The sequence below is a fragment of the Carcharodon carcharias genome, chromosome 7 (assembly GCF_017639515.1).
Source record: "Carcharodon carcharias isolate sCarCar2 chromosome 7, sCarCar2.pri, whole genome shotgun sequence".
NCBI classification, from domain to species: domain Eukaryota; kingdom Metazoa; phylum Chordata; class Chondrichthyes; order Lamniformes; family Lamnidae; genus Carcharodon; species Carcharodon carcharias.
This window is the reverse complement of record NC_054473.1, coordinates 79,580,372-79,641,319: the sequence shown is the minus strand read 5'-3', so window position 1 is coordinate 79,641,319 and position 60,948 is coordinate 79,580,372. Positions and strand designations below refer to the sequence as shown.

Below are 60,948 nucleotides of genomic sequence, written 5' to 3'. Positions count from 1 at the left end.
ACAGCAATATAGTTCCGAGTCAGGATGGTGTGTGGCTTGGAGGGGAACTTGCAGATAGTGGTGTTCCATTGCATATTGAATTTTTGCCTGGGGTAATGCAACTGAATGGCAAACATAATCCTTCAAAATTAAATAAATGAATGGACCAAAAAGGGCAAGCTGTTACATCTCGACTAGAAGATACTGCAGAGAAGAACTGGATTAAACTAGGACTGAATTACATTAGATGGTCATTCTAGTGCACATTTCTTTGGAGAAAGATCCAATGCATTCAGTTAATGGCCACACAAACTAATTACATTGAAAGCACTATCTGCTTAGTACCTCAAAAATAGACTTTAATTGGATAACTAATCTGATCTTATTATGTAAATGGAATGAGAAGCAGCCCAGAATTATTTAAACCCCCATGACATGTTGCCCAAGCACAAAGAAGGAATGGGATTACCCAGCACCCTTTGACAAGGCCCAGCTAACACATTCCACTTTATTATATTTTTAAAATGCGTTACTATACAAAAAACACAAAGCTCACACAGAAGTACAAAGGATAGACAGATTATCCTAGGATTCTGGGCTGGAATTGCTTTCCAGAAATAAAAAAGTAGCTATCCAAGTCTGCCCTGCTCTGCCCCCATCTTCCTTGTTCTGCTTCACTAACAAATAGACATTCTTCTCTGTCAGCCGTTGCTAGTTATTTGGATACAGAGGCCCAGAAGTTACCAGCAGAGCCTGCTTTTTTGGGTGCTATGTGGCATCCTAAGCTTCCAATTGGCAGCAGGAAGCACCTCCTATTAAGAACTGGGAATATGCCAACTGCCAACACAAGGCCAAACAAATCAGTGAGCAGTGCCCTCGCCCAGTGTTAAGCCCTTCATATATGCAAATAAGGGGTTTATTTGCTGCTTCAGGCCCCACTGGTTTGATCTGAGGCAGCTGGTACTTGGACCAGCACAGGCCACACTCAGAAAAACCAAATCTATGTGCAGCCTAACAAGTGGTCCTTAACAGAGCCACAGCAAACTACAGCCAACAAGGCAAGATTACAAAATATACTTGACTGAATGTGGGGCTGGGAGGAGTAGATATTCAAAGAATGCAGGCTACCAATACCTCCAAACCCAATTACTATCCACCTTCCCACATTCTCCATTCTACTTGTATGACAGTTGTGGCTCAATTGGTAGATGCCTTACCTCTGAGACAGAAGTTTTTGGGTTCAAGTCCCACTCCAGAATTTGAGCTCAACAACCTAGACTCCAGTGCAACACTGAGGGAGTGCTGCCTTTGGCTGAGATGTTAAACCAAGGCCCTGTCAGGTGGAAATGTTTTGAACAGCAGGGTAGTTCTCTCTGGTAAAAGCAAAATGCTGTAGATGCTGGAAATCTGAAATAAAAACAGAAAATGCTGGAAAACCACAGCAGGTCTGGCAGCATCTGTGGCGAGAGAAACAGAGTTAACGTTTCGAGTCCGTATGACTCTTCTTCAGAGCTAAAGAGTAGAAATGTGATGGATTTTATACTGTTTAAGAGCAGTGGAGCAAAATAGATCAGGGATAGGTGGGAGCTCAGGAGAGAGCAATAAAGATGCCATGGACACAAGACAAAGGGAGTGTTAAAGACTAAAGAAGGTGCTGATAGTGGCATAGAGATAAGATAGCAGAATGTATTAATAGCTGAACAAGGGTCAGCGCTCTGCGAAAGCACAACATAGTAACAAGTGACAGATGACCCTTTGGTTGGTGGGGGGAGGGTTGTTAGGGAAAAAGGATTAAAGAAAAGATTTTTAAAAATAGGTCCATATAGAGAGCTGTCTGAGATTCCTTCCTGTTGGTGATAATTCCCAAGCACTCGAGCAGAGACAATACAGTCTGGTCTGCTTTATAAGGGTTGCCCCCTGGACTCTCAGACCAACCAGTATTCCAGAAACCAAAAGATTTGGTGAAAATCATGGGGTTTGGACATGATCCAAATAGCTATGCTCTATACTGGTGCTTCAGTCTGCCCATGGTGAACTAAAAGCGCATTCGCCCTGATCTCAGACCTGACACAGAGAAGTGCACCTACCGCAACTGGCCAGACTTCTGTGATGATCTGTGGCAGAAGGACCGCTTACCTCTCAAAATGAAGGAATCCAGAATGGGCAGTTTGTGCTATTTAGGATTTCAAACTATGAGAGTACAGGTTTTAGTAGTATTGTGGCAGTAGCAAACTACTTCATTTCCACCATTTAAAAAAAGTTACAACATATAAACATGGAGCAGTTTGGTCCCTCAAGTCTGCTCTGCATTCAATAAGATCATGGCTGAACTGCTTGCAACCTCCCACCTACCCTTGATAATCTTTCATCCCCTTGTTAATCAAGAACCTATCTAGCTCTGCCTAAAAATATTCAATGACTCTGCTTCCAGTGATATTTGAGGAAGAGAGTTCCAAAGACTCACGACCCTCAGAGAAAAAAAATCTCATCTTTCAAATGAGCAGCCCCTTATTTTTAAACAGTGGCCCGTAGTACTAGATTCTCCCACAATTAGAAGCATCTTCTCCACATCCACCAGGTTCCCTCAGGATCTTAAAAGGTTTCTATCAGGTTACCTCTTACTCTTCTAAACTCCAGTGGATGCAAGCCTAACCTGTCCAGCTTTTCCTCTTAAGACAACCTGCCCATTCCTGGTATTAGTCTAGTAAACCTCTCTGAACTGCTTCTCATGCATTTACATCTTACCTTAAATAAGGAGACCAACACTGTACACAGTACTCCAGATGTGGTCTCTCACCATTTAGATAATATGCTTCTTTTTTATTCTTCCTGCCAAAATGGACAATTTCACACTTGCCCACATTATACTCCATTTGCCAGATCTTTGCCCACTGACCTAACCTACGTCCCTATGTAACCTCCTTATGTCCCTTTCACAACTTACTTTCCTATCTTTGTATCATCAGTAAATTTAGCAACAATACCTTGTCACTTCATCCAAGTCATTTATATAAATTGTAAAAAGTTGAGGCCCCAGCACTGATCCCTGTGGCACATCACTCATTACATCCCGCCAACTAGAAAAAGACCCAATTATGGTTACCCTCTGTTTCTTGTTAGCTAGGCAACCTTCTATCCGTGCCAATGTTACCCCGTACACCATGAGCTTACTCTTGATCCTTCAGCTGCTGTATCTCAAATCACTCTCAACACGAGTCCCAATTCCCTAAACCTTATAAAATACCTTCACTAGCCTGGATACCTTGGTAAGTCTTTGGTAATGTGCCCAGACAAACAAACAGCAATCTTTCCATTACTTTAGTTCCTGGAATTATTCACATCTTTAATCAGCATCTCACTCATCTTCAATAAGCATCATTTTTAAACTTCATTTTAGGTTTAGCATAAAAATTAAGTCAATTTAGTTAAAAGACAAATAATTGAATGAGTAAATAGTGAACATTTCCAAGACATTATGGACCACCTTTAGTAAATCAGTCAGGTATATCTGCTCTAAAGAAGTCATACAGATTCGACACATTAACTTTGTTTCTCTTTCCACAGATGCTGCCAGACTTGCTGAGTTTTCCAGCACTTCGTTTTTATTTCAGTTATATCTGCTGTACCGTTATCTGTTGCTAATCTTCCAGTTCCTGTCCCTCAACGTGTTTGCATTTGTAACTTCTGACCAATATTCCCTCCTCGAAATTATACCAGCTCATGGATTCAGGCTGCCCCAAGTGACTTGAGTCCACATGTCCTCTTTGGCAGGCTCAAGCTGTTGAGCTTTTTGTTAACTCCTTTCATTCTGAAATGTCAACTATGATTCAGAACTCTTCATTCTGAGTTAGAAGGTTGTGGGTACAAGTCCCACCCAAGAAACTTGAGCACATAATATAGATGAACACTACAGTGCTGAGGAAGTGGTACACTATCAGGCAGACATCAGGTGAGACACTAAGTCAATGTTTAACTGTCCTCTCAAGTAGACATAAAAGATCCCTTGGCATTATTTGAAGAAAATCAGCAGAGTTCTTCCCAATGTCCTGGCCAATATTTATCTCTCAACCAACATATAAAACAGATTATCTGATCATTATCATTGTCTGTAAAGCATTTTGCAACATCTTGATAACCTAAAAGGTGATTTATAAATGCATCTTAATTCTTTCTATGCTCCCCTGTTCCACTGGTTGATCATATTTTTAAGGACATTGAAACCTCATGCCCTTCTAGAGGCTTTGGCATCACTGTATAGTCTGGAGTGTCCTCACCTCAGAATTTAGCTACTGCTTCAGCGCATCAGCTGTTACCACTTCATCTTGCCATTAGGCACTTTAGAATCTTCCGTACTCAATACTGAATCCGACTATTTCAGATCATGTCCACTGCTCCCATTTTTTCTGACAAGAGGTGCTGGTAATGGTTCTGCTGTTGGCCTTTACAGCTCCTCTAGACTCTTTCCACTTATCCCATTACCACCTCGATTTGCCTTGCTCCATCATCCCTTTTGTTACAATTGGGACAGATATCTCTGAGACATCCCAATGGGTTTTGACTCTGTGGCACACTTCCTGACTCTGAGAACACACCAGATTATATATCTCTGACCAGTTAACTAGTGGGGAAAACTTGAATATCAACCACAACCCAATACTTGTGAGAATGGCTTCAAGTAGTCTGCCCTTTTCACCTGACTCCTTCAGTGACTTAGATTTGTATTTGTTGTTTCCATATATTCACGCTGTGTCCTTGGGGAATAGTATGCGACAGCAGAAGTAGTGAAAGAGCCCTCATGTTGAATACTCCTTTTAATGGTCAAATCAAGGTCTGAAGACCCCATTGCCATGTTGAATCTGAATTAGTTGAGCCTGCACCCTGGCTCCATTTTGCATGGATCTAGTTGCAAAGAGCCCCAGCCGAGCTAACTGGGATTACTTTTGAACACAGAGAATCTAGGCTGCTACCACTACCACACACCCTGCAATACCCCTATCCTTGTACTTGTTGACAGCTGGGGTGGTGAGGTGGGGGGGAGGGAGTTGGTAAGGGCACCTCAATATTGGGAGGCCTCAATCCAGTGAGCTGTAACAGGCTGCCCATATTGTGCACTGTAGCTCATCAGGCTGATGCAACCAAGGCTGGCAAGCTCTAAATCCTGGCCGTCTTTTCAACAGGAGAATGGGTGATCGGGCACATCGCTTGCAACAATTTAGTCACCCAAGCACAATCAATCCGTGTGTTTGTATCAACCTTTCTCTTCCTTTGCCTCTCAGCAACTCTAGTTGGAACTCGAGATTTTATTTGTTCTCTTTCGTTTGCAATTGGATAACAAATTTAATTACTTTCTGTAATGTTTATGTCTGTTATTCCTTTTTTTAAAAAAAAGTTACCTGTACTTTACAACAAATATTCTGCTGGTTTTAAGTTTGGCTGAGGTCTGTGTGAGCTCTGCAGCCACCGCCGTTTTAGTCTTTTCGAGCTATCTTACTTTAGACTAGTTTGGCTGTCTGCCAGATCTTCCATCACCCCATCTGCCAGTCCCAACACCCTCTTTCTTCAAGCAAATCTATTCTAGCTTTAAGACCAAGGTAGATTTTCAGTTGCACTCCCAAGTTAACAAGCCCTGGACATCCCCAGATAATTACCCTGTCTGGTAATTATCTTTAAACGACTGGAATTTATTCTATGCCTCCAGACTTTGAAAGCAGTAGAAAGTCACATCAGACCTCATTTAAGTTTAAAATATTAAGCAAATTAGGTGAAAAATCTAATTAAATTACTTACATAATACTACTACATATTTACAGTAGACAATGCTATGGATAACTTCAATATGCAGTCTTTTTGAGCTAATCTTTTCTAACTACGGGTAACTTATCTGCCATGTCTCTCACTGTGAAGATGCCAATCAACTCCACCATCTTCTTCTACTAACTCAGTTTAATGAACAGGTGCAGCCATTCCAGTTGCTATGGCTTGCTTTGATATTCATGTGTGACACTTGACTCAAAAATAATTACTGCATACATTTGACAACAAGTTATAACAAGTGAACATGTGTTTTGCATTCAGCTGGGATGCAAGGTTTTTTTTTAAAACTGCATCTGACTTCATACTCTTTAGAGTTGACCCTGATTTTGTGCAACAGTGCGAGTCAGCAGCCTGTCCATTGAAATGAACAGTTTAAAAGAAAGGCAAGAGATGTGAACAGGGCTACCAACATCATTGTATAAAATTAAAATTCATCCCCTTGTGTGAGGTGACTGAATTTAAAGGGACAGCCACCAAGCCAAACTTGAACAAACAAAAATACCCTGGTGAATACTATGTTTTTAGGACAGAAAACTCCCAACACTCACTTTACATTTCTTACAAGGAATGCAGAGCCCAACTGAACAGAAGTCAAAAAGCACTCAAGCAAAACAGAATGCAACACATGAAAGATGGTCATTTATTTTATTTATTCAGAACTGGAAGGCACTGACTGCCTGGCTCAGTACACCTTCAGTACACCAACAGAATTCAGCCACAAGTCGATCAGCAATAAAATCCAACAGTCAAGCAGACACATCTGAATCTGACAGGCTTTTAGCACCACTACTAAGTGTACCACAATCAAAAGGATACATCTTTGTAATCTCAATACTGAATCTATTGAAATTACAGGATGTTTCTGTTCTACCCTTACTGGGACGGAGATACCAAGCAAACAGGGAGCCATTTTGTGCCAATTCAGGTTAGCAAAGAGGCATATTACTGCTTTAATTTTATTGTAGGACTATCCTCAGCCATCCATGGGATTGAGGACTGAAGTCAGGCCAGTATGTTAAGTCTGAGAATTTGAACATTTTTCATAATCAGTCTGCCCACATGAATTCTTTCAGTCTCTGTAGATATTCCCAGTGTTAAAAGAAAGTTTGTAGTTGATGCAATTTTCCCTTTGAGATACAGTTCAATGTCAGATCATCCCTTGTTCAGAGTTACAGTCTATGTCTACCAAACTCTTTGGTCTCTTACTCTTGGAACACAGTCCAGTCTCTGGTTGCTGCAGCTCAAACAAAAGCAACTAGACAGGGACAGGTAACAATACTTTTCAAGAGAGCTTACAGCACACATAGGCAAATCCTTGGCAGGAAAAATCTCACATCTGCTGGGTTGGTGTGATTCTATTGAAAGCACAGAGTCAGAAGGACACTTGTACACACACAGGACCAGTGTACAGTTAGTCTGCCAGGCATGATCTCACTATAAAAATAATTTTTAATTGTCTGAAGATGAAAATAATTAAATGGAGTGTAAGATCTCATTCGCAGCTTGGGACAGTATATTGGGGGGGGGGGGGGGGGGGGAGGTGAAATTGGTCATGGGCCACCAAACAGACTGCATCACTTAATTGCCTGTTATACACTCCACTACATATTCCAGTCACTGACTTTGATAAAACAGAATCTCAAGTGCAATCGACAATGGTGGGTCACCCGTTTTGAGTCCCCTTGCATATCCAAATTCTCCTGTTGAGTATCAGAACAGCCTTAGGTACTAATAGTACAGAGAAAGGCCCAGATATCATACCAATGCTGCACAAGCCATTCCGCTCCACTCAAACAATGTTCAATCAGCAATAATATAAAAACTCTCAATAAATGACAAATGGGGTAAAGCATTCATGCAATACTGTAGTGACAGCACTTAGGAACACACAAACAACAAACATTTACAAGGATTTGGAATGTGCAACTTGAGAAGAAAACAATTGCATCACCGTTAATTAACGGCCTACTCTAAACAAGACTGGAGGTTGTCAAGCTCCTTTGAAATTAGAACTCAAAAAACTTAAGGGTTAAAAAAATTCAGATTTTTAACCATTCCAAGTTAACGGATCCCTCTTGATGCAGGAGGCACAAAATTTTGGTCTGAACACTGAACTTCACTTCATGTAAGATTGTGGCTCAGGAGTACAACGTTTGCTCCCATTTTGTTGAATCTTTTTTTGAACTTCAAATCGGTAAGAGCGAAAGTAGTAACATTCAGAGAACATCACTACAACCAAGACCCAGCACGGCTCATTGCAATGCTGATTAGCAAAGGAGGAACACAGAGACATTTCATTATGGATAAAGTATATATGAAGACATCCAGACACTCAAAGGTGTCACAAAGCAGCAGATAATGTTAATTGAGCAAGCTGGGAAACGATCTTGTCAATGATCAGATCTGCTTTCAATCTCCCAGGATCAGTTAGCAAGGAGTAGGATCTCAAAGTCCAGGTTTTGCACTGATCTGTTCTCATTTAGGTGTCAGTAACCTGTACTGATGGATGGGTCTTCGAGTAATAGCTCAAGTTGGTTTTGATAATTCTACTGCTGTAGGCTTTCAGATTAGTACAAGTCCAGGTTTTTGCTGAGCATCCGAGAGTGGGACGGAAGAGTTGATTCAAGGTTGCATCCTCTTTTTCTTCAGGTAGGCATTGGATATTTGGTTCATGATAACTAATGCCAACAGGACTGGGCAGCAAACTGCAAGGTACCAGGTAATTCCAGTCACAGTTTCAGTGAACCATGTTGAACACATGCCCAGAAGGAGACTGGTGCAGCCCAGCAGGTAGCCAACCAATCCAGAGGTAGCATGGTAGAGTTTCAGTTTGGACAGGGACCAGTTCATTAGTTTGGGGTACAACAGTGACACCCCACCAATGGACTGCATGCAAATGTAAAGGACAGTCACTAGGCCAACCAGGCCATGCCAGCTGGTAAAATGCGGTTTGTCATTCAAGTATTTGTTAAAGCTAATAATCGCCAAACCTAGGATAGCACATGTTGAGGCCAGCCCCTGCAACAACCAGTGGGCTCGGACTTTGATTTTCCTCGAGTAGGACATGATAAGGGAAGTCTCTGGAGAGAACAGCAGAAGGGCTTGAGTCATAATGAAGGAAAACTAGGAGAAAACAGAAGAATGGTTAAATTTTTGCACATCAAAACTTCAATGAATCCTTCTTTCCTGCCTCTTCTCTATTGGTAATTTAGCTAACCCTCTGAAACAGAAAGCTGAACTTTTTTGTATACCTTTCCCTATCAACTTGTTCAACTCTGTTCTATCACTATAGCCATGTCAGGACTCATTCCCACTATGTCTGTTGGATCCTTAACTCGGGATTCTATTAGGCTTCAGCTCTTCCTAGAATTCTTGCCATTCTTTCTACCGTCTTCAAGACATCTACCTCCAACTTGAACACATTCTACACATATTTTCAGTCTCTCCCACTCAAGCCTCTTCCAACCACCCTCCAGTTCTACACTCTTTTGTAAATGAATCCATTTTATTCTTCCCAAAGTATGCAGTCAGCGCACACAACCTCTTCTGTTTGCACAGTGGCATTTTTGAAGCACCAAATCTCAATCTCTTCCATGCCCACTGACATTGACAATAAAAATCATGACTTTTTTTCAATTCTTTTACGTTTCTCCACATCTCCAACCAACAACTGTCACTTCGTACCATTGATGACTTAATCCACTGGTATTCTTTGCCTCAGTGTGTCTTCTGATCCATTCTGGATCTTATACATCTCTTTCATTTCTAAAGCTAATGTACTTATAAAAAGCTTGCTCTCTTTACGGCCAAAGACTTCTTTCCTTCTCTGCAGCTCAAGATTCCATTCATAATTTGAACTGTCCCTGCGGAAACTCTTCCAGCAGCTCTCGAACTCCTGGAAAGGATATAGGAAAATGTTGGTAAAGGATCCTTCTTCCTATCCCATCAACATTTCCATTTTCAATTTATCGAATACTGCTACCATATTGCTCCTTTGAACTTCCCTCTCGATCCTTCAGATATGCTAACTTATGCATTTCTTCCTTCCTAATGTGTTTTTTAGATCAAGCTTTGTATGTTTTCTTTTTAATCTTGTTCCAGTTTATCTCCCTTTCTGAAATGCTGCTGAAAGATAATTCCTACAACAACTCACTTGAGTAATCTTGCAAACTTAGGTGGTGACCATTCTGGTCTTTGGGGTTTTTACACCTGGGCCCAAGGCTCACAAATGCAAACTTTCAGCAATCATGACAGCGATCAGGAGAAGAAAGTTTTACTGATCTTTTCCCCCTCCCTAACCTTTGAACACAAGGCCGAATTGCTCAGTAACACACCAGGCAGCGCACTCATTCAGAATTCAGAACTCTTTGTTCTCTTCTATAATCCCTTATGTCTTTAAAAACCTGGTTCATGCCCTTTACAGCACTTTTAACCATACAAATTTTAACATAGAGGGATGGGGTTGGGGGGGCAAGAGGAATTTTGAATTTTGCCTTCTATTTCCCTTCCTTGCTTCTCCCCCAATTTTCAACCTTCTGATAATCATCTTCACTGAAATCCCCAATCCAATTTTTTCTGCCTAACTTCTACTTACGTCACAACATCAAAAAACTTAAAAGTCACTGGGACTGTAGTTCCTCCCCTCAAACAGACTGCTAAATACATGCCAAGTCAGGGCCCTTTGAATCCTCATTGTAACAAGCCACATCAAGAAACATCCTTCATTACCTTTTCAAAGATTAATTTTCCCCGGCTTGAACCCCGAAATCGCATCTTTCAATAGCTTCTCTTCCATCTCCCCTCGTGCACTTTCCAAGCACATCTTGCCTATGAACTCACCTCCTGCTCCCTTGACCACACTCACACTAAACTGTTGACCACAACTTCCCTTCCTGGCCACAAGAGCAATATACTGCAGATGCTGGAAATCTAAAATAAAAATATAAAATGCTGGAAATACTCAGTAGGAGAGAAAAACATTAAGAACAAAACAAAAATATCTGGAAAAACTCAGCAGGTCTGACAGCATCTGTGAAGGGGGATACAGTTGACATTTTGAGTCTGTATGATCCTTCATCAGAACTAAGACAAATAGAAAAGAGATAAAATATACGCTGGTAGAAGGGGGTGGGACAGGAGAGCTCAACAGAGGGCCAGTGATAGGTGGAGGCCAAGAGGAGACTGCCAAAGATGTCAAAAATATTAACTCTGTTTCTCTCTCCACAGATGCTGCCATAAATGCTGAGTGTTTCCAGCATTTTCTGTTTTTATTCTTTTTTCCCTGTCATGGGATGTGAATGTTGCTGGCAAGGCCAGCATTTATTGGCCTTCCCAATTGCCCTTGAGAAGGTGGCGGTAAGCCGTCTTCTTGAGCCGCTGCAGTCCATGTGTTGTCGGAACAACCACCAGGACTCTGCCATAGCGAACGATAACATAGTTCCAAATCAGGATGGTGTGTGGCTTGGGGTGGGGTGAAGGGAGTACTTGCAGTCATTGGTTTCCCCAAGTGTCTGCTACCTTCATTCTTCTCAGTGGTAGAGTTTACAGGTTTGAAAGATGCTGTCAAAGGAGCCTTGGCCAGTTGCTTCGATGCACCTTGTATATAGTATATACTGCTGCCACTGTCACCAGTGGTGGAGGGGTCAATCTTTAAGGTGGTGGATGGGATGCCGGTCAAACAGATTTCTTCAGTCTTGGATGGTGTTGAACTTGAGTGTCATTGGAGATGCGCTCATTCAGAGTATTCCACCACACTTCTGACTTGTGTCTTAAAGATAGTGGACAGGCTTTGAGGAGTCAAAAGGTGAGTTACTTAACTGCAGAATTCCCAGTCTCTGACCTGTCCTTGTAGTTAGAGTGTTTATGTGGCTCGTCCAGTTATGTTTCTGGTCATTGATAACCCCCAGGATGTTGATTGTGGGGGATTGCGCATTGGTAGAGCTGTTGAATGTCAAGGTAAGATGGTTAGATTCTCTCATGCTGAAGATGGTCATTGCCTGCCACATCAACGTTACTTGCCACTTACTAGCCCAAGCCTGAATGTTGTCCAGGTCTTGCGACGTGCAGGCACAAACTGCTTCAGTATCTGAGGAGTTGTGAATGATCCTGAACTCAGTGCTATCACCAGCAAACATCCTCACTTCTGACCTTAAGATGAAGCAGCTGAAGATTATTGAACCTGGCATACTATTTCCTTCCTGGTTCCCATGTTAGCTGATATTGTTAATGGTTCTTTCACTCCAGGTACTCCCCCAATCTTCTGCAAATTTGCCTTCTACTTACAAAAAAAAACCTTGATCCAGTCATCCTTGCAAACCACCACCCCGTCTCCAACCTCACTTTCCAAAGTCCATGAGTGCTGTCACCTCCATGAATCATCTTTCCCAGACCAAAGTAGCTCCGAACAAAGTCATAAATTATATCTTATGCAAATGTGACAAAAATAAACTCCTTGTCCTTTTCAACCTGTCTGTAGCCTCTAGGGTGGTTGACCTCACCATACTCTTCTAATGCCTCCCCATGGTTGACCAGCTGGGTGGAACTGTATTCACCTGATTAAGTTTTTAATTATCCAGTTGTAGCCAGAGAATTACCTGCAATAGCTAAGCTTCCCATTCCCACAACAATACCTCTGGAGACCCCCAAGGATCTATTCTTGTGCCTCCCCCACTAGTTATTTACATGCTGTCCCTTGGTAACATCATCAGAAAATACATTAGATTTTACATGTACACTGACAACACCCAGCTATACCTCACTATTGCCTCCCTCGGCTCCTCCACCTTCTCTAAATGATCAGGCTGCTTGTCTGACATCCAGTACTGGGTGAGCAGAAACTTCCTCCAATTAATTACTGGGAAGACTGAAGCCACAAACACTGCTCCCTCACCACCGACCCCATCCCTCTTCATGGCAAACATCTGAGGCTGAACCAGATTGTTTGCATCCTTGCTGTCATCTTGACCCTAAGATGAGCTTCCAACTATATATCTGCCCCACCTCAGATCACCCTTTGCTGAAATCCTCATCTATGTGTATGTTACCTCTAGATGCGATTACCTCAATGCACTCCTGGGCGTCCTCCCACGTTCCTGGCCAGTCTCCATAAACTGGAGTTCTATTCATCCATCCCTTCTGTGCTTGTTGACCTACATAGGCTGCCATTCAAGCAATGCTTCAATTTTTAAATTCTCATCCTGGTTTTCAAATCCCTCCATGGCCTCACCCTTTCCTATCTCTGTAATCTCCTCCAGCTCCACAGCCCTCAGATATTTGCATTCCTCTAATTCTGGCCTCTTGAGCACCCCAATTTTAATCGCTCCGCCACTGGTGACCAGGCCTCCAGTTGCCTGGGCCGAAGTTCTGGAATTCCACCCCTCCAGCTTTCTGTCTTTTTCACGCCCCTTGAAACTTTGAGCACCCCTGATTTTAATTGCCACATTATTGGGGGCCATGCTTTCAGCTGTCTGGGTGCTAAGCTCTAGAAATTCCTCTACCGCTCTTTCCTCCTTTAAAACATTCCTTAAAACCTACCTCTTTGGCCAAGCTTTTGTGGATCTACCCAAATATCATCTTATGTGGCTGTGTCAAATTTTGTTTATATCTCTCCTATGAAGTGTTTGGGACGTTTTACTATGTTACAGGTGCTATATAAATACAAGTTGCAGTTGTTAATTTAGAGTAACTAGTATCCCACATAATTACTATCTCCCATAATTATTACCCCCCTGCCCCTTTTCCCCATCTGTTCTATGTTAATTTCTTCCTCTCATGATGATCTGTAGCAATTGCTGAATATTAATTTCCTTACTTTGATGATGCACATTTCCATTCAAATTAGCTCAATCTTCCCATTATCTAAAGCTAAATTTACACTTGTAATTTTCAGAAGCTGACAATTTCCTCTAATGATTCTTTCCTCACTTTATTGCTTCCAAGCATAACCAAGCTGCCTATTAGCCTTTTTATTTCACACACAACCTCAAACACTGGTAACAATGCTCCTTATACCCTCTATGCTTCTGGAAGGCATTTTAATTTGAATATTGCTGCAAAGAGAGATGTGTGTGCAAGGTGAAAAACTTCAACTACATCAGGACAAACATAAGAATGCCAAATTTCAAACGATCACAACAATTTATACCACAGGAGAAACGGGTGCGGACTGGTTGGCAAGTTGACTCTGATTGGCTGAGGTGTTGCAGCTGGCCTGTCGAGATGGTGCAGACTAACTCGCTCCCTTTCTTCAACGTGCTAGTTAAGAAATCCACTAATGGGTTCTCCAATACAATCTATTACAAGCCTCCCTTCACCAGTCAATATACATGTTGGCATTTGCATAGCCCTATGTGCTATTGGATTAGCCTTGTAATCTTGTAATCTAGCCATTCGCTTAAGTTTGCCGCAGAGGTAGAGTGCATCAAAGCTATCTGTGGGCTATCCTGATCAGATCGTGGTTCACCATGTATTGCACAAACTTACAAATGGACCAAACACCACCACTTTCGGACCTGAAAAGTGCCCAGTCTACCTCAAGTTATCCATGAAAGGCCAAGTATCTGAAAAATCTGAAAAACAGGTTAAGCAAGCTTTTTCACACTGCTACTATGTAGTGGTTACTCAATTGGCATTTTCCACTGACAGTCCAAAAAGCCTACCACACTATTGAGCAGCGTTGTGTACGAATTCCAGTGTTGATGTGATGCCAGGTACGTGGGCCATAAGTCCCAACGACTGGCTGATCAAATCAAACAGCATATTCCTTTGGTTGTCCGTAATAGACAGAGAACAGACTGTACTCAAACAGCCGGCACTTGCAAAACCCAAAACAAAACATCTGCTGTTAGAGTGATTCCACAATTGGGCAGCACTTGCTGAACAATCCTGAGTGCACTAATAGCTACACTAAGAACCAGTTTAGTTAATTAATTGAGCTCGTAATCATTTATAGCGAACCCATTCAGGAACCCATTCTCTGCAAACAAAAGGAATATGTTCAAGCCTTGCTCCTTTTTTGAATTATCCGGGAGCTTGAGAAGCCTATAGTTCCCCTTGGTTTCTCCTCGTCAATGCCTCGGTTAATCAAAGTCGACTTGTCAACCAATCAGCACCCTTTTCTCCTGTAGTATAAACTGCTGTGATTCTTTGAAATTTGGATTTCTTGCATTTGTCCTGATGAGTTCAAACTGAGAAGCTTTGGCAACATGTCTCTCTTTTCAGGATTATTTTAATTTGTCAAATTACAGCACTTCCTATTAATTACTGCTTAATTTTATTTTCTCGATTGTTTTTAATAGAGTGCCCTAGATACCCCAACATTCACCTGACACACAACCTTTCATATTCCCACCCGGCTGATCTCGTGATTATGTGCCAGACTTGGCTCGGTGGTAGCACTCTCGTTTGAGTCAGGAGATTGGGGTTGAAGTCTCAATCCAGAGACTCCAGCGCAAAATGTAACACTCTAATGCAGTACTGAGGAAACACTGCACTGTCAGAAGTGCCATTTTTCAGAGGAGGTGCTAAAAGGAGCCCTGTTAGCTCTCTCAAGTAAAAAAAAAGACCCCACTGCACTATTTCAAAGAAGAGCAATATTCTTCCCAATACTTATTCCTCAAACAAAATGCTAAACAGATAATCAGATCATTGGCACATTGCTGTTTGTGAAACCTTACTGGGTGAAAGTTAACTGGTGTTTCCTACATTGCAACAGTGACTACACATCAAAAATACTTCAAAACTAAAATGCTTTAAGCAATCTCCACAATATCTCTCATAGAAAATTAATAACAGTCAGAGTAAATGCTGTCAAACCTCTTCCCATTTATTTTTTTCCATTGTAAGGTGAGAAAAAATTCAGATGTTGCCCAGGCTCCCTAAGAGCTGTTGAGCTACATTCCAGGAGATATCATCCATCATTAAATTCACTCATTCAACCTTCTATTTTCTCTCATAATAGAATAGAGGAACAAAAAGTATTGCACTCCCATGACAAACAGGAACCTCTGCTCTCCTGAATAATGTAGAAGTTATGGGAAAATAAGAACCAAGAATCCTGAAAACATTCCGAAACCAAGATGAGCTTTTTTGTTTCTTTCTTTGGTCTTCCATTCAATTCCACAGCAAGCAGGGGAACACCCTGCTCCCTTTCACCATCCACCACATATGGTGGGAAGGTTCAATCTCATCTGCTCACTCATGTACCATACTCTGGGTGATAAAGGTGATAATGGGGGCAGCACTAGGAGGTAGTGACAAGTGCCAAGATCTACACTCCCTGCAGAGAAGCTTCAACCTCCACTCAACTGGAAATCTACAATATAGGAAACACATGGTACAGAAGGTGGCCATTTGGCCCATGGTGCCTATGCTGGCTCTTTAAAAGGAACTATCCAATTAATCCCACTGTTCTGCTCTTTCCCCAAAGCCTGCATTTCTTTTCCAAGTATTTATCCCATTTCCTTTTGAAAGTTTGTATTGAATCTGCTTCCACCACTTTGAGACAGCTTTCCCAGATCATCATAATTTGCTGCATAAAAAAATTCTACTAATCTCTTCTTTGCTTCTTTTGCCAATTATCCCTTAAATCAGTGGAAACAATTCCTCCATATTTACTACAAAAGTTCCACATATGTAATGGAGGTATTCAAAATTCTTACTGCATTCTTTTCTGCTCTAAGGAATCACTGGTTAAAAGGCCACATTTTCAAGCAGCTGCCAGTTGATAGAATTGGCCTCTGGATGCACTTATCAACAGCAACTGGACCTTGTGATCTTAAAGGGACAAAGCAGCTGAAACACAGTTTCACTGTAAGAACAGAATAATACATTGTAAATTATCTGATATAATGCTGGATAATAGAAATTGAGTGCCGTGATTATTCAACATCAGGAGTATTGTTGTATAATGTGATTTCCATCATGGTAAAGAGGAACAAGATGGACCTGTTCTATTATAGAGGGAAGGTGATGACATTTTGGTAATGTCACTGAATTAGCAATCTAGGGACCAAGGCGTTCAAAGCCCACACTAGATGGCGGAATTTAAATTCAATTAATAAATCTGGAAATAAAAGCTAGTCTCAGTAATGACCATGAAACCATTGTCAATTGTTGAAAAAACTCATCTGGTTCACTAATGAACCTTTAGGGATGGAAATCTGCCATCTTTACCTAGTCTGGCCTACACATGACTCCAAAGCCACAGCAATGTGGTTGGCTCTTAACTGCCCTCTGAAATGGCCTAGCAATCTGCAATGAAGTCTAAAAGCAATGAAACTGGATGGACCACCCAGCATCAACCTAGGAACTCCCTTTCTAACAGCACTGTGGGTGCATCTACATCACATGGACTGTAAATATTCAAGGCAGAGGCTCACCACCATCTTCTCAAGGGCAATTATGGATGGGTAATAAATGCTGGTCTAGCCAGTGACACGCACATCCCATGAATGAATAATTTTTTAAAAACATCCTTATAAAACAGTGCAACTTCTGATTCACCCTGAGAAAAGTTACAGGCAACCTGCCAGTAAGCTTGCAAACTGATATGAGTCTGGTTGGCAGGTTGCTCTGGGATCCATCTGCCACCCTGTGTGTGGAAGACGAGTCAGGAACCCCTAGACAACACAGCTGTGAAAGAATATGTCAAATGACTCGTGTCCAAAGCAGGAAATGTTTTTGTTTAAAACCTGCATTTGTGTGACCGAGAGAGAGGCAAGGCCCATGGGGCGCTGTGGGAGAGGGGGCACCAGGTATATGGGACGCGGCAGGAGGAGGGGGCTTATGAAGCAAGGATCTCATGGAGCAACTTTCAGGATCCCAACTACCTACAGGGCACGAAGGGTGGTAAGTGCTGCATGGTGGAGAATATAGCTTTAATATTGGAAGGGTCACTGACACAGAGGGAGCATGGTAGGCCAACGCAGATGCAGCACATAAGCTCAGCCTTCCTCTCCAATCAATTTCTGCTTCAGTGAGGAGAGGTGCTGAAGGGAGCAGTAACGTGTCTGAGCCTGATACCTCTGTCTGAATGGAGAATGCGAGTGTGTGTTTAAGAGAGAAGGAGAATGGGGAAAGATTGTGCAAGGGAAAAGAGAAGACGTTGCTCTCTTTGGAGAGAAGCATATCTTTCGAACAAAAAAGTGTGGTCCAAAGGGCAGCCTCTGATGAGTATCTCTATGCACAATATGCAAGTGTAGATTACTTACAGCAAGAGCCATTAAGAATGGATGCCAAGAAAATAAACCTAGAACAAAAGAGATAAAATGCAATCATCAGCTGTTGTTTAAGGTACATTCCAATGACACCTTCATCACAACACTTCCACAGAGTCAAAGAACAAAGAAAAGTACAGCACAGGAACAGGCCCTTCGGCCTTCCAAGCCTGCGCCAATCATATTGCCTGTCAAACTAAAACATTTTACACTTCCAGAGTCCGTATCCCTCTATTCCCATCCTATTCATGAATTTGTCAAGTTGCCTCTTAAACACCACTATCGTACCTGCTTCCACCACCTCCTCTGGCAGCGAATTCCAGACTCTCACTACCCTCTGCGTAAAAAACTTGCCCTGCACATCTTCTCTAAAGTTTTCTCCTCTCACTTTAAATCTATGTCCCCTAGTAATTGACTCTTCCACCCCGGGAAAAAGCTTCTGACCATCTACTCTGTCTATGCCACTCATAATTTTGTAAACTTCTATCAAGTCGCCCCTCAATCTCTGTCGCTCTAGTGAGAACAATCTGAGTTTCTCCAACTTCTCCTCACAGCTAATAACCTCCAGACCAGGCAGCATCCTGGTAAACCTCCTCTGCACCCTCTCCAATGACTCCATATCCTTCTGGTAATGTGGCAACCAGAATTGCACAAAATATTCCAAGTGTGGCCTAACCAAGGTTCCATACAGGTGCAGCATGTCTTCCCAGCTTTAATACTCAATACCCCTGTCGACGAAGGCAAGCATGCCATATGCCTTCCTGACTACCTTATCCACTTGCGTTGTCACTTTCAGTGACCTGTGGACCTGTACACCCAGATCCCTCTGCCCGTCGATGCACTTAAGGGTTCTGCCATTTATTGTATAATTCCTACCTGTATTTGACCTTCCAAAATGCATTACCTCGCATTTGTCCGGATTTAGTTCCATCTGCCATTTCTCCGCCCAAGTCTCCAAACGATCTATATCCTGTTGTATCCTTTGACAATCCTCTTCACAACGTGCAACTCCTCCAACCTTAGTGTCATCTACAAACTTACTAATTAGCCCAGTTACATTTTCCTCCAAATCATTTACGTATACTACAAACAGCAAAGGTCCCAGCACTGATCCCTGCGGAACACCACTAGTCACAGCTCTCCATTCAGAAAAGCACTTTTCCACTGCTACCCTCTGTCTTCTATGACCGAGCCAATTCTGCATCCATCTTGCCAGCTCACCTCTGATCCCGTGCCATTTTACCTTCTGTGCCAGTCTGCCATGAGGGACCTTGTCAAAGGCCTTACTGAAATCCATGTAGATAACATCCACGGCCCTTCCATCATCGATCATCTTTGTCACTTCCTCGAAAAACTCGATCAAGTTAGTGAAGTTTTCAGCACAAAACAAGGCTGTTAGGCTCACCTTGCTAGTGCTGGACTAATAGGGAGGAAGATAACTTGAAGTGGGTTTGGGAGAGATTGGTAAAAGCATACTGCATTGAGTCAACGTGCTCCCATATGTGGAAAACAATGGAGTGAAGAAGGTGCTAGGGTTCTTCATGTTCTTCAGTCGACAAATTATGAATAAGCAAGAGGCTATGGCTGGGCAGGTCTACAGTAAAGCCTGTGGCTTATTTGCAGTCCAGTCCACAGGTCCCAGTAATTAGACTGTCAAAGTATTGGTCAGATATGTCCAAGCTTTTGTCTTCTTATGCCACTTCATGGGTCTGTGGACCATGGAGTATTGGGATTAATTATAAAGGTTAAATTTGTTTCCTCATTAAGGTGCATATATCTCAGGTGATCGATGTGAACAAACTTAAACCTTGCAATATTTAGAATTATCTACCAATGAGGCAGGAGCAGTAAAAACAACCCTTTCCAAACGTCTAGGCTCACGAAATTCCCAAAAGAACAACTCTGCACAAATAAGACTAGATTTCAAGGACTTAGAAGGCTGGAGATCCAAGTTTGGCTGATCATTGTGGTGAATATGAGAAAGGTGTGGACCTGGAGGTCTTAGAAGGGTCATTGTTGGTCCAGTTGTCACATTAGTGGATAAATACCAAATAGGAACATAGACTTAACCTTTATAGATGTATCTCTGGCTCCATGGTATAAAGCAAGCAGTCCAGGAGGGAAGAAAGGCTTAAATGACGCTTGACTAGGAATGGAAGCCCCAGTAAAAATGGAACCACTCCACATGATGCAAAAATACACCTGGTGTCCTCTCCCATACACCCGGTGTGCCCCCCTCCCCTATGGCGTCCCATACACCCGGTGCGCCCCCCTCCCCTACGGCCTCCCATACACCCGGTGCGCCCCCCTCCCCTACGGCCTCCCATACACCCGGTGCGCCCCCCTCCCCTACGGCCTCCCATACACCCGGTGCGCCCCCCCTCCCCAACGGCCTCCCATACACCTGGTGTGCCCCCCTCCCCTACGGCCTCCGATACACCTGGTGTGCCCCCCTCCCCTATGACGTCCCATACACCTGACGTGCCCCCCTCCCTTACAGCGTCCCATACACCCGGTGTGCCCCCCTCCCCTACAGCCTCCCATACACCCGGTGTGCCCCCCTCCCCTACAGCCTCCCATGCACCCGGTGTGCCCCCCTCCCCTACAGCCTCCCATACACCCGGTGTGCCCCCTCCCCTACAGCGTCCCATACACCTGATGTGCCCCCCTCCCCTACAGCGTCCCATAAACGCGGTGTGCCCCCCTCCCCTACAGCCTCCCATACACCCGGTGTGCCCCCCTCCCCTACAGCCTCCCATACACCCGATGTGCCCCCCTCCCCTACAGCCTCCCATACCCGGTGTGCCCCCCTCCCCTACAGCCTCCCATACACCCGATGTGCCCCCCTCCCCTACAGCCTCCCATACACCCGATGTGCCCCCCTCCCCTACAGCCTCCCATACACCCGGTGTGCCCCCCTCCCCTACAGCGTCCCATACACCCGGTGTGCCCCCTCCCCTACAGCGTCCCATACACCCAGTGTGCCCCCTCCCCTACAGCCTCCCATACACCCGGTGTGCCCCCCTCCCCTACAGCCTCCCATACACCCGGTGTGCCCCCCTCCCCTACAGCCTCCCATACACCCGGTGTGACCCCTCCCCTACAGCGTCCCATACACCCGATGTGCCCCCCTCCCCTACAGCGTCCCATAAACCCGGTGTGCCCCCTCCCCTACAGCCTCCCATACACCCGGTGTGCCCCCCTCCCCTACAGCGTCCCATACACCCGGTGTGCCCCCCTCCCCTACAGCGTCCCATACACCCGGTGTGCCCCCTCCCCTACAGCGTCCCATACTCCCGATGTGCCCCCCTCCCCTACAGCGTCCCATAAACCCGGTGTGCCCCCTCCCCTACGGCCTCCCATACATCCGGTGTGCCCCCTCCCCTACGGCCTCCCATACATCCGGTGTGCCCCCCTCCCCTACAGCGTCCCATACACCTGGTGTGCCCCCCTCCCCTACAGCGTCCCATACACCCGGTGTGCCCCCCTCCCGTACAGCGTCCCATACACCCGGTGTGCCCCCCTCCCCTACAACGTCCCATACACCCGGTGTGCCCCCTCCCCTACAGCGTCCCATACACCCGATGTGCCCCCCTCCCCTACAGCGTCCCATACACCCGGTGTGCCCCCCTCCCCTACAGCGTCCCATACACCCGGTGTGCCCCCCTCCCCTACAGCGTCCCATACACCCGGTGTGCCCCCCTCCCCTACAGCGTCCCATACACCCGGTGTGCCCCCCTCCCCTACAGTGTCCCATACACCCGGTGTGCCCCCCTCCCCTACAGCGTCCCATACACCCGATGTGCCCCCTCCCCTACGGCCTCCCATACATCCGGTGTGCCCCCTCCCCTACGGCCTCCCATACATCCGGTGTGCCCCCCTCCCCTACAGCGTCCCATAAACCCGGTGTGCCCCCTCCCCTACGGCCTCCCATACATCCGGTGTGCCCCCTCCCCTACGGCCTCCCATACACCCGGTGTGCCCCCCTCCCCCTCCCCCCAACATCCCATTCACCTGATACCCTCTCCCCGATTATTAACGACTCTCCTGGCTTACTCGGCTCCTCTTCTCCAGCTGTCAGATACTCACTGCTGCCCGGCTTTGAGACCACTGCCATGCCGATTGGGAACCCCAGGCTGAGGAGATGTGCTCCTGTCCCGGCCGCTTTCCGCAAGGCTCCATACAGCCAGTAGTCTTCACCCGGCTCTGCCATGGCCGCCAGCAGCTGATGCGGCCCTGCGCGATGAGGTCACCGAGCTGCGCGCGCATGGTCAGGTGATCGGGAGGCCGCGATTAGCTTGGGTCACAGTCGCAGGGGTGGGTTCCGGCTTTGTTGTCTCACTTCCCCCCTGATCATGGGAAGCCGGATCGAATGTGTGTTTTTCAGCGAGTTTCACCCGACCCTCGGGCCGAAAATCACTTTCCAGGTACGGGGGGCTGACACCATTCTGGGAGGCGGGTACCAGTTCTCTGAGAGGCTCCTAGGCCTGACACCTGAGGGCACCCAGACCATCTGGTTAGGAGTGGCCCCTCTCTATTCCCAAACTGCATCTGAGCAGCAGCCACGCTGCCAACTGGCTGCCCACATTTATTGGTGCCAATGAACCCCCAATGCACCTTGAACTGGTTCTGAAATTTGCAGCATACAAGGAGTACAGGTGTGAGGACCAGTCTTTCAGCAGCTGCTGGATTGCTCTTTGACTTTCTGCATTGCAGTCCTTGAGTGAGCCTGAAATGGCTGACTTCTATTCAGAGGGATAGGCTATTAAAGCTGTGCTGAGATGTAAAGGGTACAAATGGTTCCATTAGCTGTTTAGTGCCAGGATTTTTTTCAGGTTAGGAATTAGGCTTAGAATCATAGAATAGATACAGTACAGAAAGATGCAATTCAGCCCATCATGTCTGTCGGTTCTCTGCAGGAGCAATTCACCTTGTGCCACTCCCCCCACTTTTGCCCCATAAACCTGCACATTTTTCCTTTTTAAATAATGATCCAATTTCCTTTTAAATACCTTGATTAGACCTGCCTGCACCACCTTCTCAGGCAGTGCATTCCAGATCTTAACCACTCAGTGTAAAAGAAAGTTTTCCTCATGTTTTTTTTTTCTTTTTTTTTTAAATTCTCAGATCTCCTAGGTTTCTTTTGCTGATACCAACCACTAAAGGCCACAACTTTCTTCCAATTGAGCAGGAAGTGTAACTCTTTCGAGTAAACACATTTCCATCTGTTTTTCAGATGAAGTTACATTGTTTCATAGTTTGCCATTGTGAGATTTGAACTCTTGATCTTGAGGTTACAAACCCAGTACCATAACCACTTGGCTATTTAGGCCAAGCAAAGTTTTCCTCATGTCGCCATTGCTTCTTTAGACAATTACCTTAAACCTGTAGCCTCTGGTTCTTGATCCTTCCACCAATGGGAACGGTTTCTCCCCATCTACTCTGTCCAGACCCTGCATCATTTTGAATGTCTCCATGGAGAACAGTCCCAGCTTCTCCAATCTATCTCTATAACTGAAGTCCCTCAGCCCTGGAACTATTCTTGTGAACCTTTTCTGCACCCTCTCTAATGCCTTCACATCCTTCCAAAAGTGTGGTTTCCAGGTCTGGACACAATACTCCAGTTGGGGCTGAACCAATGTTTTATGTAGGTTCAACATAATTTCCTTGCTTTTGCACTCGATGCCCTTATTGATAAAGCCCAGGATGCAATATGCTTTATTAACCGTGCTCTTAACCTGTCCTGTCACCTGAATGATTTGTGCACATTTATATCCAGGTCTTTCTGCTCCTGCACCCTCTTTAGAGTTGTATCCTTTATTTTATACTGCCTCCCTACATTCTTTCTACCAAAATTAATAACTTCACACTTCTGTATGTTAAATTTCATCTGCCACCTGCTGTCTATTCCACCAACCTGTTTATGTCCTCTTGAAGTTCTACACTATCCTCCTCACAGTTCACAATAATTCAAAGTTTTGTGTCATCTGCAAATTTTGAAATTGTGCCCTGTACACCCGGATCTATATCAATATATATATCAGCATAATCAGGAGTCTTAAAACTGACCCCTGGGGAACTCCACTATAAACTTTCCCCCAGCCCGAATAACAACCATTCACCACAACACTGTTTCCTGTCATTCAGCTAATTTATTATCCATGTTGCAGCTGTCCCTTTTATAGCTCATGGAATAATTTTGCTCACAAGTCTATTGTGTGGCACTTTTATCAAATGTCTTTTGGAAGGCCATGTACACCACATCAGCATTGCCCTCATCAACTCTTTTTGTTACCTCATCAAAAACAAGTTAGTTAAACATGATTTGCCCTTAATAAATCCATGCTGGCTTTCCTTAATTAACCTGTGTTTCCCCAATTTTGTCATCATTTCTAAAAGCTTCCCCACCACTGAGATTAAACTGGTTTGCAGCTGCTGGACTTAGCTTTACACCCATTTTTTGTACAAGCATGTAACATTTGCAATTCTCCAGTCCTCTGGCACCACCCCTGTATCTAAGGAAAATTATGGCCAGTGACTCCACAATTTCCATTCTCACTTCCCTCTGTATCCTTGGATGCATCTCATCCGGTCCTGGTGCCTTAAAGTACAGACAGCCTATTCAATACCTCCTTATCAATTTTAAACCCTTAAAGTGTCTGAAATACCTCCTCTTCGCCCGTGACATTGGCAGTGTCTTCTTCCTTGGTAAAATTAGATGCAAAGTATTCATTTAATACCTCAGCTATGCCCCCTGCCTCCATGCATAAATCCCCTTTTTGGTCCCTGACCAGCTCCACTCCTTTAACCACATTTCAATATTTATATGCCTATAGAAAACTTCAGGATTCCCTTTTATGTTAGCTGCCAGTCTCTTTTCGTACTCTCTCTTTGCTTCGCTTTTGAATTCCCCTCTGAAACTTCTATATTCAGCCTGGTTCTCATATTATCCATTGGGATGTTTGGACCTGAAAGTTTTAAAATGTAAATTGGAAGAGCAATGATCCGGGTGTAATTTTGAATTACTTTATGTTTCTGCATCTCATAGTACAGAATTGAGTATTAATGTTTACAATAAATATCCAAAACTATCAAAACATGAAACTTTGATCCCACCTTCTGTCTGCTCTTGAACTTGGCAAAAGGTGTGGCTGTAGCATTTGGCTTAAGTTGGCTAGAAGAGGAAAGACTTTCATTTAGGTAGCACCTTTCACAGACCCAGAGCTTCCCATAGCGTTTTACAGCCAATCGACGCGTAGTTGCTGTTGTAGGAAATGTGGCAACCGTTATGCGCACAGCAAACTCCCACAAAGAGCAACGTGGTAAAAGATCAGATAATCTGATTTTAATAACATAAGCCAGAACTCACCTCTTGGAAATAGTGCCATGAGATCTTTTACTACAGGGAGACGGTGGCATAGTGGTATTGTCACTGGCATAGTAATCCAGAGGCCCAGTTTAATGCTCTGGAGACATATGTTCAAATCCCGCCAGCTAGTGGAATTTAACTTCAATTAATTTCTAAAATCTGGAATCAAAAGCTAGTCTTTTTAATGGGGACCGTGAAACCCGCATTGATTGTCATAAAAACCCATCCAGTTCACTAATGTCCTGTAGGGAAGGAAGTCTGCCATCCTTACCGGGTCTGGTCGACTTGTGACTCCAGACCCTCAGCAATGTGGTTGATTCTTAAGTGGCCTCCAAAATGGCCAAGTGGACCAATAAAAGTGTACATTACAAACAGCAGCGGTTTGAGAAGGTGGCCCACCAACATGTTCTTAAGGGCAGTTAGGGATGGGCAACAAATGCTGGCCTTGCCAGCGATGCCCACATCCCATGAAAGAATAAAAAAAAGAGAGGGCAGATGAGGCCTCAGTTCATCTCATCCAAAAATTGGCACGTCCAACAATGCAGCACTCCATCAGTACTGCAGCGGAGTGACTGCCGAGATATTATGCTCATCTCGCAGGAGTATGACTTGAAACCACAATCTTTGACTCAGAGGCAAGAGTGCTATTACTGATCTACGGATGACACTGTAGAGCTTGGTTGTCAGCTGTACAACGTTCCCTGACTTGTTTTTATGTGGGTCTAGTGCTAGCGACTCCTGACCCGTGGGTCTCCCACTGCCAGTGTTGACTTCTATTTTTAGTATTCCCAGCCACCAACCTTTGCAAGTCTGGCAAATTTCCTTCTGTCTTTGTCTTCTGCTATGTGAGACCTGAGCATCAGAGTCTGCTAACAGCACTCAACCCAATAAAAACAGCTGAACTCTGGAGTGAAGTGGCATTCCAGGTTTGGTACTGGTTGTAGGGATAAGCTTAAGGTGATGAATTAAGAGTATCCGACTAGAAGCCTATTATACAACATTAGAGTTTTTTCTGCCCACTATAATATTGGTGCCAATATGTCAATAAGAACACTGATGGCAATGAATTTATACTGGGATCCTTGGCATAGAACAGCTGTGCTGATTACCTTAATTTCAGCATAAAGAATGGCAGCTTATTTATCGTGCTTGGTTTATTAGGTAACCTGTTATTTGGTGAGTTTAAGTATTTAGGAATCAGCAAAAATGTAAATGATTTGCAGTCAATCTTTCTTTGAATCTCATGTCTGGATCTGTTACAGGTGCCTGAGGAATACATTTCAAGGGAGCTGTTTGATACAGTCCAGGTGTACATCATAACAAAACCAGAGTTACAGAATAAACTTATTACTGTGTAAGTTGCACAAGTCACAAACTGCTTGCTCCCTTTTTTATATCATAGGACCTGTTCACACTGAAGTGGTTATGTAATAACCTGGTGTTGTGTAAACTGCTCTGTAAAGATTCCCTCGAACCTGCAACAACAAATAAACAGCAGCATCGGCAGTTAGAATCAAATAGCAGAGCAGGACGCCATTCAGCCCATTGTGCTTATACTAGCTCTTTGAAAGAGCTTTCTAATTACTCCCACTCACCTGTCCTTTCCTGATAGACTGGTAAATATTTCGTTTTCAATTATATATCCCATTCCACCACCTTGTCAGACAGTGCTTTCTGGATTGTAACATGCTGCACAAAGTAACGTTTCTCATCTGTAATTCTGTTGACTTATTTTACCTTAGAAGAAGTTGCTTTAAAATTACAAATGTTGGTTTTATTTATGGCAGCCAGAGTTTTCCTGATGGCTGGAGAACGTCTTTACAGGCCAGTTGAGGATCCCTTTGCTGGCCTGTATGAACAGGCTGAACACTGTTCACTGCCCACCAAGAACACAGAAGTCGAAAATTTACCTTTGTATTTGCAGCCATCACCAGCACTTCTGACCCCAGAGATGATTGGGGGCTGGGTGGAGGGGGGGATTCATCCACTTTGGTGCTTCTTGGGGCATTAACAGCATCTCATTTAGTCCACAGCATTTCCCCTGAACTAGGAGTTGCTGTTAAAACTTTTTTAAAAAAGAGACTTGCATTTACATAGTGCCTTTCATGGCTTCAGGTTGTCCCAAATGCTTCAGAGCCAACAAATTACCTTGAAGTGTAGCCACTGTTGTGGTAATCATGGCAGCCAATTTGTACACAACAAGGCCCCACAAACAGCTAAGCGAATGACCAAATAATTTATTTCAATAATGTTGATTGAAGGGTAAATATTGGCCAGGACACCGGGGAGAACTCCTCTGCTCGTCGAATAGTGCTGTGAGATCTTTTGCGTCGACCAAGAAGAGCAGAGTAAGCAGTAGTGCAATGTATAGAGAAGTGCTTCCCAAACCTTTTCTTGGTGTGACACCATTTTAATGCATCAGACTTCATGTGGCCCAGAGCAGTGAATAGTGGGGTAGATTCGGCTGCTGACTGGGAGGAAAGAGTGGGTTTAGCTCCTGAGCAAGGAGACGTTTTAGCTTCTGAGTGGTGGGGGTGAGGGGAGATGTTCAGAGCGGCAGGAATTTTTTAAACTGCAGGGTTTGTTTAAAAAAAAAGCGAACTCCTACCTTTTCACAGGCCTTTGCTGCAGCAATCAGGCCTCAAAGATCTGTTTGTTAGACCATGCCCACCAATAGAAATAAAAAGCAAGGATTTCAAGGGGCCTTGCTGCTGTCAGAAATCAGTCTGAGCTCCTTGGCACTCACAGCAAAGGTGGATTTCACGTTGTCTGTACATGATTGTTGCCCCCCGCCCTACCACACCATATAAAGAAAAATTGTATTGTGAATACTGTTTGCTGTAATTCTGTATTTCTGTTAATCAGTTTTTCTTTCTTATCTTGTGAAGCACTGCAATGGATAAGAAGCTAATTGGCTGCCCTGTGTGCATAGAACACAAGAAGTATGTCCGAAATGCATTGCTCTTCAATCTGGGCTTTGTTTGTGATGCAAAAGCCAAGACCTGCTCCTTGGAGCCAATTGTAAAAAAGCTGGCAGGCTACCTCACTACACTGGAGGTAAGAACAGCACGGAAAAAGGCCATTCATCCTTCTGGAACCATCTTTGTATTCACTTCCCTGGGAATTTAGTAATCTAGGAAGCAGTCCTGGATGCATTCTGAAAATGTCAATGCTTAGAGCCCCCTCGATTGGATTGGCAATGTGAAACAATGGGTTAGTGCCCTGAGCTTTCAGCCTGAGGGATTGGTAGTTGAAGCACTAACCCAAAGCATAGTGATGAAAATCTCTCCGTCACTAAGGCAATTGAATAGGAGAGTGAATTTTGTAAAGTGTTTTGGGTTCAATGAAATAGCTTAATCTGACAATACACAGTCTGATCTATAAAAAGAGCTTTCTTTTTCTAGCTGGAGAGTGGCTTCATCTCCAATGAGGACAGCAAGCAGAAACTAGTCCCACTAATGACCATTATTCTGGAGGAGTTGAATGCCCATGGAGAGTGTTCATTACCAATAGGTACATCCGTGAGTACTTGAATTCTTTGAATGGCCTCCTGCTGCCTTGATCCCAATCCCACTAAATTGCTGACCACCCGGCTTCTCTTCCTGGCCCCATATTAGCTGACATGGTTCATGATTCTGTCTCCTCAGATGTTGTCACCCTCCTCTTCAAATCTGCCATTAACATCCCTTCTCAAAAAAATACAACCCCTGACCCCTCTGCCCTTGCAGGCTACTGTCCCACTTCCAAATTCCCTTTCCTCTCCAGAGTCCTTGAACCTGCTGTTGCTTCCCAATTTCATGTCCATCTTTCTCGGAGCTCCACGTTGGAATCCCTCCAGTCAGGTTTCTGCCCCCACCATTGTACAAAATAGCTCTTATCAAAATCACAAATTACATCCTATATGAGGTAAACTTTCCCTCCTCATTTTTCTCAACTTATCTGCAGCCTTTGGCACCATTGACCACACCATCCCCCAATTCCCCCTCTACGGTTGCCTAGCTGCATGAGACTGTACTCTCCTTCCAATATTATGTACCCAGTCATAACAAGAAAATTACCTGCAATGACCTCTATTCCCTTCTCCATACAGTTACCTCTGGAATAATCCTTGGCATCCTCCTATTTCTCATGTACATGCTCCCCTTTGGTGAGGTCATACGAAAATACATTAGGTCCCACGTGTACCCTGATGACTGTCAGCTTTACCTCACCTCCCACCTCCCTTGTCAGGCAGCTTGCCTGACATTCAGTGCTGGGTGGCAGATATTTTCTCCAGCTAAGTATTGGGAAGACCGAAGAAATTGTCTTCCCTCCCTGCTACAAACTCAGTTCCCTAACCACTGACTCCCATCTATCTCCCTGGCAACTTTCTGCTGCTGAATCAGACTGTTTGCAACCTTGGTGTTGTATTTGACCGAGATGAGCTTCCAACCCATATCCATGCAATCACTAAGACTGCCTATTTCCACCTCCTTAACATTACCTGATTATGCTCCTGTCTCAGCTCATCTGCTGCTGAAACTCTCATCCCTGTCTTTGTTACCTCTAGATCAGGCTATTCTAATGCACTCCTGGCCAGCTTTGCACCCTCTAAACTTCATAAAAAATAAGGTCATCCAAAACATTGCTGCCCGTATTCTAACTTGCACCAAGTCCCATTCACCTCTCACTTACCTTGATCGAAGGGTCATGAGGACTCGAAACGTCAACTCTTTTCTTCTCCGCCGATGCTGCCAGACCTGCTGAGTTTTTCCAGGTAATTCTGTTTTTGTTTTGGATTTCCAGCATCCGCAGTTTTTTTGTTTTTATCTCACTTACCTTTATTGGTTTCAGGTTAAACAACACCTTGATTTTAAAATTCTCTTCCCTGTTTTCAGATCCTTCCATGGATGTGCCTCCCTATCTCTATAATCTCTTCCAGCCCTACAACTCACGGAAGATGGTGGCGTAGTGGTTATGTCACTAGATTAGTAATCCAGAGACCCAGACAGATGCTCTAGGGACGTAAACCCCACCATGGCAGCTGGTGGAATTTAAATTCAATTAATAACAGAATCTGGAATTGAAAGCTAGCCTCAGTAACAGTGACCATGAAACTATCATCGATTGTCATAAAAACCCATTTGGTTCACTATTGCCCTTTAGGGAAGGAAATCTACTATCTCCAGACCCACAGCAATGAGATTGACTCTTAACTACCCTGTGGCCCAGCAAGCTGTTAAGTTCTAGGGCAATTAGAGATGGGCAACAAATGCAGGTCTTACCAGCAGTGTCATGGACGAATAAGTAAAAAAAAAAACTTCCATTTCTGGGCTCTTAAGCATCCTTGATTTCAATCACTCTGCCATTAGACATGTCCCTTCCTAAACCTCTCCATCTCTCTCTACCATTCTTTACTTTTTTAAAGCATTCTTTAAAACCTGCCTTTTTGACTAACCCTTCAATCATCTATCCCAATTTGTTCTATGTGGCTAGGTATCAAATTTTATTTGATAATGCTCGTGTGAAGAGTCTTCAGACTTTTTACTTTGTCAAAGGTGCTATATTAATGCAGTGTTACCCTCGTTCAGTGCCATAACCACAAGATTACCATATGTGTGGGAGGCACATCAATATATTTGAAAGAAGCAATTTCAGTCTTTGGAACAGATACCATGATAACAAACCTTAGTGCCAGTAGTTAAATGGGTGACTGTATGACCCAGCAGTTGGTAAAGGCTGTTATTTAAAAATCCCAGAGGGAAACTTTAAACTGTCATAACCTATATTTTTATTTTTGTATGTTTGAGATGCAGCTCTAAATTCAGGAATCAGACCACCAGTTCTCCAGAGGTTTTATATCAAAATACATGAGACATTTATTAATTTACACAAGTTAAATATATACACATGGCTACAAATTACTATTATCATAACTTTTAACAAATTCCCCAACTAATCTCCATTGAGGCAACAGCAACCCATAGATTTTCAGCAGACTCCAGGCAAAGCATTTTCACCTTACTATTTCAAAATGAGGTTCATTTCTCTTTGGTTCCTGTACACATACAACTGCTGTCTGTTATACCCAACACAGCTCATTGAATGTAAATTGTCATTGTATCATCAGCCTTTTTGAACTCTACCTCTTCTAACAATAAAACCCCTTTCTTGTACCAATTTTATTAGTAATATAAACTTATTGCTTGGTCTTTGCTAGCTAGGTGCCAAATTTCACCCCCTTTCTTGAATGCTTTATTCATAAAAGTGCAAGTGCACTCTACCTCTCTTACATCTCAAAACTAGTATACATCAAAGCACCCAGACTAGCTGGCTTTAATCCAATTAAGCCACACCCACAGACTAACCCTCTATTTAAAAAAATTCCAATAATATATATTAGTAGCTTCATGACAGTGGCAATGATCCAGAATATTACATCAATGCTTTAAAATGCCATAACATCATAAAAAATAGGAGGAGCAGTAGGCCATTTGGCTCATCAAGCTTGCTGTGCCATTCAATATTCATGGTTGATCTGATTGTGGCCTTAACACCATCTTCCTGCCTGGCCTCCATAACTCTCAATTCCCTTGTTGATCTATCTCAGCCTCTGACCCAGTCTCCACTGGTCTCTGTGGAAGAGAATTCCAAAGGTCAACAGCTCTCTGAGAGAAGAAATTCCCTCTCATCTCCATCTTAAATGGGAGACCCTTTATTTTTAAACTGTGCCCCTTAGTTCTAGATTATCCCATGAGGGGAAACATCCTCTCAGAATCCACCCTGTGAAGCACCTTTAGAGTCTTATAAGTTTCAATAAGATCACCTCCTATTCTTCTAAACTCCAATGAGCATAGACCTAACCTGCTCAACCTTTCCTCATAAGACATCCCTTTCATCCCAGGAATCAGCATAGTGAACCTTCTCTGAACTGCTTCCAATGGAAGCATATCCCTCTTTAAATAAGGAGACCAAAACTGTACCCAGCACTCTAAGTATGGTCTCACCAGTGTCCTGCACCGTTGTAGCAAGACTTCCCTAATTTATACTGCATTCCTCTTGCAATAAAGACCAACCTTCCATTTGCCTTCCTAATTACTTGCTGTACCTGCATAGTAAGTGTTTGTGATTCAAGTACAAGGACACCCAGATCCCTTTGTACTGCAGCATTCTACAATCTCTCTCCATTTAAATAATATTTTGCTTTTCTATTATTCCTGTCAAAGTGGGCGACCTCTCATTTTCCCACATTATACTCCATCTGCCAAGGTTTTGCCCTCTCAACCTATTTATATCCCTTTGCAGACTCTTTGTAGCCTCCTTGCAACGTGCTCTCCTACCTAACTTTGTATCATCAGCAAATTTAGCTACAATTCAGTCTGTCTCTTCATCTAAGTCATTAACATAGATCATAAATAATTGAGGCCCCAACATTGATCCCTGTGGCACCCCACTAGTTATAGTTTGCCAAACTGAAAATAACCCTTTTATCTCAACTCTGTTTCAGTTAATTAGCCAATCCTCTGTCCGTGCTAATGTATCACCCCCCCAATACCAGGAGCTACTATCTTATGTAGTAACACACAAATCTACTGGTTCCCCTTTATCCATCCTGTTTGTTACATCCTCAAAGAACTCTTAATAAACTTGTCAGGCATGATTTCCCTTTCACAAAACCATGTTGAGTCTGCCTGATCACAGAACCATCGAATTTTAACAACACAGAAAGAGGCCATTTGGCCCGTCGTGTCTGCACCAAATGAGCATTATGACTTAGTGCCATTGCCCTGCTCTATACCCCTGCACACTGTTTCTGTTCAGATATTCATCTAATGCCTCAAATTGACCTCCACCACACTTCCAGGCAGTGCATTCCAGACCCGAACTACTTGTGTGAAAAAGTTTTTCCTCACATCACATTTGCTTCTTTTGTAAATCACTTTAAATCTGTGCCCTTTCGTTCTTGATCCTTTTCCGAGCGGGAACAGCTCCTCTCTATCAACTCTATCCAGCCCCGTCATGATTTTGAACATCTCTATCAAATCTCCTCTTAGCCGCCTTTTCTCCAAGGAGAACAGTCCCAATCCCTCCAATCTATCCTCATAGCTGAAGTTTCACATCCTTCCTACAGTGTGGTGCCTAGAAGTGTACACAATACTCCAGCTGAGGTCTAACGAGTGTTTTATGCAAATTCAGCAAAACCTCCATGCCCTTGTGCTCTATGCCCCTATTAATAAAGCCCAGGATACTATGTGCTTTATTAACTACTCTCCCCACCTGTCCTGCCACCTCCAATTACCTATGCACCCAGGTCTTTCTGCTCTTGCACGCCCTCCAGAATTTCACCCCTTATTTTATATTGTCTGTCCATGTCCTTCCTACCAAAATGCATCACCTCACACTTCTCCACATTGAACTTCATCTGCCACATATCTGCCTGCTCCAGCAACTTGTCTATGTCCTTTTGAAGTTCTACACTGTCCTCTGAGTTTACAACACTCCAAAGCTTTATATCATCCGCAAACTTTGAAATTGTCTCCTGCGCACCTAGATCTAGATCATTAATAATTATCAGGAAAAGCAAGGGTCTCAATTACAACCCCTGGGAATTCCATTACAAATCTTCCTCCAGCCCAAAAAATATCCTTTGACCATTACTCTCTGTTTCCTACTTTTCATCCAATTTTGCATCCACGTTGCTACTGTCCCATTTGTTCCATGAGCAATAACTTTTCTCACAAGTCTGTTGTGTGACACTGTATCAAATGCCTTTTGAAATTCTATGTACACCACATCAACAGCATTACTTCATCAACCTTTTCCGTTACTTCTTCAAAGAACTCCAAGTTAGTTAAACACGATTTCCCCTTTAGAAATCCGTGCTGGCTCCTCCTCATCAACCTATATTTTCCATGTGACTACTAATTCTATCCCGAATAATTGTTTCTAGAATCTTGCCCACCACTGAAGTTAAACTGACTGGTCTATAATTTCTGGGCTTATCCTTACAACTTTTTTGAACAGGGCATTATGTTTACAATTCTCCAGTCCTCTGCCACCTCCCCTGAGTCTAGGGAAGACTGGGAAATTGTGGCCAGTGCTCCTGCAATTTCTACTATCACTTCCTTCAATATCCTTGGATGCATCTCATCCGGTCTCGGTGCCTTGTCAACTTTAAGTACCGGCAGTCTATTCAACCCCTCCTCCTTATCAATTTTGAACCCTTTAGTGACAGAGTTTCCTTGTCTGTCACCATGCCCTGGGTAGCATCTACTTCCTTGGTAAAGATGGATGCAACGTATTCATTTAATACCTCAGTCATGGCCCCTTCATCCAAATGTAAATTCCATTTTAGGTCCCTAATTGGCCCTACTCCCCCTTTTAACACTCTTTTACAATTTATATCCGCAAAGTAGACTTTGGCATTCTCCTTTATGTTGACTGCCAGTCTTTTCTCATAATCCCTCTTAGCTTCTCTAACATGCTTTTTTACCTCCCCTCTGAACCTTCTGTACTCCTCTTGGTTCTCAATTGTATTTTCTACCTGACACCTGTTATAAGCACACTTTTTCTTTATCTTAATTTCTATCTCCTTTTTCATCCAGGGAGCTCTGGATTTTTTTTGCCCTATCTTTCCCTTTTGATGTGCCCAAACCAATTATTTTTTTAAAGGTAACCCATTGTTTAGCTACAGTTTTTCCTGCCAATCTTTCATTCCAGTCTATCTGGCCCAGCTCCATTCTTGCCCCATCGAAGTTGGCTCTCATCCAGTTAATTATTCTTACTCTGGATTGTCTATCATCCTTTTCTATCATCATCCTAAATCATACAATACAATGATCGCTGTTTCCAGTGCTCCCCCACTGACACTTGATCTACTTGGCCCACCTCATTTCCAAGAACCAGGTGCAACAGTGCATCTTTACTTGTTGGATTGACACGTACTGCTGTAGAAAATATTCCCAAACACAGTCTAGGAACTTTTGCTCCTTTCCACTCTTCACATTACCACTGTCCCAGTCCACATTAGGGTAATTAAAGGCACCCATTATAATTATAATGCTTGCATGTCTCTGCAATTTCCCTGCAGGTTTGTTCCTTTATGTCCTTCTCACTAGTTGGCGGTCTATAGACTACACCAAGCAATGTAATTGCATCCTTTTTGTTCCTTAACTCTAGCCAAATTGATTCTGTCCTTGAACCCTCTGGGACATCCTCATCCTCCAGCACTGCAATGCTCTCCTTAACCAATACCACCACCCCTCCTCCTTTCCTTCCTTTCCTATTTTTTCTGAACATCTTGTACCCAGGAATATTTAACACCCAGTCCTGCTGTTCCTTGAGCCAGGTCTCTGTTATTGCCACAGCATCATATTTCCACATGGCAATCTGGACCTGTAACTGCCCAATCTTATTTGTTATACTCCATGCATTCACATACATGCATTAGCAACCCTGATTTAGATTTTGTTACTTTCTCCCTCACCCCAACTCCACATATTAACTCACTATTCTCTATGCTAGTGCTATCTATCCCTCCCAGTATTTTGTGCACCCTGGTATTCTTCTCTAATATTTTCTGTTGGTTCCCACACCCCTGCCGAGTTAGTTTAAAGCCCTCCCAACGGCACTAGCAAGGAACTCAGTCCCAGCTCTGTTCAGGTGCAACACGTCCAGCTTGTACAGGTGCCATCTCCCCCAGAGCCTGTCCCAATATCCCAGGAATCTAACTCCTCCCTCCTGCACCATCTTTCCAGCCATGCATTAATCTGCCTTATCCTCCTATTTCTGTACTCACTTGCACATGACACTGGGAGTAATCTGGACATTATTACATTTGAGGACCTGCTTGCTAATTTTCTCCCTAAATTCTGATTATAGGACCACATCCCTCTTCCTACCCAAGACATTGGTACCAATGTGGACCATGACCTCTAGCTGTTCACCCTCCCCCAGAAGAATGTCCTGCAGCCACTTTGTGACATCCTTGACCCTGGTACCAGGGTCCTGGAGTCAAGTCAATGGCCACAGAAACATATGTCTGTTCCCCTAACCAATGAATCCCCTATCACTATTGCCCAACCGTTCTTCTTCCTCCCCTGCTGCACAGCTGAACTGCTTCTGGTGCCACAAACTTAGCTCTAACTGCACACCTCAGGAATCAGCGCCCTTACCAGCTTCCAAAATGGAAAACCAATTTGTGACCCCAGGGGACTACCTGCCTACTTCTCTTGGACTGCCTGGTGGTCACCCACTCCCTCTCTGTCTGCAGGCCATTAAGCTGCAGTGTGACCACCTCTCTGAATGTGCTATCCATGTAGTTCTCAGACTCGTGGGATGCGCCAGTGACTCCAGCCGCTGCTTGACCTCTGAAACCCAGAGCTCAAGTTTCTGCAGCTGGTGGCACTTCCTGCACATGTGGTCATCTAGGACACCGGTAGCATCCATGACTTTGCACATATTCCAGGGTACGCATTCCACTCGACTGAGCTGCCCTGCCATGTCGTAACTCTACTTCCCTTACGTTAACTTTATTTTACTTTGGATTATTTATATTACTTTATTATATTGGCTCTAAATTTCCCTTATTCCTGGCACTTTTCAGTTAAATCCAAGTATAGCTACTTGTTTAAAAATATTACACTTTTCTAATTAACTCACCATTTTCTAAATGATCATCTACTACCTCCTTAATACTGAATTCCAGCATTTTCCCAATGACTGATGTTAGGGTAACTAGCCTATAGTTTCCTGCTTTCTGCCTCCCTCATTTCTTCAGTAGAGGTGTTACATTTGCAGTTTTCCAATCTGCTGGGATCTTTCCAGAATCTCGGAAATTTTGGAAGATTACAGCCAGTCCTTGATTTTATGGTTTAATTTGCTGATGACTTGCACTGCTGATTAGTAGTTGCACACATGGCAGTGATTTATCAATGGTGTGGTCGTGGAGCATGTTTGCTATAGTTCTACTGCAGTTCATTGTATGCAGTGCCTGTTGTGTATTCCTTGTGTATGGTGCGGATATTGTGATTCCACTGTTAGAAGATCACTTGTGCCTCAGTTATATTTGAATATTCTTTGAGTAATTGATTGCAAAACTTTTTTTATGGTTATTCACTTAGATTTCCCATCACCTTCTTTGTCTGCAAACTTGTTTAACCCTTAGGCAAATTGTCTGCACTGTCTTGACATCTAACTTAATTTGATGTTGTTCTTGGATCATGGTGCATTGTAAGGTTCCAGGCCTGTGCCGTATGTTTGGTCTTACCTGTCAATCGTGCTATGGTTGTTTTCTGTTTGGCTGTGTTGTAATAGATGGGACAAACTAAGAATGACCAACGCTGAATCTTCACCCCCAGAAATGGGTGGAAGGGAGTCAGGTCAGAGGTTAAGATTCCAAAATTCTGAAATGGAAGACAGACTTGCCCACTTCCACTTCTAACACGGAGCAGGCATCCAGTCTGCTTGTGGGAGGTGGATCAGTCATTTAAATATGTTAGTAAGGCCACCGGTCATTGTGAATTTATCTCATGTCAGCCAGGTTTTCCTCGGGATATGCAGCAGGCGAAAAGACTGAATACATGAGTTAAGTGCCTTTACAGCACTGCTTGTGAGGGAGACCCCATCTCACCCGTTTTTGGTCTGTCTTAGTTCCTCCCATCTATTACAGTACAGCCAAACAGAAAGAAATCAAAGCAAATTTGAGGTTTGTGAGGCCAAACGAGCAGGTGTGTTTTTTCCAGGCCCAGCAAGCTAACCAATAAAGCCCCACCTTGGCAATTCCACCCCTGCCTTGCCCATGATATCTACTCCATCTGCTTGCAAGCCCATCCCAAGCCTAAATGCTCTCCTCACTAGCAACTGTGTTTTCAGGCATCCCTACACAACAGGCCCCTTAGCCTGTCTGTCAAGTTGGCTATGGGCAGGAAACCAATAGAAAAAAATTTAAAGAAGGCCATTTGAGTAACCCATTGGGTTTCCAGACCTCAAAACACTATCCGTCCTGCTCATCTGCACTCCCCCCAACTGCAGGTAAAATGCCTTTGAGTTAAAATCCAGGCCCAAGTGTCAATCATAGTGGAATACATTCAGATCAGCCATGATCTTATTGAATGGCAGAGCAGGCTCGAGGGGCCAAGTGGCCTACTCCTCCTAAATTGTATGTTCACATGATTAAAAAATGTAAATCTTGAAGGCACATTGTGACCATTAACCCTTGAGCAAGCTGTTTTTTATCCATTCCCAGGGTGTGGACATCACTGGCAAAACTTGCATTTTGTTGTATATTTTCATTGAAAAGGCAGTGGTTGTCCACCTCCTTGAGTCACTACAGTTCTCATTATTCTTTGTTGTCATTTGGTGCAACTGAGTGATTTGCCACTTTAGAGGATAGTTAAGAGTCAACCACAGTGCAGATGTTTAACCCCATATCAGTGACCCTTTCCAGTTGGAAAGTGATTTAACAGGGAGGAGACCATGGAGCTATGATATCAAAGCTGAGTGTTTGAAAGAAGCGATCCCATTTTTTGGATGGTTCCTAGTGCTGTTGGAGATGGAGGTGCACGTTGCTGTGTTCTAAGCAAGTTATGGTTTGTCGCTGTTGTAGATGAATCCAATACCATTCACCTGAAGGTGATCGCCCAGCGGAGAGACCAGCCTGTGGTACAGGAATATGATGTTCCAGTATTCACCGAGTGTAAAGATGATTTTATTAAAATCCACTGGGATCTCACAACGCAGCAGGTGAGAGGAAGGTCATGAGAAGAACAGGGAGTTTGGTGTTTGAATGCTATAAATGTGTGAAAACCTGACGCAGCCAGATTTCCATGCTTTCCATAAAAAAACTCTAGACATTACAAAAGCCCAGTTGGCAAGATACCGCCACAGCATTGAAACGGCTCTTACCAAAGTCACAAGCCCAGCTCCTCCCTTTCCTGCACATTCAAGAAGTTGTGATTAAAATGCACACTGCTCTGATCAGACCTCCAAACCTTGAGTACCAGTCACTGGGACAGGGGAAACATTCAGCCATTGGGGAGGCAACATGAGAGGCTTGACACTGATCCCTAATGCCTGGTTTATCAGTCACTGGGTTCTAGAAAGTTGGTGCCTGAGAAGCAATAATATAGAGGTACGTTGGATGATAAGTGATATGGAAAAGGTAAACCTGGAATATCAATTAAAATTACAGAACTCCACGTTTGAATCTCTCCAATCAGCAGGATTTCCGCAGCCCATGGAAAAGCGATAAGTTATGGAAATTTCCAAAAAGGCCCAAAGTCATTGAAAAGTCATGAGATTTTTCTGACTTTTGGTTGAATTCTAACTTTATCCAATGTTTTTCTCTGACATCCGCTTCCAGTTCTCCGTAATCATTTGCTTTGCTTTGCATGTCCAGAATCCAGTATAAGTTTTTTTTGTTCTCTTCCTGCCTGATTCCACCCACAGCCACTGCTAATTGGCTGCATTGGAGACTGCCAGAGCAACAGCAGTCATTGGCTGAGTAGCCTGTCAATTGGGAATGGTCTACACACCTGATTGGCTGCTTTAGACACTGCTAAAACTACAGCAGTCATTGGCTGAGTAATACGCACCAGATTCCCCAGTCCCTCCTCCCTTGCTTTGCATTGTTTGAGGAAAAGTCTGTTTGTTGGTGTCGTTGCAGATTTTTATTGTGGAGGCAGAGGTCTCAGCGGGTGTTTCCTCCAGAGCCGGAGCATGGTAAACAAGGTAAAACAGAGCAGGAACAAGCACCTGGCAGGAGAAACAACATCTAAAATGATGTTGCATGTATATAGTTGAGACATGGAAAAGTAATGAAATGTTATTTTATTGAAGATGCAGGAACCCTGCATCAGGTTTCCACCCCTGCACAGTACCGAAAGAGCTCTTTTCCAAGTCACAAATGACATTCTGTGTGACTGTGACAAAGATAAACTTTCCCTCCTCAACCTGTCTGCAGCCTTTGACACGGGCGAGCACACCATCCACCTCCAGTGCCTCTCCACTGTCGTCCAGCTGGGTGGGATTGCTCTCACCTGGTTCAATTCTCATCTGTCTAATTATAGCCAGGGAATTGCTTCTCTTCTATTTTTCTGCACCATTACCTCTGGTGTCCTCCAAGAATCTATCATTGGCCCCTCCTATTTCTCAACTACATGTTGCCCCTCAGCGACATCATCCAAAGGCACAGCATTAGTTTTCACATGTACACTGATGACATCAGCTCTACCGCACTGCCACCTCTTTGACTCCTCCACTGTTGATAAATGATCATACTGCTTCTCCAACATCCAGTACAGGATGAGCAGAAATTTTCTCCAATTAAGTATTGGGAAGACAGAAGATATTGTTTTCACTCCAAACCCCATTCTCAAGATACTGACTCCATTCCTCCCCCTGGCAACGAATTGAGATTAAGCTAATCTGTTTGCAATCTTAGTGTCACATTTGATCCCAAGATGAGCTGCTGATCTTATATTCGTGTAATCACAGAGATCGCCTGTTTCCACCTCGGTAACATCGCCTGAGTTCGCCCCTGACTCAGCTCAACTGCTGCTGAAACCTTCATTCATGCTTTGTTATTCTGGACTCAACTATTTCCATGCACTCTTGAGTGGTCTCCCACAGTCTACCTCCCATAAACTTGAGGTCGTCCAAAACTCAGCTGCCCATGTCTTAACTCTTAGCAAATCTTGTTTTCCTATCACCGTTGTGCTTACTAACTTACAGTGGCTCCCAGTCAAGTAAAGTCTTTAAAATTCCCATCTTCATTCTCATCCTCCCTTTCATAGCTTTGCCTTTCCCTATCTCTGTAATCTCCTCCTCAACCATCCAAAATATCTGCACTTCTCTAATTCTGGCTTCTTGTGCATTCCCAATTATAATTGGTCCACCATTGGTAGCTGAGCCTTTAGTTGTCTAGGACCCAAGCTCTGGGAATTCCCTCCCTACAGCTCTCCGCTTTCCTACCTTGCTTTCCTCCTTTATGACACTCCATTTTTGGTTATTTAACTTAATACAGGTACAGTGTCTCAAAACCGGCAACATCAGGACCAGGTTTTGGACCTTTCCAGTTTTTGGGTGGACGGTTCGGGTTGGGTCAAAGGTCGCTTGGACCATTCAGAGTGCGGAAAAAGACAGGTGTGCAAAGTTGATAACTAGTCAGCATGCTAATACATGCTGTAGCCAGGAAGTTATTTTACTCAACTAATAATAATTAATATTCATGCATGACAGCTTAAATAAATGTCCAGTTTTCAGACAGCTGGATTTGAAACATTATACCTGTATCTCCTTATGTGGCTTGGTGTTGTACTTTGTTTTATAATGCTATTGTGAAGCATCCTGAGAGGTTTCATTATGTTAAAGGCACTATATAAATATACGTTGGTAACTGGAAATGGGATCAGAGTAGTTAAACACCTACAACTTCATCAGGAAACTTCTTCACACAGAATGATCAACACATGGACAAGATAGTGGAGGTGTAAATTCTGGAATCATTTAAGAAATAATGGATACTGCAATATGGGGGAACTATAGAATTTTTTTTTGGACAGGTGAACTTCCTCGCCAATATTTACCATGTGATTTGAAAAGACAATTTAATGCCATTTTCCAGTATTGCATAATTATTGTTGAGTGAATCAAGCCCCAAGCTGGCATGGGGGAATCGCTCAGTTTTAGTGTGTCTGGCTGACCTCATGTGGCTTCAGCTGTATATCATTGTATCCTGCTGACCACACGTAGCCTGTGCCATATGCATCGTGCATACATCATCCCTCCCCTTAAATATGTCAGTGCTATTTGCTTCTACCGTTTCCACATAGCAGTAAGTTCCACATTTTCTCTGTGTACAGAAATGTGGGTATGCATCCTGTAGATGTCCATTAGAGGAGCCACTGAGCATCCAAAACACTGTAGGAAGCTGCCTGGCTCAGTGGACAGCGATTGTCCAGCGAGGATTGTCATTGAACGGTTGTGTTGGTGGCTTTGTACTAAGTTTTGGCTGGTGTTGCCTCCAGATTCTGCCATACATCGATGGATTCCGTCATATCCAGAAGATCTCTGCTGAAGCAGATGTGGAGTTGAACTTGGTGCGGATTGCAGTGCAGAATTTACTGTGAGTAACACAGAGAGTCAATGTCTTGCAGACTATTTCATCCCATTTTCCCTTTTTGTTGGCTGGCTGCAGTTATGCAAGTAGAGCTTTAAAGAGAAAATCACCACCTTTGGTAGTAGATTCCTCCTGTTCAGTACCTGACCTTTCTCCCCTTGCTTTTCTGACTGGTTGTTTTGCATGTACTGATCAAGATGAGACTTGTTCGTAGTAAAAAAATAGATTACTTTTTTCATTTTTAACATACAATGTAAATTCAAGCATTGCCTAGAATCTTTTTGATCCAAAATAAGGTTTGGTACATCAATTAACTAGAGATTCTCTGGCTAGATACAGCATAGGTTAGATACAGAGTAAAGCTTCCTCTACGCTGTCCCTATCAAACACTCCCAGGACAGGTACAGCACAGGGTTAGAGACAGAGTAAAACTCCCTCTACATTGTCCCTATCAAACACTCCCAGGATAGGTACAGCTGGGGTTAGATACAGAGTAAAGCTCCCTCTATATTGTCCCCATCAAACACTCCCAGGACAGGTACAGCACAGAGTTAGAGACAGAGTAAAGCTCCCTCTACACTGTCCTTATCAAACACTCCCAGGACAGGTACAGCACAGGGTTAGAGACAGAGTAAAACTCCCTCTACACTGTCCCCATAAAACACTCCCAGGGCAGGTACAGCTGGGGTTAGATACAGAGTAAAGCTTCCTCTATATTGTCCCCATCAAGTACTCCCAGGGCAGATATAGCACAGAGTTAGAGACAGAGTAAAGCTCCCTCTACACTGTCCCCAGCAAACACTCCCAGGGCAAGTATAGAAACAAAGAGTGCTGAAAATACTTAGAAAGTCAGTAGCGTCTGTGGAGAGAAACAGAGTTAACGTTTCAGGTTGATGACCTTTCATTAGAATAGGACAGGTATAGTATGGGTTAGATACAGGGTAAACCTCTCTCTACACTGCCTATCATTATATTCCCAAATCCAATACACCAGGATTCAATTGTTTTAAAGCATGTATCACTAAGTTTCCTCCGACAGTATTTTTTCACATCGTAATTCTAGTATCATAGCGGATGAATGCTTTTTGCCCATCAGTGCACCTTGGCAACTTCAGCAATTATCCACAATAAGATTTTAGTTGCTGCTTAATTGAACAGCTTATGTAGTCAGGGGCAGGATCCATGTGTTTAGTGATCATCCTGATGAAAAACAAATCTCTACATTTGAGAGGCTTTGCCTGCTGAGATTTCCATGTAATTTTGTTGTTTCATGTGTATATTTGCCGTTTTCCTTTAATTAGTTATTGAACCAGAGACAACAGGAGGATTTTTTTAGGCAGCCAAGTAATGTGAACACTGCTTCAATGTGTGTTGGAAGCAGACGGTGGCATAATGGTATTGTTACTGGACTGGTAATACAGAGGCCCTTAGTAGTGCTTTGGGGTCACAAGTTAAAATCCTACCATGGCAGCTGTTGGAATTTAAACTTAACTAATAAAAAATCTGGAATTGAAAGCTATTCTCAGTAATGGCACCATGAAACTATCATTGATTGTTATAAAAACCCAATTGGTTCACTACTGTCCTTTAGGGAAGGAAATCTGTCATCCTTCCCCAGTCTGGCCTACATGTGATTCCAAATCCACAGCATTGTGGTTGATTCTTAATTGTCTTCTGAAATGGCCTAGCAAACCTTTACAAATAGTCGAAAAGGAATAAGTCCAGATGGACCACCTGACGTTGACCTGTGCACTGGAAATTACAGCGCACACCCTGCTCAGTCGAGCCTGCAAAGTCCTCCACACTAACATCTGGGGACTTGTGCTAAATGAGGGAGCTGTCCTACAGAATAGTCAAGCAACAGTCACAGTTATACTCAACAAATCATTCCTTTTGGCCAATGTCTCATACTCCTGCATCACTATTCCTGGCCATGTCCTGTCCCACTGGCAAGACAGACCCACCAGAGATGGCGGCACAGTGATATACATATAAGAGGGGGTTGCCCTGGGAGTCCTCAACATTGACTCTGGTCCCCGTGAAGTCTCATGGCATCAGGTCAAACATGGGAAAGGAAACCTCCTGCTGATTACCTAACCACCTTCCCTCAGCTCATGAATCAAAATTCCTCCATGTTGAACACCACATGGAAAAAGCACTGAGGGTGGCAAGGGCACAGAATGTACTCCATGTGGGGGACTTCAATGTCCATCACCAAGAGTGGCTCAGTAGCACCACTACTGACCGAGCTGGCTATGTCCTAAAGGACATAGCTGCTAGACTTGGTCTATGGCAGGTGGTGAGAGAACCAACAAGAGGGAAAAGTCTACAGAACCTCACCCTCATCAATCTACCTGTTGCAGATTCACCTGCCTGTGACTGTATTGGCAAGAGTAACCACTACACAGTCTTCGTGGAGACAAAGCCCCATCTTCACTTTGAGGATACACTCCATTGTGTTGTGTGGCACTACCACTGTGCTAAATGGGACAGATTTTGGGCAGATCTAGAAACTTAAAACTGGTCATCCATGAGGTGCTGTGGACCATCAGCAACAGCAGAATTGCATAAAACTACAATCTTTAAACCCAAGGACCACTCTACCATTACCATCAAACTAGGAAATCAACCCTGGTTTAATGAAGAGTGCAGGAGGGCATGTGAGGAGCAGCACCAGGCATACCTAAAAATGAGGTGTCAACCTGGTGAAGTTAGAACACAGGACTACTTGCATGCAAAACAGAGAATGCAGCATGCAATAGACACACCTAAGTGACCTCACAACGAATGGAAGATCAAAGCTTTGCAATCCTGCCTGATCCTATTATGAATGGTGGTGGATAATTAAACAACTAACTGGAGAAGGCCCTCCTCACACACACCTATCCTCAATGATGGGAGAACCCAGCACAGGAATGCAAAAGACAAGGCTGAAGCATTTGCAACCACCTTCAGCCAAAAGTGCCACCTGGATGATTCATCTCTGCCTCCTCCTGAAGTCCTCCATATCATAGATGTCGGTCGTAAGCCAATACAATTAATTCCATGTGATGACAAACAGCTGAAGGCTTTCATTACCTCCAGGCTCAACCATTCCAAAGCAATCCTGGCTGGTCTCCAACATTGTACCTGCTCTAAATTTGAGGTCATCCAAATCCAGCTGTCTGTCCCCTACCACCCCTGTGCTCGCTGACTTACATTGACTCCTGGCCAAGCAACGTCTTTATTTTAAAATTCTCATTGTTTTCAAATCCCTCCATGGCCTCTCCCTACCTCTGTAATCTCCTCCAGCCTCCATGACCTTCCAACTTAAATGCTCCTCTAATTCTGGCGTCTTGTGCATTCCCAGTTATAATTGCTCCACTACTGGCCATGCCTTCAGTTGCCTGGACCCCAAGTTCTGGAATTCCCTCCCTATACCTCTCAGCCTCTCTATCTCACTCTCCTCCTTTAAGAGGCTCCTTAAAACTTACCTCTTTGACCAAGCTTTTAGTCATTTGACTTAATATCTTATTATATGGCTCGGTATCATACTTTGTTATTGAATGCTCCCGTGAAGCACTTTGGGACATGTCATGATGTTAAAGATGCTGTATAAATGTAAGTTGTTACTTTTGGTCCATAACATTGCCTGCCAGACTCTGCATATTTCTCTGCCAGTTTAAGAGCGCAGTGACTCTCTTTTTCTTCCGCGTGCTGATGAAGTTCCTTCTGCCTGTTGACCTTAAATTTACATTGTTCCTTCTCTCTCTTTCCCTTCTTGTCTCTCTTGACACAAATCTCCCATTCATCTTTGTCTTAAACCTTTTGCTCATTTGAGATTTAAATACTTTTTCAGGAACCTCACAAAGTGGTGACCAGGATCTGGGAATTTGAGATGAAATAATTTGCACATAGTTATTTATCCATCTCAGAAGGTTCAGTGGGTTGGAATGTACAGCAGTGCAGAATATTTATGATAATTTGGGCAAAGAGTTTTTAATAAGTCTGGGGAACCTGATTTCATTCCATTCTTCATGATTCCTTAATTGGTCTTCCCTCTAAAATAGGTCTGTCCAGCCACATTCAGCATGGGAATGTCTCTTACCCAAAGCAATATGTTACATTACACACAACCCAGGAATGAGGCTAGTATACATACACTGCAAGTTGTACTCTGAACATAATGTGTGCCATTGTCTTGCAGGTACTATGGAGTTGTGACTTTAGTCCCTATATTCCAGGTGAGTGTACTGTGGACAGTTGGTGTGTTTATGCTTCCAAATTGTAGCCTGGAATTAGCCACTGCTTCTGTGCCAGTGCCTCTCTGCCCTTAATGTAAAACAAAAGGCCCAACCACCTTCAGCTGTTTTGTCAATGACCTTCCCTCCTTCATAAGGTCAGAAGTAGGGATGTTCGCGGATGATTGCACAATGTTCAGAACCATTCGCGATTCCCCAGGTCCAAAAACAGTCTATGTTCATAAGCAGCAAGACCTGGACAATATCCAGCCTTGGGCTAATAAGTGGCAAGTGACATTCGCATCCCACAAGTGTCAGGCAATGACTATCTCCTTTAAGAGAGAATCTAACCATTGCCCCTTGACATTCAATGGCATTATCATCTCTGAATCCCCCACTATCAACATCACGGGGGTTACCATTGACCAGAAACTGAACTGAACTAGGCGTATAAATACTATAGCTACAAGAGCAGGTCAGAGGCTGGGAATTCTGTAGAGAATAACTCACCTTATGACTCCCCAAAGCCTGTCCACCAATTACATGGTACAAGCCAGGAGTGTGATGGAATACTCTCCACTTACTTGGCTGAGTACAGCTCCCACAACACCTAAGAAGCTCGACACCATCCAGGACAAAGCAGCCCGCTTGATTGGCACCCATCCACCACCTTTAACATTCACTCCCTCCACTGCAGACGCACAGTAGCAGCAGTATGTACCAGCAACTCACCGAGGCTCCTCCGCCAGCACCTTCTAAACCCGCAACCTCTACCACCTGGCGTGACAAGGGCAACAGATGCATGGGAACACCACCACCTGCAGGTTCCCCTCCAAGTCTCACACCATCCTGACTTGGTATTATATCGTCGTTCCTTCATTGTCACTAGGTCAAAGTCTTGGAACTTCCTCCCTAACAGCACCGTGGGTGTACCTACACCACATGGACTGCAGCGGTTCAAGAAGGGAGCTCACCACCACCTTCTGAAGGGCAATTAGGGATGGGCAATAAATGCTGGCCTAGCCAGCCAAGTCCACACCCCATAAACAAATAAATAAAATTTTAAATCTTGTGTTTTATTGAACCTGCACGAGCCATATTGATCTGTCATTCTGTTGATGTTTAACTGATTTCTGTTCCTTTTCCCTCCACAGTATTCCAATGTGTACTGCCCAACTCCTCGGGTGCAGGATCTAGTCGACGACAAGTCCTTGCAGGAAGAGTGCCTGGCATATGTCACTAAGCCAGGTATGATGAAAGTTCCTGTTCAGTGCAAAGACGTTGAAAATCAAAGGGCTTTTGTTACAAATGGATTGGTGTATAAGAATAAAGAAGTTTCACTGCAATTATACAGGACATCGGTGAGGCCATACCTGCATACAGTTTTGATCTCCTTACCTAAGAAAAGATGTACTTGGAGGAAGCACAACATAGGTTCGCGGGACTGATTCCTAGGATGAGAGGATTGTCCTATGAGAGGAGATTAAGTAAACTGGGACAGCTTCTTTAGAATCTAAAAGAATGAGAGGTGATTCCATTGAAATATGTAAGATTCTGAAAAGGGCTTGATAGGGTAGATATTGGGAGGATATTCCCATGTGTGGGGAGTCTGGAACTAAGGGGCATGGTTTCAGCATGGAGTCCATTTAGGACCGGGATGAAAAATTTCTTCATTCAGAGAGTTATGAATCTTTGAAATTCTCTACTCCAGAGATCTGTAAATGGTCATTCATTGGGTATTTTCAAGACAGATGTTGATTTTTTAAAAATTCTTTCATGGGATATGGGTGTCGCTGTCTGGGCCAGCATTTATTGCCCATCCATAATGGCCTTGAGAAGATAGTGGTGAGCTGCCACCTTGAACCGCTGCAGTCCATGTGGTGTAGGTACACCCACAGTGCTATTAGGAAAGGAGTTCCAAGACTTTGATCCAGTGACAGTGAAGGAAAAGCAATATAATTCTGAGTCAAGACGGTGTGTGGCTTAGAAGGAAACTTGCAGGTGCTGCACTTTTCCTTTGAGGTGGTAGAGGTCATGGGTTTGGAAGGTGCTGTCAAAAGAGCCTTGGTGAGTTCCTGAAGTACATCTTGTAGATAGTACACACTGCTGTCACTGTGCGTCAGTGGTGGAGGGAGTGAATTTTTAAGGTGGTGGATGGGGTATACACTTGGAGGATATTAAGGGAGTGGAGTTAAAGTAGATGATCAGCCATGGTGTGTTTAGTAGAGGAAGAGGCTTAAAGGGCCTAATGGCCTATTACTCCTATTTCTTGTGTTCTTAACTTGACCTTTTTATAGTTTTACATTACAAACGAACAATTAAAGGCCATTGTGCCCAGCCATAACAGCCCTATTTATTGGATTGCATCCATGACCCTTCCCTGCTGCTGGTAATGCTGACCCCTGGGGGAGGCAAAAATCTTGAAAAGACTGGGGAAATTCCTGTTGTAATAGAGCAATCTTGGGAGAAATAATTACTGGTTATCTCCTGTGGGTGTTGTGTGAATCAGCATTCTGCCAAGTTCAGCACTAACATTGAAGCCTTGCAGCAAAAGGCACACATTAACATTTCCAGGAAGATCTCAACCCTGAGCAGTGTCTTGCTCAGGTTCACTCATACAGAGCTAACTGAATGCAGTTACACATCCCTTCACTATCTGTCTGCTCTCCCTAAATCCCTGCTCCATGCCACCCTAGAATAATCCCATATCCACGCCTTGTGGAATGATCCTGGTGGCACATCTCCCTAGAATAATCCAGGCTCCACTGTCCTTTTTTTCAACTCATTCATGGGGTATGGGCATCACTGGCTAGGCCAGCAATTTTTGCCCATCCCTAGTTGCCCTTGAGAAGGTGGTAGTGAGCTGCCTTCTGAAACCGCTGCAGTCCATGTGGTGTAGGTACACCCACAGTGCTGTTAGGGAGGGAGTTCCAGGATTTGGACCCAGTGACATTGAAGGAACGGTGATATATTTCCAAATCAGGATGATCAATGAGAACCTGTGCAATGGTAGCCCAGCAACTAGCACCTGTGGAACAGTACATGCTAACCAGCACCTATAGAGTCAAATCCCCAGTACCAGTGCCTGTGAAACAGTACCCCAGCAAGAAAATCGGTTAAATTTGCCAAAACAAGAGAAAGAAAATTTCAATAAATGGAAACTTTTCAAGATGAAAGGAGGGTGTGAGTGACTCACCCTTTAAGTGGGGGTCCCCTGTTAATTTTAATTTTAAAAGACATCATTTGGATAAGACATTAAAAGAGATTAGAGGCAGGACAACTAATGAAAAACAATCCAAATAGATTCAGAAGGATTTGGATCTGTTGGGAAACTGAGCCAGTAATTGGCAAGTGAAGTTCACAATAAATATAACTGATTTAGGAATGAGGAACCAGGAGGAAGGGACTACAGCCTAGAAATTTCTGTTGATAATAGTGAACAAATGCTTGCTGTGTAGTATGATGTGGCTCAGTTGGCTATTTCACTGAAGGTGTTAACTCATTCTCTGCTAAATTACCAGTAGCGTTATTTTCTTGGTTAATACATTGAATGGAATAGTCTTAAATATTGTACAAATCTCAGAGGTTATTGTGGAAGCCCATCAACTTAGTGTTTGTAGTTCCAAAAAATACACGGTACTAGATAATTACAAGAGAGAGAGATGACAAATACAAAGAGGTAATGATGTTGGTGTGAAACACTGGTTATTCCCTAGAATTGAAATCAGGTTAGAGATCGAGCTTATTGGACTGAATACCCTACAGTTACCTATATTCTTAATGGCACTGGATGTTAATGTAGTTTCAGTCTGTTTCCATGGGCTCTTGTGGAGGGGAAATGGGTCCTATAGCAGTGGGAGGCCTTTGAAGACCTGTTAATTGCTGCCTTTGCCCACAGGACCCAAGCGTGCCAGTCTGCGAGATGTATTTCAGCTATACTGTGGGCTCAGCCCTGGCACTACAGCTCGAGACCTCTGCTCCCGCTACGCTCAACAACTTCAACAGGTGGATGAGAGGTAAAGTGTTGAGCCTGGACGGGTGGCTAAGTGTGGACAAACTGTAACTTCTTCATACTGTTTGTAATTTATCTATATGAGCAGGTTGAATGAATGAGGATGATGGGCTCCCTGCCCTCACTCTGGTCTTGCTGATTTTGTTTAATGTTTTCTTTTCATTAATTCTTGGGATGTGTAGCATTTATTTTCAGGGTTTTGTCTCAGTGACGATGAAGGAGCAGTGATATACGTATAAAGTCAGGACAATGAGTGACTTAAGAGGGGTCCTTGCAGCTGGTGGTGTTCCCATGTCCCCGCTGCCCTTGCCCCTCTCGGTCTCAGGTTTGGAAGGTGTTGTTGAAGAAGCCTTGGCAAGTGGCTGCAGTGTATCTTGTAGACGATGGGGTCTAGTACAACCACAGTACACTTGCAGTTTAGGAGTGTGAATGTTAGGTCTATAGGTAATGTACTGATCTAGCTGATTGCTTTGTCTTGGATGGAATTGAGTTTTGTTGCAGCGCCCCAGCAAAATGGACAGAATTCCAGAACACTCCTGACTTGTACCCTGTAAGTAGTGAAGAGACTTTGGGGTGTGCAGTAAGTGATTTGCTGTAGAATAAGCAAGCTACCTCATTCTCCTCTGTTTGCAGGAAGTTGATTCAGTTTGGCCTGATGAAAGGTCTAATTCGGCGACTGCACAAGTATCCAGTAAAGATCAACCGTGACGAGAGGAGCCGCCCACCACGTCTTTACACTGGTTCACACAGCTATGATGAAATCTGCTGCAAAACAGGTACACCAGCCCATAAAGAATCACTCCATTACTGGAATTGAAGCAGCCAAAGAGACAGAATGATGCAAAGGATTAGATGATTTCAGGACTGAGATGCGTGTTCACAGTCCAAACTATTGGCAGTAAGAGTCCTATGTGAATTCAGTTTGAGTAGTATGTTGGGTATGGGTCCATAGGTTCTAATAAACACTACAATTGGGATATTCGAACAGGGAGGCTGTAAAATAGCTAGGATAGAAAAGGAACAATATCACAGGATCTCTAAGATTGGAGTGAACCATTTTGTCAGGACAGTGTAGAGGAAGCTTTACTCTGTATCTAACCAAGCTGTAACATAGCAGGAGATTTCCCCTGTTGCTCTTCAAAACATTGCCACAGGATCTTTTACATTCGCCTGAGAGAGAACACAGAGCATCGGTTCAACATCTCGTCTGAAAGGTGGCACCTTTCAGAAGGAGCGTCAGCCTAGATTGTGTGCTCAAATCTCAGAGTGGAGCTTGTGGACCCACAACCTTCTGACTCTGAAGTGAGTGTGTTCAAACTGAGCCACAGCTGACATCTCCTTAACTCTGTATCTGACCTATGCTGTAGCCAAGACCAACTGCATGGAAGTGTTTGAAATTTCATTGCAGGAATTGTAACTAACATTTTTTTGTCTGTTTTTATCAGGAATTAGCTACAAGGAATTGGATGAGAGGCTGGAGAACGACTCAAATATCATTGTGTGCTGGAAGTGACAGTACAGCACTTTGTCAGGACAAACACTGGGTGTTCTGCTGTGCAGTCACATAACGTTGCCCAGAGGTTTCCAAACTGAAGAATAGGTTGGCAAAGGAGTGCAAGAATGTAATAGATGGTGCTAACCTGGGTAGTGTGAGCTGTGCTGGCCTGCAGGACTAATAAAATCTTCTGACCCTCCTGCATTACCTTAAAAATAGGTGAAGAAATGTATGAAAGTATTTCTCCTAAAAGAGGTTCTGATTCCAAGCTGAGCGATTTTGTATTCATATTGATATGATCCTTACTGTATGCATGCAACTTATTAAGAGTATCAAGGATAGAGCAGACCCCTCCCCCAGCTGATTCATTCAAATTCTTCCCCTCCCCTCCCCTCCCATCATTTATGATGCATTCTTCCTAATATAGCCACTATGCTGTGTAACCTGTTACTGAGTGAGTGTAATACTGAGTCATACATATCTAGAAGTAACCACATTCAGTCACCATTCTGTCCTGAATTAGCTGACCTCAACTGGGACAGTGGTGGGGGTGCTTTAAGAGGCCTTAGTGCTCTTGGGCATGGTAGAGTCTCTACTCCTGAACGGTCTGGCCTACCCATGGACACCATGGAAAGTGAGTCGATGGGATCAAGTCAGCTGCAATGAATCTGCAGTCAAATTTCATGCTAGCATTGAAGAATGATCCACTTGGGTGTGTTACTGCAGAGCTTTCAGTGCACATTGAACCAGTGCTCTGTGTGAATCTGTGTCTTCATGAGAATGGGAATGTACAAAATCTGTACTGATTGCTTGTTGTGACTAGTTTTGGATAAATAGAATTATTTAATAGTAAATGAACTTGCATTGATGAATCTCAGTAATCCTTCAATGGTGTCACTAATCATCAGTCATAGACTAAGCTGTCATCCTGTCAGCTTGGCTCAGTAGTATCATTCTCACCCTTTAGGCAGAAGGTCATGGGCTGAAGTTCCATTCCAGACACTTGATCACATAACCTAGGCTGACATTTGAATTCATTACTGAGGGAGTGCTGCACTATATAGCTTCCATCTTTTGCATGCAATGTTAACATTCTGAAGACATAGCTGTCAGATTTGGCCTGCAGCAGGTGATGAGAGAACTAGGAAAAAAGTGACTTGACCTCATCCTCACCAATTACAGTATTGACAGGAGGGACCACTGCACAATGTTTATGGAGACAAAGTCCTGTTTTCACACTGACGGCATACTTGCCATCATATTGTGTTGCACTACCACTGTGCTAAATGGGCTAGATTTAGAACAAATCTCGCACCTCAAAACTCGGCACCCATGAGGCACTGTGGCCACCAACAGCAGCAGAATTGCATTCAACGGTAAACTGTAACCTCATGGACTGGCACATCCCTCACTAAGCTATTACAGTCAAACTAGGTATTAACCCTGGTTCAATGAGAAGTGTAGGAGGCCATGCCAGAGCGCCAGATGCTTTACAAAATGAAATGCCTCTCAAAGCTACAACTCAGGATCACATGCATGCTAAATAGTGGAAGGAGCACATACACAGAGCTGAGCAATCCCACAACCAATGGGTCAGGTTGAAACTCTGCAGTCTTGCCACATCCAATCCCATGAATGTTGATGGACAATTAAAACAACAAACAGAAAATTTTATGAACATCCCTATCCTCAATGATGATGGAACCCAGCAAGTAAGTGGAAAAGACTAGACTTTTCTGGTTAGTGATTTTTTTGCTGTTCCTGGCACCTTATTTTGCTTAGATTGGCTACTGTGTTTGGCTATACCACAATAGTGTCTATAAAGAGCTTTAGGATATCTTCAATATGTCAAAGTTGCTATATAATTGCAAGGGCCTCACTTTTTTTTTCCAATTCCTTCTATTTGCCTTGCTTCTTTCTTGCAACTTTATTTTTCATCTCCACTTTCTGTCCTTTTCTATAACCAATATCAGAAAATAAACCTCTCATTTGTGGCTTTGAAATGCTGAGTTACCCTAACTCTTTACTGTCAGTACCTAGTATCTGTTCTGATCTGTGTAAACTTGTACTTCAGGACATCCATTAATCTATCTCAAAATGATTGGAACTCTTAGTTCAGTTGAAATTCAATCGAGTCTACAGTTTCCTTTATTCTTTACATAGCCCATTAGATGGCACATTGTAAATCTCTCTTAGCTATCTATTGTTTCTCTCTTTATCCTAAGTGAGGTAGAATTGGAATTGTAAAATGGTGGAAATCTCCAGGGCATAGTTTCTTCCAGTTGAATCCAAGTTAACCTTTCAAGTATCTTGTTTCCTACAATCCTGCCTGTTTTTTTTTCTGTGAATACTCCAGATCCAATATTCGTGGAAGTGATCTTTCTAACTGAATTCATACTTTTCCTTTGTACTTGGTATCTCTTTCAGATAGTCTATGTGCATGTCTCCTGAGTCATCTTTTAAGATCAATAGAAATTTAACCTTCAAGAAGATGAATGAATGTCCCTAATTCCTTACATTCCAAGGTGGAGTTTCCATAAAATGGTTACATCACAGAAGGAGGCTATTTGGCCCATTGAGTCTGTGCCAGGTTCTTGTAGCAGCAATTTAGTTTGTCCCACTCCCCTGCCATTTCCCTGTAGCACTGTCAACTTCTCTTCAGATCCCTGTCTAATTCCCCTTTAAAAACCATGATTGCATCTATCTTTACCACACACTCAGGCAGTGCCTTCCAGATCCCAACCAGTTGCTGCATAAAATAACATTTTTTCTCATGTCACCTTAAGTTTCTGTCCTTTCCTCTCAACTCTTCCACCAATGGGAGCAGTTTCTATGTATTCAGTTTAGTCCCCTTGTGGTTTTCAATACCTCTATCAAATCTCTCAACCTTCTGCAAGGATAACAGCCCCAGCTCCTCCAACTTAACAATGTAACTAAAGTCACATCCTTGGATCCATTCTCAAATCTTTTCTGTACCATTTCTAAAGCCTGCACATCCATGCTAAAGTGGAAACAATACTCCAGTTGGAGCCAAGCTAGTGTCTGATAAAGGTTCATCATAACTTCCTTGCTTTTGGACTCTATGCCTCTATTTATTAAAAAAAAATCGTAATGACTTTCTAACTACTTTCTCAGCCTGCCCTACCGCCTTCAACAATTTGTGCACATTTGCCCCCAGGTCTCTGTTCCTTGTCCCCCAACACCAATTCCTCCCCCGCCTTTAGAATTGTACACTTTGGTATACACTCCTACTTCTACCTACTTCTCTGCATTAAATTTCATCTTCCACAAGGCCACCCATTCCACCAGTCTGTCTACATCTTCTTGAAGTCTACCACTATTCTCACAGTTTATAATGGTTCCACATTTTGCGTCATCTGCAAACTTTGAAATTGTGTCCCGTTACACCCAAGCCTACATCATTAATACATATCAAGGAAAGCATTAGTCTTATTACTAACCCCTTAGGAAAGCCCATGTTCAGACTAAAAAATACATTCACCACCACTACCTTCTGTTTCCTGTCAACCAACTTTGTATCTACTGCCACTATCCCTTTTATTCTATGGGTTTTATTTTGCAGGTGAACCTGCAATGTCTCGATATTTACTATTCATCCTCCTGCTTTGGATCCATGTTTCCATTGGGAGTGATGACCCTTGGAGATGGGCAAGTGGTTGATATCAATGGATCTTATCACCATCCCAGTCATATGGCTGCACCCAATCTTTAGGTTTTCTCCAGATCCTCACCAGTCTGTTTATCAATACATTCCTTCAGCATAGGTGGCAGCTGTGGCCCAGTGATAGCACAGTCACCTCTGAGCCTAAAGGTTGAGTGTTCAGATCCCACTCTAGAGATTTGAGCACTAAATTTAGACTGGCATCTAGTGAAGCACTGAGGAAGTCTCTGAAATCCCTCAGAGGAATTTTCTTCCCCAGAAAGCAGTGGAAGTTGGATCATTGAATTTATTCAAGGCAGGGTTAGATTTTTTGATTGACAAGGGAGTCAAGGGTTACAGGGGGCAGACAGGAAAGTGACATTGAACGGCAGAGCAGGCTCAAAGGGCCAAATGGCCTACGCTTGTTCCTATGTCCAGTGTTCCAATGCAGTGTCAGATGTGCTGTCTTTCAGCTTGTACGTTAAACCAAGGCACTGTCCTCACAGTGGATGTAAAAGATCCTTTGCTACTATTTTGAAGAAGAGCAGGGAAATTCTCCCTGGAGTTCTGACTAATACTTATTCTCCAACCAACGTCATTAAAAGCAAACATTGCTTTTTGTAGGACCTTGTGGTGCACAAATTGGCTGCCACGTTTCCTACGTTACAGCTGTGACTGCACTTCAGTGGTAGTTGGATGAAAAACACTTTTGCACGTCCTAAAGTCAATAAAAACAGTATATAAATGTAAGTCTTCTAGTTCGGAAATCCCTCTGCTCGGACTGTTCAACTGTGGCATTTACCACTGTCAATGGAGCAAAAGAGTATCCTTTCATTCATTTTTTTGAAAGTCCAGTCATGTAAAGTCAACAATTTTTGACAGGCAAACCTATCATCACATTTGAAATCCGCACATGTAGAGTTTGTTTGCTTGATGTGTGGTATATGGACTCTTCCCTTATAAGGACATAACTTGCATGTTTAAATATTTTGTGCTTGGACACAAAGGGGCAGCAACAACCCCACTCCCCCCAACCAAGCACCACCCTGTCCCCCTCTAAGTGTATTTGACCAGTAAAAACCATGCACTGGTAAATTACCTGCTGTTAGTCCAACCCAGGTCACCCTGCCAGCGAAACATTGTCTTGCTGGGTGATGTGAACAGGAGCAGACAAAATTATTGTAATTGTGCCCCTCTTACTGATAACAGCTGGATCACTGATGGTCATTTTCAAGAATAATGTCCAAATGTGGATGTGGATAATTCATTTATAATTGGGAATGTTGCAAACTGTATCCATGCATGAAAAGTGGTTGCAGCAACTGTGCAACCAGCTCATGAAAGATTATGTTGCCAAGTTATGTGCAATGTTTAAAAAAATGCCATTGCCACGGTGATGAAAATAAGACACTTGATCTCAAAAAGAGCCCAGACACTGTGCTCCACACTGTGGAGGTTGGTTACAGTTACACATAGACTGGAAGTTCAAGTGGAACTGTCTCCACTGGGTTCCTGCCCCATGAATGTATCCACTGCAAATGCAGGTAGTATTTATGTCCAAATTCAGTGTCTGGACGTATTCCTGAGCTCACCAGTAAACCATTAAATATACAGAAAGCAGGCATAGATACCAATCTGTGCCATACGCCAGTCCCATCGGGGAGAAGTTGAATGTCAATCGATCTAATTTTTTTGCGTTGTGGGCATTGCTGGCTGGGCCAGCATTTATTGCCCTTCCCTAATTGCCCTTGAAGGTGGTGGTGGGCTGCCTTCTTGAGCCGCTGCAGCCCATGTGGTGTAGGTACACTCACAGTGCTGTTAGGGAGGGAGTTCCAGGATTTTGACCCAGTGATAGTGAAGGAACGGCAATATGTTTCCAAGTTAGGAAGATGAATGACTTGGAGGGGAACTTCCAGGTGGTGGTGTTCCCGTGTATCTGCTGCCCTTGTTCTTCTAGATGGTAGTGGTCGTGGGTTTGGAAAGTGCTGCCTGAGGAACCTTGGTGAGATCCTGCAGTGAGATGGCATACACTGCTACTACTGTGCGTCAGTGGTGGAGGGAGTGAATGTTTGTGGATGGGGTGCCAATCAAGCGGGCTGCTTTGTCCTGGACAGTGTCAAGCTTCTTGAGTGTTATGGGAGCTGCATTCATCCAGGCAAGTGGGGAATATTCCACCACGCTCCTAACTTGTGCCTTGTAAATGATGGACAGGCTTTGGGGAGTCAGGAGGTGAGTTACTCGCCACAGGATTCCTAGCCTCTGACCTACTCCTGTGGCCACGGTATTTATATATGGCTAGTCCAGTTCAGTCCCTGGTCAATGGTAACTACCACCCCCACCACCCCCCCCCCCCCACCCCCTCCTCCCCTGGCCAGGATGTTGATAGTATTGTTGAAAAAAGTGATTCTGCGATTGGACAACATTTATTAACTAATACTCTACTAAGAATTATGCTGACAACCAATTTAAGATTGTCAGTTGGAGTCGCAATGTATCATTTTTGCATGTACTGGAAGCTACATATATTAATAGGACCCAGTTCTTTGCAGACAGAAAGAATGTACACACATTGTACCTGTTTCAGCTAAACAAAATAAGTGACAGCCTTTGCTGATACATTCCCCAGGGCAATGTCTTGACCAATCAAGAGTCAAGCTGCCTGGTTTAAATTTCTAATAATGCTTGGCAGTTAACTGTCAGTCACCATCAATTGATGCATTCTCCATGGCAATGCCTCAAACAATCAGAGTCCACTTGCCAACCAATCAGCATTCTCTTCTCATACAGTATAAATATGTTGTTCCACCGTGTGAATTGTCCTGATGAGCACAAGACAAAAAACTTCAACAAAAAAGTCTCTTTTCAGCAATACTCAATTTCTGTACTACTAAATGACTAGATGTTGATGGTGGAGGATTCAGCGATGGTAATGCCACTGAATGTCAAGGGGCGATGGTTAGATTCTCACTTGTTGGAGATGACCATTGCCTGGCACTTGTGTGCGTGAATGTTACTTGTCACCTGTCAGCCCAAGCCTGAATATTGTCCAGGTCTTGCTGCATTTGGACATGGACTGTTTCAGTATCTGAGGAGTCATGAATGGTCCTGAACATTGTACATTCATCAGCAAACATCCCCACTTCTGTCCTTATCATGAAAGGAAGGTCATTGATGAAACAGCTGAAGATGGTTGGGCTGAGGACACTACCCTGAGAAACTCCTGCTGTGATGTCCTGGAACTGAGATGAATGACCTCCAACAACCACAACTACCTTCCTTTGTGCTGCGTATGAATGCAACCAGTGAAGAGTTTCCCCCCAATTCCCTTTGACCCCGGTTTTGCTAGGGTTCCTTAATGCCACACTCAGTCAAATGCTGCCTTGATGTCAAGGGCAGTCATGTTCACCTCACCTCTGAAGTTCAGCTCTTTTGTCCATGTTTGAACCAAGGTTGTAATGAGGTCAGGAGCTGAGTGGCCCTGGTGGAACCCAAATGAGCGTCAGTGAGCTGGTTATCGCTAAACAAGTGCCGCTTGATATCCCTGTTGATGACCCCTACAATCACTTCATTGATGATGAACAGTAGACTGATGCGTTGGTAATTGGCCAGGTTGGACTTGTCCTGCTTATTGTGTACAGGACATACCTTGGCAATTTTCCACATAAGTCCCTTTGCACTCCAGATTTCTGAGTTCTCTCCCCATTTAGAAAATAGTCTCTATTCTTCCTACCAAAGTGCATGACCTCACACTTCCCCACATTGTATTCCATCTGCCATTTCTTTGCCCATTCTCCTAACCTGTCCAAATCCTTCTGCAGCCTCCCCGCTTCCTCAATACTACCTGTCCCTCCACCTATCTTTGTATCATCTGCAAACTTAGCCAGGATGCCCTCAGTTCCTTCATCTAGATCATAAAGTGAAAAGTCGTGGTCCCAACACTGACCCCTGCGGAACTCCACTAGTCACTGGCCGCCATCCTGAAAAGGACCCCCTTATCCCCACTCTCTGCCTCCTGCCGGACAGCCAGTCTTCTATCCATGCTAGTACCTTGCCTCTAACACCATGGGCTCTTATCATACTGAGCAGCCTCCTGTGTGGCACCTTGTCAAAGGCTTTCTGGAAGTCCAAGTAGATAACATCCATTGGCTCTCCTTTGTCTAACCTACTCATTACCTCCTCAAAGAATTCTAACAGATTTGTCAGGCATGACCTCCCCTTGATGAAACCATGCTGACTTTGCCCTATTTTATCATGCACTTCCAAGTATTCTGAAATCTCATCCTTAATAATGGACTCTAAAATCTTACCAACGACCGAGGTCAGGCTAATCGGCCTGTAATTTCCCGTCTTTTGCCTCACTCCCTTCTTAAACAGGATGGGTTACATTAGCGATTTTACAGTACTCTGGGACCCTCCCTGACTCGAGTGATTCCTGAAAAATCACCACTAACGCCTCCACTATCTCTTCAGCTATCTCCTTCAGAACTCTGGGGTGTAATCCATCTGATCCAGGTGATTTATCTATCTTTCAGTTTTCCTAGCACCTTCTCTTGGTAATGGCCACCATACTCACCTCTGCCCCCCAACTCTCTTGAACTTTGGAGATGCTACTCGTGTCTTCCACTGTGAAGACTGACGCAAAGTACCTATTCCGTTCCTCTGCCATTTCTTTGTTCCCCACTACTACTTCTCCAGCGTTCTTTGTCAAGGCCGGGATAGATAGATTCTTGATTGGTAAGGGGATCAAAGGTTACAGGGAGAAGGCGGGAGAATGGAGTTGAGAAACTTATCAGCCACGATTGAGTGGCAGAGCAGACTCGATGGGCTGAATGGCCTAATTTCTGCTCCTAGGTTTTATGGTCTTATGGTCTTATGGACTGGGTAGGCACCCCCAGTGCCACTACTGAGATGGCCACCCAGCCCAGATATGGCAATAACCCCATCCCTGTGATTTCAGACATGGTGGCAAGCAGGATCTCTATGCTCTGATAAAAAGATTTGTTTTGAAGGATATAAAAGATTATGGTGAATTTTTAAAAAATCTCCATTACAAACCAATTTCAAACTTAATTAATGAGATTAAAT

At 43.6% G+C, this 60,948-nt stretch overlaps 2 protein-coding genes across 7 annotated transcripts; one reads left to right on the top strand and one right to left on the bottom strand.

Annotated features, from left to right (window-relative positions):
- Positions 1-7,330: 7,330 nt before the first annotated feature.
- LOC121279628 (cytochrome b561 domain-containing protein 2) lies at positions 7,331-22,231 on the bottom strand. 3 transcript variants are annotated; one of them, XM_041190809.1, is made up of 3 exons: positions 22,023-22,231; positions 18,003-18,040; positions 7,331-8,916 (listed from the first exon to the last, which is right to left on the bottom strand). In XM_041190809.1, the coding sequence occupies exons 1-3, from the start codon at positions 22,219-22,221 to the stop codon at positions 8,416-8,418; spliced, it is 738 nt and encodes a 245-aa protein (XP_041046743.1). In that variant the 5' UTR covers positions 22,222-22,231; the 3' UTR covers positions 7,331-8,415. The 3 variants fall into 3 exon arrangements, with proteins under 3 accessions (XP_041046743.1, XP_041046744.1, XP_041046745.1); XM_041190810.1 differs by having other exon boundaries at positions 22,098-22,231; XM_041190811.1 differs by lacking the exon at positions 18,003-18,040 and having other exon boundaries at positions 22,098-22,231.
- Positions 22,232-22,287: 56 nt separating this feature from the next.
- On the top strand, positions 22,288-53,071 carry nprl2 (NPR2 like, GATOR1 complex subunit). 4 transcript variants are annotated; one of them, XM_041192043.1, is made up of 11 exons: positions 22,288-22,435; positions 26,640-26,731; positions 28,266-28,434; positions 28,782-28,890; positions 41,381-41,499; positions 42,384-42,481; positions 46,662-46,698; positions 47,850-47,943; positions 50,594-50,711; positions 51,341-51,483; positions 52,153-53,071. In XM_041192043.1, exons 1-11 carry the CDS (start codon positions 22,364-22,366, stop codon positions 52,218-52,220), a joined length of 1,119 nt encoding a protein of 372 aa, XP_041047977.1. In that variant the 5' UTR covers positions 22,288-22,363; the 3' UTR covers positions 52,221-53,071. The 4 variants fall into 4 exon arrangements, with proteins under 4 accessions (XP_041047977.1, XP_041047978.1, XP_041047976.1 ...); XM_041192044.1 differs by lacking the exon at positions 41,381-41,499 and adding an exon at positions 40,022-40,086; XM_041192042.1 differs by lacking the exon at positions 41,381-41,499 and adding an exon at positions 38,963-39,099.
- Positions 53,072-60,948: the final 7,877 nt, after the last annotated feature.

What these genes read in the sequence shown, in the direction of transcription:
- LOC121279628 (XM_041190809.1), bottom strand. Translation starts at nt 22,221, where the DNA reads ATGGCAGAGCCGGGTGAAGACTACTGGCTGTATGGAGCCTTGCGGAAA. An exon ending in AATCGGGGAGAGGGTATCAG is followed by an intron (nt 18,041 to 22,022) that starts GTGAATGGGATG and finishes CTTTTGTTCTAG; the next exon opens with GTTTATTTTCTTGGCATCCA. An exon ending in CATTCTTAATGGCTCTTGCT is followed by an intron (nt 8,917 to 18,002) that starts GTAAGTAATCTA and finishes GTTTTCTCCTAG; the next exon opens with TTTTCCTTCATTATGACTCA.
- nprl2 (XM_041192042.1), top strand. Translation starts at nt 22,364, where the DNA reads ATGGGAAGCCGGATCGAATGTGTGTTTTTCAGCGAGTTTCACCCGACC. An exon ending in GGGATCTCACAACGCAGCAG is followed by an intron (nt 39,100 to 42,383) that starts GTGAGAGGAAGG and finishes TGTTGCCTCCAG; the next exon opens with ATTCTGCCATACATCGATGG. An exon ending in CTTCAACAGGTGGATGAGAG is followed by an intron (nt 50,712 to 51,340) that starts GTAAAGTGTTGA and finishes CTCTGTTTGCAG; the next exon opens with GAAGTTGATTCAGTTTGGCC.